At 32.0% G+C, this 60,948-nt stretch overlaps 2 protein-coding genes across 2 annotated transcripts; both read left to right on the plus strand.

Moving 5' to 3' along the window:
• The first annotated feature begins 20,481 nt into the window (after positions 1-20,481).
• LOC114176620 (transcription factor BHLH089) lies at positions 20,482-22,786 on the plus strand. The gene is made up of 6 exons (XM_028061714.1): positions 20,482-20,992; positions 21,081-21,272; positions 21,461-21,526; positions 21,772-21,840; positions 21,944-22,015; positions 22,302-22,786. Exons 1-6 carry the CDS (start codon positions 20,720-20,722, stop codon positions 22,428-22,430), a joined length of 801 nt encoding a protein of 266 aa, XP_027917515.1. The 5' UTR covers positions 20,482-20,719; the 3' UTR covers positions 22,431-22,786.
• A 10,380-nt stretch (positions 22,787-33,166) lies between these two features.
• Positions 33,167-59,478, plus strand: LOC114179065 (phospholipid-transporting ATPase 3). The gene is made up of 27 exons (XM_028065268.1): positions 33,167-33,542; positions 37,014-37,079; positions 38,246-38,307; positions 41,273-41,354; positions 41,736-41,846; positions 45,014-45,091; positions 45,185-45,281; positions 47,108-47,214; positions 47,598-47,663; positions 48,194-48,315; positions 48,728-48,818; positions 48,919-48,996; positions 49,081-49,197; positions 49,357-49,503; positions 49,580-49,684; positions 50,463-50,605; positions 52,418-52,519; positions 52,614-52,677; positions 52,768-52,980; positions 56,583-56,748; positions 56,850-56,929; positions 57,016-57,255; positions 57,468-57,689; positions 57,783-57,950; positions 58,061-58,423; positions 58,530-58,636; positions 58,867-59,478. Exons 1-27 carry the CDS (start codon positions 33,372-33,374, stop codon positions 59,171-59,173), a joined length of 3,675 nt encoding a protein of 1,224 aa, XP_027921069.1. The 5' UTR covers positions 33,167-33,371; the 3' UTR covers positions 59,174-59,478.
• Positions 59,479-60,948: the final 1,470 nt, after the last annotated feature.

Below are 60,948 nucleotides of genomic sequence, written 5' to 3' on the forward strand. Positions count from 1 at the left end.
CACCAAGTGGTTAAAGGTTAGAGGTTTGTGCAGGAGGTTTAGATTCGTAGGTGCATGAACTACATTGGCATAAGAAGGTGATGTTAATTTTAACTGATGGCGTTCCAATGGGTTGGATGTTAATCTTTGGAGAAAAAGTTTTAATACATACTTACACTACTTATTAGGGATGGGAGGAATCCTGGATCTTGATGACAATGATTCAATTTGTTGTTGTGTTACATTTCTCATCGAGGATGTCGTAGAGGATTCTTGGATCTCAATGACAATGCTCTGGTTGTAATTTGTAATGTGTTAAGAGTATGATGAAATTGATTTATGTGTGTGATATTTGTGTGTGTATGTGTATATGTACCATGTTATATGTTATTTCAATTGAAGTTAGTTCACATTTGGATGTGTGTCGTAAGATGTGATGATCGTACGTAGTAGTACATGAGTTGCAAGTTATTGTCATGGAAATATGCACTGATGATTTGATATTTTGTTTTATGGCAGATCATCTTATGGGTAGGAAGGAGCCATAGACCCACAAATATTTTTTAAAATTATATATATATATATATATATATATATATTTGAAATTTTCAAATTTTCAAATTATAGTTAGTACACTTTAGAAATTGATGAAAATTAAATTGTATGTCTTTTTATTTTTTTTTATAAAACACAATATTTAATGTTAATAGATAATAAAAAGTAAAATTAAATATATTAAAAAATAAAAATATTTAGGTTTCATTATTTTTTTGGTCCAGGTTTTAGTCAAAAAAGGTTAAGTTGGTCTTCCAATTTTTTTAGTCTCAATTTGGTCTCGACTTTTGAAAAATTGATGTAATTTTGTCATTTTCGTTCAATTTATTGAAGTGAATCAATGATTTTTCATCAAAATTGACAACAAGATTATGTTAATTACACCAATAAAGCAAATTATCTTTGTTAACAACTTCAATTTTAATGAAAAATAATTTATTTGTTTCAAGAAATTTAATGAAAATGACCAAATTACATCAATTTTTCAAAAATTAAGATTCAATTGAGACTAAAAAAATTGGAAGACCAACTTTATATTTTTGAACGAAAATAGGAATTAGAAGAGTAATGAAATATTTATTAAGATATTTTATTTTTCTTATTGTCTTATTAGTTTTTCACAAATTGTACTCATATCTCACTTTCATATGTTTTCTTTTTTATTTTTGAAGAAAAAAAGGAAGCTAGACACAAGCTCATTATTTTTTCTCTCATTTCTCATTTGTCCTTTTCCTTTCTTGTTCTTTGTCTCACTTGATAATGAAATATTAGTTTAATAGTTATCATTATTTTTTATCTCGTGAGCCTTTTTGTGTTTATTTTTTATGAATATAGAAGAAAAAATAATGTATTATGTATTTTTTTCATAACCAATTTTTAATTGTGACTTGACTATAATATATTTTTCTTTTAATAATTACGTGTCTCAAAATATTATTAGATTATGATAAATTATATTTTAATTTTATTTAAAAAAAGGTATATTGGTGAAGAATAAAATAATATATTAATTGTTTAAAAGTGATAAAAGTGAAGTTATTCGTGAAGATGAAAACAAGATAGATTATATTTCTTGACATATTTTGAAGCATTATGATAATGATCAAAATTGTTCAGTTAGAAGAACAATTTTTTGAAGCATTATACTAATGATTCAATCTAATGATCGAATAATTATATTACTTTGGTCCCTCCAAAACTTTTGGTTAAGATTCGTCAGTGCATGTAATGTATATGTTATTTTGAGAAACTTTATGTTCCAATAATGTTATGTAATATATTTTATATATGGGTTCCAATGAATGCATGTGTATGTATATTATACTTACTGACTAGAATATGAGTTGTATTAATCGAATCATGCTTTTAAAACATGCTTTTGAAATCAGGGATATGTTATTTGAGCAACATGTCTCCTCAAAATAAAAAAGACTCCCTCATTCAAGTTGTGAGCACATTGCTTAGGTGATACCTTTTGTCACTTAAGTGAATTTGTGTCACTTAAACAATAAGAGCACAAGATGGAAGACAATTAGTTTAACCTCATCCCTACCTAAATTTTCAAATTAGCTTTTGAGCACCAAACACTTAGTGAAAAGAGAGTCAGCATAAACTCTTCTCCAACACTAACTTCCAGAAATCGTATCAATTGTTTTACTCTTCATTGCTTGAGCAACCAAATATCTTTTAAGTGATGAAAGTTCTAGAGCTGAGAAATTATTTTGACATCTTTCTCACTCAAATACCAAATTATGGCTTAAGTGATGAGCATCATCACTCAAAAAACCAATGTGATGCTTAACCAACAATGCACGATTCACATAATAATTATCATTGTTTGAGCATTATTTCAACAATCAACCACTTTTCAAGAAATATATGTAGGAAACTAAAAAACACAACATATAACACTTTCAATTATAACCCATCCAAAATTTCTAAAACACCATAACAAACTCATTTATAATTTCAACTTGATGCCTTCAACTAATTATGATAATTCATCATTCCTAATTGAGTGATACTTAAGATAAAATGAACAAAAAACATCCTCATCATGGTCTCTAATTTTTGAATGTGATCAATATTAATTTAATTTCATTATGCTTTATAATATTCAAACACAAGAGTTTACACAATTTAACACATGTAGAGAATTAACTTCAATTATCTTAGAGTTATGTAATATTTTAAGATGATAACTTTTGACTCTCGGAATAGAATAAAGTGTTATAGAAACTTCTAAACTAACTTTTATGTTTCAAGAATCTAAAATACTATTCAAAGTTCTTATCAGTCAATTTTGATCTATCTTTCACTTTATCTTCAATAATGAAATCTAATTGTGAAAATAATAGACTATCAACACAAAGCTTAAAAAAAATATAGATAATTTAAAGTTATAGAAATAAAATATTAAAATAAATGAAGAATGGACAAAATATTTTACATTTATTGATAATCTTTTAAAAACATACATCCATTGTTAATTTAATTTAAACTAAATTTTAAAATATATATTGGATTCTTTGGTGCATGACACATTAATCAATACTAACACTTTTTATCTTTGTGTCTATCCTTAAACTAATATGATAAATGAGAAGTATTAATGTTGAGACATTTGTTCTCGATCTTAGTTTGACCGGTGCTCAAAGTCTCCATGATATGGGGTGGTTAGTTGTTTGATGAATATCATCTTTTACACTATGTTCCTATCAGGGTATTTACTATTTGTGAGGGGGATTTGAGAGATGTGCTCTTGTTCCTTTTTGCTGATTTAAAACAATTTGGGGGACAAGAAAAGGAGAAGAGTCGTAAATACTACTTCTCTCAACATAGCAAAGATCGGTGCAGAAAGCCAACTGTTAAAATATGCAATTACTGTTCTACTCTTGCTTTAGTTTAAATTTTTTTTCCATTGTTTCTATGTAGAGATTGTTTTTCACAACTTATTTCATTTTTTCACTATTATCATATTATTATTATTATTATTATTATTTATAACTTGTTTCCACTAATACATAAAAGCCCTTTTACATCTGGCGCTTTTTGGTTTTCATGTCTAGGTTAGATAAGACGTAATATCGAGAGCCATAAATTTACGTATGTCAAAATATAAGACGTGGTTTTATGTCCAACATGAATGTAACATCCCTACTGGAAATTACTTAATTAAAATAAATGAATAAATAATTTATAAAATAAGCTCATATTTTCATTATTGCCAAATGCGGGAAAATTTAAAACATCGTTCAGTGCGTTAAAATTCAATTAAAGCTAAGTAATAGTCTTATTGCAAATTCCAAAATTATGATAAAATAATAAAAACATAATAAAATTCCTAACTCCATCCCCAAGCTAGCCCCTCTCTCCGTCTCAAATATCAACAACATCACCTGTATCATCAACTGCTCTCGTGTAAAGAATTACACGATCATCGCCAAGCACAAACAGAAAAGGGTGAGCTTAATAATAAAAGAAACACATCAGTTCAATAAATTACACCCGGTTATTTTATTATAGTTAGACCTTGGCCAAGTCCTTAGTACCCCCAAGGCTTTTCAACCTTCAATTCACATAACAAAGTTAGCCATGGATTCAGGATTTATGATGCTCACACAAACCTGCTCGTAGTCCTACTCTACGGACCTGCCCGCCCGTAGTCCAACACACGTGATCCACCAGCTACGTACCTCCCTGCACGCAACATCTCTCAAGTGTGAGCCCGGAACATATGAATCTACCTCGCTCGTATCCCCACACGAGAGTAACTAGATATGAACCCACCTGTTCATACCATCATATGTTAACCACCATCCATGAACCTACCCGCTCATGGCACAACATCTCTCGATTCATGTCTACATCAATGCGTACAAACAATGCTCACAAACTGCACTAAACTCGCTTGGGCTAGAAGCCTTAACTCAAGCGACCAAGCCTGTCTCGCTTAAGCTAAGCCTTCTCGCCATGGTGAGATCACCCTTCACCCAAAAATAAGGTCTCTCGCCTAGGCGGCGAGTCAGCAGAAACACACTCATCCTGCCACGATTTCTCGCTTAGGCGAGTACCTCTCGCTTGAGCGAGATGTTGTGTCGTCCAAACCATGGGCTCCTCGCCTGAGTGAGATGCTCGAGCAAGACCTCACCAACCTTCGATTTCTTGCTTAGGCGAGATGCACTCGCCTGGGCGAGATGCTCGAACAAAACCAGGTTTTGAATCTCTACTATTTTTGCCTAGGCGAGCCTTGCTCGCTCTCGCTTGAGCGAGAATATCATAAGTCCTCCCCTGGTCACGCACAGACACCAAAACCAATGCCCAAAATTCTCAATCCAACATTACCAGCACTTCTATGACAGCAACACTCCTTATGGACATATTCTAAACCCCAAATGTACTCCCAAAAGTGAGATTAAGTCATAAACAATCATGCATTGCAAAAGCCCTCATCATATTCATACAAACTCAGGGATTTGCTCAAACATCAACCAAAAACAACAAAACTATAATCCCATCACATAGAGTACAAAAAATTCAACAACATTAGAGTTTATTGATGCATTCCATACTATACAACATGCAATTTTTCACTAATTAAGCATTAATAAAAATTAGTTCCCCTAACCTGGTTTTCTCTGCTTGAAAAGAAGAGAAGGTTGATAGTTCTTAAAGAAGAGAAGGTTGATAGTTCCCATTGTCTATAATTGCCTTTCATTGGGTTGTTTTTCCCATTCTCTTGGCTGCCCATTGTCTCTAGGGTTTACCCACCATTTCACATTCAGGCTACCATTATATTAGCAAAAATAAAGAAGTCAATTTCGTTCTCAGCAAGGTTTGAACACACAACCACTCAATCACAAAGCAAGTGCTCAACCAATTCATGTTTTCTTATACTTCTTATAATTTTAGGATTACATTGTCACTACTCACATTCACTGCATAACCTTAAATAATGCACAAAAATAAAACATCATACAATTGACATACATAGAACTCGAACCCAAGTCGTCTCACACAATTAAGTACTCTCAACCACTTGAGCTAGTACTTTTCCACGTCACAACAATTTGTATTAAATTCCATAAAGGCTCCTACTACCCTCATTTATTAAATAATTGTTTATTTAATTATTTAATTTTTTCGAGTCTTACAACGAACACATAGACGTGAATTTTCGTGTGTTGGGTTTTGAGAAAAAGTAAACTTACGCAGAAAAATTGTGCTTTGGGGGTTCACCAGATGCTTTAACACATCACCATTGCATCTTACTATAGGCCACATCACCACACCCCATAAGAGTTCACACCAGTACATGGCAATGAAGAGAAAATCAATGGACAAGTTGGTAAAATGGCAATGAAGAATTGACTTTCACTCTTATCTTCTCGTATATGCGAGGATCCATTATTTACTTCCTCATATAAATCATGTCAAATCTATTGAAGTAAACAAATCGATCACTCGACCTTCCTTTTGTTTAAGTAGTGACTCTACTTAAAGGAACACAACATTAGGGTTGATTCTAATAGCAGTATTGCTTATTGCGAGATGCAAATATAGGACACGAAATGCATAAACAATTGCACCATTAAATTAGTCAGAGAAAAAATCAAATAAAAAAAGACACTACCATTATCAATAATAAATGCTTAATAATTTTTATCTATGATGTACCGATACTTCAATTTGGGTCACGTATCAATGTCTGACACATATCTGTATCCGATACTTTAGGATATTTTATCCATACTCATCAATGAAGTATCTAATTTAGGAAGTTGCAATACACTACAAGAAAATATTTGAATAATGATCAATTTTCGTGATAAAAAATATCTTATTATAATAAAATAAAATAAAAATATGTTATATTAATGACAAATTACAAAATTAGACAGTTATATTATATTATTTAGATAGTTAATATATTTATAGTGAATTTATTATTACTAAAAAAATACATATGTGCAATATTGTGTTGTTTTTTTAATGTGCATTGAATTATTTCCTTATGATAATAAAATATTATATTATTACAATAATTATAAAAATAAATATAAATAATTTTTATAATTTTATTGTAAATATTTTTTATTTTTTTTTAAATATTTTTGTTATTATATAGTTACATTAATTTTAGAAATGCTTAAATTTTAAAAAAAATTGGTAAAAATAATTTAATTTAAAAAAAATCATTTAAAAGATAAAATTGGTGAGATAATTATTTTACTTTAAAAAAAAGTTTCTTAAAGTATAAAACTGAAAAAAAAATGCTGAAAACTTAAATCTATTACATAAAAATATAAACTATAAGCAAATATTAACTATAATTATGATCACACTAAAATTTTTGAAATAATGATTCACGATAATTGATTCACGATAATTAATTTGTTTGAATGCAAGGAACAAAATAGTTTTATAAGAAAGAGAATATGAAATTGAAAAGGAAAAGGAAAATTTGTTAAAAAAATGTAAACTTTAGAATTTCATGTTTATAAAAATAGTTTACTTTTTCAGAATATTTTGACTAACTTTTGTTAATATTTCAAACACTCAAATGTGATCAGAACATGTGATTTATAAACACATAGAACTAAGAAAATAAATAAATAAACATTTCATACATGCTCTTACTAGTACGATTCTAAAAAGTTATTCTCTAAAGTAAAAGTAAAATAATAAAGTAAAAGTGATTCTTTGTGGATTATAAAAACTAAACCTTGGAAAAGGCTATTTAAAAGTAACAACAAGACCAGTCGTTTGAAGGGTTTCTATTCATTAGTTTACTTTTTTAATTTTTTTCAGAACTTTCAAAGTAAAATGAAATAAAAGGATATTAGTTGGTAATATATTTTGTGTACTCCACTATTTACGATTATTTTTGGATACTAATTGCAAAAACTATCCATTTTTTTTATTTAGAAAATTTTGTCTATAGCGGTATTTACCATCATATAGCATCTTCTTTTATTATTTGCAACAATATTTTAAGTTTATCATATATCCATCACGTGCACATTTGACATTTTACTTCGCCTTATAGGTCTCAGTTATAGCGGAATCGAAGCTTATAAGAAGGCGATGTCATTTTTGCAATTTCATCCAACTATATTGCCTCGGTTCTCGGAAAAATTTGTGCAGTAAGTGGTTTTAGGTCTCGGTTACAAAAGAACCGAAGCTTATGAGGCAGCGCAGAAAACAAAATTTTAAAAATGCCACCAGCGTCAGGACATTTAGCCTCGGGTTCTTATGGATCGAGACAATATGAGGATGTTTTAGGTCTCGGTTACAAAAGAACCGAAGCTTATGAGGCAGCGCAGAAAACAAAATTTTAAAAATGCCACCAGCGTCAGGACATTTAGCCTCGGGTTCTTATGGATCGAGACAATATGAGGATGTTTTAGGCCTCGGTTACAATAGAACCGAAGTCTATAAGCCAGCCTAGAAACCCTAACTAACCCTAATTTCAAAAATGCCATCAACACCGTCTATGGCCTCGATTCAGACCACAACCAAGGCCAAACATGCTTCGAAATTTTTATTTAATTAATTTTTTTTGAGTATATAGCTTTGGTTCGACCACAACCGAGGCAGAAAAGGATCCCATATGACCTTGGGTTGAATAGAACCGAGGCAGAAAGGGAATGTTTTTGTTTCGGTTGACATACGAGGCCAAAAGCTACCCCTTTTTGCCTCGCCCCAATATGCCTCGGTTCTGGAACCGGGACAAAATATTGAAAATAAGCGGGGCCAAAAGCCTTTACTGCACTAGTGCATATTAGTGTGGAATCATTATTCGTGTAATTATTAAGATAACTATTGTTAAGGTATTAAACTCGTCATGCATAATAGCTCATATCAAATAATATTATAAAAAATAATATTATATATATATATATTACTAAAACTATTATACAAAATATAATCTTTATATTGAAATTTATGAAAATTATGTTAATATCAAGTATATCTCACTAAATATTAATATTTGACCTATCAAAAATAGTTTTGATAAATTTCAAGCATCACACCATTAGTTATACGAACTCGTTGAACAAATTACCAAGTTTTAAAAGAACTTCCGAGAATTTTAACTTTTCATTAATTGAGCTAACATTTGTTGTTTGAATGGTAAACATTCTAGACAAAGAGGAGATTGATATGATATCTCTTTCTTATCTCAAGTCTTAGAACCCTAGACTCAACGATAAGTATGGTTATTTTGAGCATTTAATGATTACATAACTTGAGTTCATCACATACACGAACTAATGTTAGTATACATTCATGTTTTATGTCTATTTTCTTGTGACTTCTTGGGTTAGTTTTATGTGTATGATATAATACACTTCTTGTAATATTTTCTAGACAATTAATAATATGCAGTCCCCTTCTTCATATATTTCTTTGATTTTTACACGGTATCAAAAGCCTCAAATGATCCATGTTGAGAAGGGTTTCTTGTAGTAGTTCTTCTTTCGCGGATCGCAAATTTTCAAGTGTTTCATCAGGTTTCGTTAGTTTTCTACAAATTTTGTTTTTTCTTTAATTTGTTGCTTCTGTTGCTAGTATTTGTGTGGTTCATATTTCTACTTTAAGGCGTTTCTGGAGGCTCCATATCATGTTATTTATGTCATTTTAGGGTATTTGCAATCTTTAGTATTGTGTTCATATTTTGTTTTTTTGTTGTTGCTTACACTGTGTGGTTCGCATTTCTGCTTTGTATTCAATTTATTATGGCAACTCGTAAAGATGATTCTTTTCAGTCTATTAGTGTGCAATTGGATGGTAAAAATTATTCCTTCAAAAGTTGTTATGAAAAATTTCTTTGTGGAAAGTCCATGTATGGTTATGTTTCAGGTGTTAAGGCAAAACGAATTGACACAAATGTCGATGATTATACTACTGCCTTAAAGGTATGAAAAATTGATAACTCTAAAATTATCACTTGGGTCAATAATTATGTCACACGCTCAATTGGAAAAATATGATACTATTATAGGATCACTTATCTCGATTGTATACACAGTCTAATTTTGCCAAGCAGTATCAACTTGAGACAAATATTCATGCATTGAAGCAAAATAACATGAGCATTCATGACTTTTATTCTGCCATGACAATCCTATGGGATCAACTTGCCTTGACTAAACCTACATAATTGAGTCTTTTTGCACCTTTTATTACTTGTAGGGAATCACAACGTTTGGTTCAATTCTGCATCATAACCTTCTCCTTCTGTTGATGATATTGCTAATGAATTATTAGTAGAGGAAATTAGACTTCAGACTCATAATGATCACAAGACCAGTCCATCTTCAGCTTCATATCTTTTTATAGCTTCAAATAGGTCTTCTATTAGAGCTCAACATAAATAACATGCTAGTAAAGTTGCTTTTGATCAATGTTCTTACTGTAACCATGAGAATCACTGGAAATCTTAGTATCCTTTATTGCTAAACAAAGCTAGACCTCAACAACAACCATCATAACAATATCATACACAATAACACTCTGCTACCATAAAAACCTTTCATTGTGACTTGAGGGTGAATACACTTATAATTATTTTACATCGTTATTTGCCTAATGGAACTATACATTAGACCCCTTGCACTGACAATCCTCAACTCAAAAAAATGACATTGATAAAAGAAAACATCATCATCTTGTTGAGATTGTAAGATCATTCTTGTTATCTATTGATGTTCCAAGTGTCTTCTTAAGGAAACTATTCTTACAAAAACTCTTGTCGTGAATCGGATCCCGACTTCGCATAATTTTGGCTTGTCTCCTTTTGAAAATTTGTATGGTCATACGCCTGATTACTCTATTTTGTATGTATTTTGATGTACATGTTTTATTCTAAAGCCACATGTTGAGCATATTAAATTATCAACTAAGTCTGTTTTGTGTGTCTTTTCTGGATAGGTCTTGGTTAAACGAGATATCGTTGCTTTGATCTAGTTAGTCAAAAATTGTATGTCTTACGTCATGTTTTGTTTTTAGAACATATTTCATTCTTTTCTATTCCAGCTAACTCATATTATTTGACTACATCTGATTGTCATTAAACTTGATCCTTTTGATATTGATAACATTACTCCTACTTTTGTACCAACTCTAGAATCTATCTTAGAACCAACTACAAACACAAAAGCAGAGGTCTTGTGTCATGTTTTGTTCTTAGAACATATTTTATTCTTTTCTATTCCAACTAACTCATTATTTAACTACATCTGATTATCATTAAACTTGATCCTTTTGATATTTATGACACTACTCCTACTTCTGTACCAACTCCAGAATTTATCTTAGAACCAACTACAAACACAACAGTAGAGGTTGTACCTGTTGATCCCTTACTATGTCTGCTCAATCATTTCTTGGGGTTACGGTTCCTCTACCACTTATTTGAATCAGTCGTAATCATAAGTCTACTCAACTACCAGTTCTTATTTATTCCTATTATTATGGTTCATTTGCTACTTTTATCACCTCTATTCATCTTCTTCGTGAGCCTTCATCCTATATATAGGCTATCTATGATCCAATTTGGCAGAATGTTATGGCTGAGGAACTTGTAGCTCTACATCAAACTCAAACATGGGGTTTAGTTCCATTGCCACTAGAAAAACGTCCTATTAGATCTCGTTTGGGTATTCAAAATCAAGACTAAATCAGATGACTCAATTGAAAGGTATAAAGTTATACTTATTGCTAAAGGATATACCCAAGAGTATGGCATAGATTATGAGAAAACTTTTGTTATTGTGGCAAAGATGACTATTGTTCGTACCTTGATTGTTGTCGCTTATATTTTTCAATGAAATACTTTTCAAATGGATGTGAAGTATACATGATTCCACTACTAGGTGTCTTTCACAAATCTGGTGAAGTTTGCAAACTTCAAAAGGCCCTTTATGGCTGTAAACAAGCACCTTGTGCTTGGTTTGAGAAGTTTTCTACAATAATTATTTCTCTTGGTTTTGTTATTAGTCATCATGATTCTGCTTTATTTGTGAAGAAAATCAATGCAAGACGTATTTTGCTATACTTATATGTCAGTGATATGATTATTATTATTATGATGATTTTGATGAAATTCCACATTTAAAAGCTGCATTATCCTATCATTTTTCTATGAAAGATTTAAGTATATTGCGCTACTTTTTGGGTATTGCGGTTGTTTCTTCTTCCAAAGGTTAGCTTTTGTCTTAGCCTAAGTATATTGTTGACCTATTTGAACGTGTTTGACTTACTAACAACAAGATTTCTTCTTGAGACAAGTGCACGATATTCCCCATCAAATGGTGTTCCTTTGACAGGTTCTACTTTATATCGAAGTATTGTCAGAGTCTGGTTTATCTTATTGTGACTTATTTAAACATTGCACATGTTGTTCGTGTTGTTAGTTAGTTTGTTTAAGCTCTAACAACAACTCATTGGGTTGTTGCTCTTAATATTAAGATATCTTTAAGGCACTTAGTTTCAGTCTTTTTTTGCTTCCTTCTACAACGTCTTTAGACTTGCGTGCCTATTATGATGTAGATTGGAATGGTGATCTTAATGATTGGAAATCCACTACATGGTGGTGTGTTTTTCTTGGTTATTCACTTATATCATGGAAGAGTAAGTAACAATGTGCGACATCTCGATCATTCACATAAGTTGAGTATCACGTCATGTCTTTGACTACCTGTGAGATTATTTGGTTGCATTGGTTACTTGCAAATATGGATGTTTATTTGAAAGATCCTACGCCTCTACGTTGTGACAATAAAAGCTTTATTCATATTGCTCGCAACTATGTTTTTCATGAGTGAACCAAGCATATTGAAACAAATTGTCATTTTACTTGTCATTATCTTCAAATTGGCATTATATTTTTAGTGTTTGTTCCTTTGACTCTACAAATTGCATATATGTTTACTAAGTCACACTCTGTTTTACAATTTTGTTTTTCATTTGACAAACTCCCAATGCATTTCCACTATTATTGTGAGTTTAAGGGGGATGTTAGCATAAGCCCATGTTTTAGATCCATTTACTTATGACTTCTAGGGTTAGCTTTGTGTGTATTATATAACATATCTCTTGTAACATATTCTAGACAATCAATAATACACAATCCTCTTCTTCATATACTTCTTTGATTTCTACAACTATTACCACTTAGAGTGTTTCTAAAGAGATAATTTGGCGCTCAAGCAACTTATACAAAACTAAAAAGGACAATGATACTTAACTCTTCACAAAGTCAATTTTTTTTTTAATTTTTATAACTTTAAGGCTTAATTACTTAGATGGTCCCCACTTTGGTAGGAGTGCATCAAGTTGGTCCTTATTTTTAAAAAAGTTCCAATTGCATCCCAATTTTTGAAAAAATGTCTCGATTATGTCTCTTTCTGAAAAAATTACTAACGACGTTAACAACATGTCATATGCTAGTCTGTAGTTTTTTAAATTTTTTTTCAATTTTTAAAATTTTATTTTGCGACAAATTTTGTTGCCACGTGTCAGGTCCCTGGTGTGACATGTGACATTGTTAATGCCACTTGGTAGGACAATGTCACTACCAAGTGTTGATTTCAATTTAGTCTCTAAATATGTCTCTTTGATTTAATTTAGTCCCTACTTATATCTCTTTGATTCAATTTTGTCCCAATTTTTTTAATAATATTAATATGTTTCTTTAATCAATTTTTTTTTATAAGATTAAAAACTAATTAAGTATAAATATTTTACAAAATTAAGTATTGATATTTATATTAAAATTTAGTGGTAAAAGAAATTATTAACAAAATATGGGTTAATAGTATACAATAATGTAATATGTTAAAAAGTCATTTTTAATAAAAAAATATCATTATAATATTTATACAAATAATAAATTTGGTTTCAAATTCGATAGAGACACTATTGTTAAATTTTGAATAAAATTAATGATAAATAAAACACGAGTTAATAATATACAATAATGTAATATGTTAAAAAGTCATTTTTAATAAAAAAATGTTAGAATAATATTTATACAAATAATAAATTTGGTCTCAATTTGGAGAGAGACAATATTGCTCTATTTTGAAAACATACTTGGACAAAACTGAATCAAAGAGACATAAGTAGGGACTAAATTGAATCAAAGAGATATATATAGGTACTAAATTGAAATCAAGAAAATGACATTTGATAATGACACGTGACACTGACAGTGCCACGTGTCACACCAGAGAACTGACATGTGGTAACATAATTTTTTTTGTAAACAGATCAAAAATTTAAAAATTTTAAAAAAATAAAAATAATTAAAAAACCATAAATTGACATGTGGCTTGTCATTAGTAATTTTTTTCTGAATGTGACCTGATTGAGAAATTTTTTCAAAAGTTGAGACGCAATTGAAATTTTTTAAAAAACGGGGACGAATTTCTAAAATGGAAACCATCCAGATAATTAAACCTAACTTAACATCAATTCCTCATTATTTTATCTTCTTAACTCAACCAAGATTGCTTAAAAACTAAATTACGTCAACATAATCATAATCTCATAATATTAATACTTCAGCTTCTTGCACATATACAATTTAATTTCTATAATATTTCATACCATTCTATACATGTGAATTGAACTTAAATAAGTAAATGTTGTTGGAAATATTTTAATATAATTTAAAAAATAAATAATTAAAATAAAAACAAACTTGTTGTTACTCATGTTTTTATAGAGCTTTAATTTATGGGTTAATGTTTTATATAGATAACAACTATATTCTTATTACAGTTTACTCCTTTGTCTCCTTTTGCTACCTATTAATACCACCTAGGTGCATGGGGAAAGACACAACAAGACAACAACAAAGAATAACAAACACTAGAATTTTCTCAAAAGTGTTCTTCTTGTCTTCTCTATATTATCTTTAAGATAGTAGTGTTCATAAGGTTCGGAGATCTTCGCTGCACTCGATCGATCTGACGGGTTGTTAGATCTTGGGAGAGAAACACATATGATTGTGTATTTGTTTAGCCCTGTGCAGTAGGGGCATTTTCTCTCTAAGGATAGCGTTATGCATGCCTCAACCCAAGCTATTTCTACTCCTTACCTTCTATCTTTTATCTATTCTTTATTATTTATTTATTTATTATTGTTATAAGAATTATTAAGTCTCTAATTAATATTCTTTGATTCATACACATGTCAGTATTATTATTGCTCTAATTATAATTATTATTATGTTATTTCATATTTTTATTATTATTACTATTATTTGAGTAATCATTTTTCTAACATTCTTAGAGAGAAAAACTATCTTGTTATTTCTATTTTTGATTACTCATGTGTATTCATTTCTAAAAGTAAAAACAATATAGAACTGAAGACTGAAAACACATCTTATGAACTAATGTGTTTCTTATGGTTATAATTAAATCAGTTTCAACTAAGCCTAAAAATTGATGTGTATAATTATTTCTATTTCTGTTGGTAACAATAAATGAAATTATGGATAAATGAAATTTCTGCTCATTGAATAATTTTTTATGATGTTTAAAACTAATGTTTTTGTTGTTATATTAATTTATGCTTTAATATTGTCTACTCTTATCATTGATAAAGATGTTTCATATCATGAATATAATTTAATTGTTTTGTATGAAAACAATTATAAAATAATTTATCATACTAAAACTACTAGTGTGTTATGGAAAACACTTGAACTAAACTTTGCATTTGCAAAGAAAAAAAAATAGCTTGATATTTATATGAAAAAAAATATGACTAATAATAAATATAATCTTTATCAAATTTATGAATTTAAAATTATTTTTTATGACATAAAAATAAAATAAATTATTTTATTTGATATCATGTTTAAAGTCATGTAAATGCTAATAAAAGAAAAAAATCTTCATATAAAAAATTGAAGGGATGGTCAAGTAAAAATTAAACTTGTCTTCCAACAATTATTTCAAAAAAAAAAAAAGCTTTTCATGTTTCTGAATTTAGAAACTTCCTTGCTGCTCAACATAGTTATGAAGTGTTTCTTGAGTGCAATAAGATTATTATTTCTAGACATGTGTTTTGGTTGGTAAATGATATATTTGTGATGATTTGTTTGGTTTACATACCTTTATCTTGTAATAAAATATTTATAAGTTTTTTTTATTATTACAAAATGTTAAGTTGTGATTTATGACATGCTATTATTATAATTGTTCAAAATTTTGGTTAGAGACTATTCAAATTATAAAATTAATTAAAGAAGTGATGATACATGTCTTTATAAATGAGTGTTTTGTGTAAAATTCATGATATTATTCATTAAGTAACATCTTCATATAGTGTATGGTGTTAATATAATGGTGCAATGAAAAAAAAATGCTTTGATATGGTAAATGTTATTCTACAAGTTCTAGCTTGCCTAACATTATATTAGTGAAATTTTATATCCTGCTTACCATATTTACCTCATTGTTTTGCCATCTAGTGTAATATTATTTGTGTTTTTTCTAGTTATGGCAATATGTCCAATTTCTTGAGATAATTTAATGATATTTTAATGTAAATTGGATATTGATTCTGTTGGCACAATATCAACTATTGGTTATGGTTATGTTTTAACCTTGGATGAAGATGTCTTATCATGGAAGTATGTTAAAAAAGTTGCTGTCATGATCTACTATGCAAGCATAAATTATTTCTTTTTCCAATGCATCCTGACAATTAAATTGTTATATTTAAAGTTTTTAGTAAAAATGTCAATGAAGTTGACATATGAGAATGAGAGGAAAATATATTAGAAACTAAATTACTATTGGTATTGTCTCTCTTGACTTTGTCAGGTCGGAAAGAAATATTGTAGATCTAGTTATCAAAGGGTTGATGCATCAACAACAAGTATTTGAGTCGTCGAGGGGAATGAGATTATAGCCCATAAATTAGTTGCAATAATGGACACCCATCTCCACATGAATGACGATCCCATGGAATGGAGTTCAATGGGTAACAACGAAGTTGTTGTTGACTAAAGTACACCAAATAATTTGATTAAATTTTGTCTCATTCCTATAACGAGGTGTACTATAAATTGTGTTAATAATAAGGTTGAGGTATGTGCATTATTATGCTTATTTTATAAAATACCTCTTAATAAACCCAATGGTTGAGGTATGTGTATTATTTTATAAAATACCTCTTAATAAACCCAATGATAATTGTTGTAGGGGTGTGAGTCACAAACCACCCTTTGAGGGTTTACCTAGTGAGTGTGATGGTGGGGCCACCATTGTGAGACATGGGCAAGTCTCTAAGTGACACTCATGAAACAAGATACATGCACAAGGTCGTAACGTGCACCCACTGATTAGAACCTATAATGAACACCGATATTGTATGTGTTATTTACTAAAATCCGGTCATAAGGGATGTAGTTCAAGACAATCAAGTCTTTGCATTTTCTTGGGTGGAAGTTCATAAGCACTAGGTGTAAGGGTCAGACCTAGAAGGTTCCTTACACTGAACTACAATATTTTGTTTTAAAAGATAATATATTTTGTTTTATTTTAGTTTTTAAATTATGTGGGGATAGTTGGAAATATTTTAATATAATTTAAAAAATAAATAATTAAAATAAAAACAAACTTGTTGTTACTCATGTTTTTATAGAGCTTTAATTTATGGGTTAATGTTTTATATAGCTAACAACTATATTCTTATTACAGTTTACTCATTTGTCTCCTTTTACTACCTATTAATACCACCTAGGTGCATGGGAAAAGACACAATAAGACAACAACAAAGAATAACAAACACTAGAGTTTTCTCAAGATTGTTCTTCTTGTCTTTAAGATAGTAGTGTTCATAAGGTTCGGAGATCCTTTGCTGCATTCGGTCGATCTTACAGGTTGTTGTATCTTGGGAGAGAAACGCATATGATTTGAAACACATATGATTGTGTATTTGTTTAGCCCTGTGCAATAAAAATATTTTCTCTCTAAGAATAGCGTTATGTGTGCCTCAACCCAGGCTATTTTTACTTTTTACCTTTTATCTTTTATCTATTATTTATTATTTTTATAAGAATTATCAAGTCTCTAATTAATATTCTTTTATTCATACACATGTCAGTATTATTATTGCTCTAATTATAATTATTATTATGTTATTTCATATTTTTATTATTATTACTATTATTTAAGTAATATTTTTCTAACAAATATAATTAATTAACTCCCCTAAGTAGTATGACTTGTAAGAAAAGTAACTTCAATATTCATAAATTTCCAAAGTGAGGTGAAATTTTTTCCAAAACTTCAACCTATACTATCAATATTTCCATCAATTTAGATTAGTATAAATTCTTATTCCTTAGTTGATTTTAACGCATGGAGTATAAAATTCTCATATATTAAAAAAAATAGAGAAGATATATAATCAATTATAGAAGAAACAAAAACTTTAATAAAGATTTTGATTGTCCTATTTCAACTATCCACCATCACTATTTCAGTAGTATAACCTCATGGTAGAAAAGATAACTAATAATTAACTATAAATCATATAAAGAATATAAGGAGAGTTTAAATACATTAGATAAATGAAATCTTAGTTAAATGCTTTAGATGAATGAAATCTTGGGTAAAAAAATAATAAATTATTTTAGATCTATTTATAAACATTTCAAAAGGCTTTTTCATATTCTGTCTTTTTTTAAATTGTATCTTTGACATTAAAAAGTAATATTACAATAATTATTAATTAATTGGGTATATCATTATTTCTATAAGATAACGGTATTTTTTTATATAAAATAAGTGATACTAGAAAAAAGAGACATTTAAAAGTGTTAATTAAAACAATATTTTTAACACTGTAGGAAAGAGAAACAATTTATATAGGTTATTAAATAATGATGTAAAAAACTTTAAACAACCTCCAATATTCACAAATTTGGAAAGACTGGAGGTAGAAAAATGTTCAAATCTACATTGATCACATAAATCTAAATTACTAAAAAACACATATGAAATTAGAAATAAAATAAGACCCAACTCAATTTAGGTTGTAGTGGTAGAAAAGTAAAGTGGTTCGTGATTTTGACTGTTCCAAATAACGAACAAAAGAGCGAAAGAGTATACTTCAAGGAAAAAGAAATTATCTTTAATTATAACATTTTGTTCTTTGTTGTATTGTCCTAGACTCTTTTGATTAGTGACTTAAAAATGTTTATAACTTTTTTTTTAGATTTAAAATTTGAAGACAATATGTTTATAATTTATATATATTATTTATTTTATATTTATACAATTTATTAGTTCACAACTACACCGTTACTCTTTAAGGGGATGTTTTATAAATAATCATTTTTTATAATTTAATAGTTTTTAAAATGTAAATATTACCTTTAACAACAATAAATTTCATTTTTAATGTAAAGATAGGATAGTTTGTAACTAGATTTTCAATGGGAATAAGAAAAAGAAAATATGATTTTAAAATAAATTTAAGGTTAAAAACCAAGTGCACCCACCAATGGCATTACCAATCATAAAAAACCAAGTGTCTCAACACTTTTTTTTTTCTCTCCCTTCACTCTTTCTTTTATGCCTTCCCTCTACCAAATTTAAGTGCAATCAAACCAAACATAATGTCCTGTTTTTGGAGCACAGTTAATTAAGTGCAATCAAACCAAACATGATTTAAGTAATAATAATAATAAATAAATATTTATTTTCTTTTTGATAAAGACTGAATCACAATATTGTTCTTCTTTTACGAAATGCTGCACTTAATCACGTGCTGATGTCCAATTGGGCCACTCTTCCAGAGGCTACGCGCTTGCTTCTTGTCAATCTTGCTACCCACAACAGCTTCAAAACGCAAACATAAGATTATGTAATGATGAGTGATGAAAACATGATTATACAGGATTCAACAACGTTTAACTCCCAAAACGTAACATAACACACTTTTCTAACCTTAATCCTCTCCAAAAACCTTTTAAATTTAATTTCTTCCATCATTTCACTCTCCTTTCACAGTTATGAAATGGGACCAGCCATTGCATTATTATGCAACAAAATGAGGACATCCTGGTACAACACACGTCAAGGGAAAAAAAAATTTAAATCAGATAAGCCCAAAAATTAAAACGGATCACTGTAACGGGACTAGTTTAGTGTCACCATCAAAACCTAGCTCCATGCCGAAACAGTTAGCTTGTGGGCCTTCTAAATATGCATCCAATGTTCTCCTGATCGTATTATCCTTTGACGTCCCCAAAACGCACACAACAAAATTCCATGCCAAATTTTAAATTATATAATTTTCGTGCATTATCTATATTTGTGCCCCAAATCTATTCCAAGTACAACTCATATGCGTGGGAATGGTTTTTTTATACATATTAAACCCTTTCTAATTACTTTAAACGTCTTCTCTAATTAATTCAGTTACAGTTTCTAATACATACATTTTCAAACATCTTAATGCTTCTGGAGTTTTGTAAGTTTTACTTCCTATTCATTAATCAGTTTCGTTCGTAATAACGTGTGTGGTTTCCATATACAAAAGGGTTGAATATTCTTCTGATTCTGATTAAATTCTTAAAATATCCATAACCATCATTATTAGAAACTTTACCACAAATTGACCCCTCTCACTCTCACTCCATCTCGCTCACATCACATACTCACTCACTCCTATTATTTAAATCCAAACAATGATTAATTACTCCAAAACCTTTTCGTAACCCAACCGCACCTGTTACGAGTTTCAGATCCCGAATACATTAAAACCCTTACCACGTGGCAGAACTGGATTGGGTGGGGGAAATCAACGGTTGAAATCTTGGATAGGACGAGGCAGGGTAGTTTGATCGTACGGCAGGGAAGAGAGAACCGCTCAAACCTCAGTGGAAACGACTTCGTACGCTGCCACCGAGGTCTGTGTCCGTGGAACAGTGTGAGTGAAGAGAGAGATATAATATAAACCCACAGCGCGCACCATTCTCCACTGTCCAAGGAGATCAAGCACCAAAGCCAAGACCTTTCTCTCTCTCTCTCTCTCTCCCTCTCTCTCTCTCTCTTCGTCTTTCTCTTTCTCTCACTCTTTTTTTTGTTGCGGTTTGGTTATTCCGTTAGTGAATGTTAAACTGAGTTTGCGGTTCGGGTTTTCATTTATGGATCCGGGTGGGATGATGAACGAGGGTTCCTTTGCGAATAATGGGAGCGGCAATACGGCGCCGTATAGCTTGGCGGAGATCTGGCAGTTTCCGCAAGCGATTAATGGCGGCGGAGGATTGGGTCTCCGGAGCCCGCAGTTCGGACATGGGCCGGGGCAGTTTGGGGATTTTCCTCCCGGGCCCAACAATGGGCTTGGGACGAGTAACACCAGAAAGCGGCGAGACTCGGAGGATGATTCGGCTAAGGCCGTGTCCACCAGCAATGCCGTGGTACATAATCGCTCACTAGCGTTTGTTATTTTGTTTTGTTTACTTGAATTGATTGAGGATGTGGTTAAGGGTTGTTTGGATTGCGCAGAATGAGGGTGATGGAAAACGTGTTAAAGCAACAGCGAATGGTGATGGTAATGGTAAAGGTGAAGGAGAAGTCAGTTCAGGAAAGCCTGCGGAGCAAAGCGCAAAGCCTCCTTCGGAAGCTCCCAAGCAAGATTACATTCACGTCCGAGCCAGAAGGGGTCAAGCCACTGATAGTCACAGTCTTGCAGAACGAGTAAAATTTTGTTCTTTTGTTTCTTTTCTTAATGGGTTGTTCTGTTAAAAATGTAAAGTGAATATATGGAAGTATGGGTTTACCTTTTTTATGTTAATTTAAAGGGGAAATTGAGTTTAAGGTGTGTTTGGATGAAGGAAAGTTCTTGATTGTGATTTCTAATTGGGACTTTGGTGGATGCTGCACAGGCTCGAAGGGAAAAGATTAGTGAAAGGATGAAAATTCTTCAGGATTTGGTCCCTGGTTGTAATAAGGTATTGTTTTTGTACTGGTGTAGTTTTGTTTCTGCTCACGAATGTGTGCGCATAATTAAAAAAAAAAAAAAGTTTATGGGTTGGAAAAGAACAACGTTATCTTTTGGATGTTTATATGTGCACGTCTCTGTCAAGATGGCCATATACATATTGATAACACAATGGAAAATTATTTGTGATTATTGGTATGGTTATGAATTTATAATTCATGGAAAGTGTGAATTGAGATGCTTTCTCTGATTTAGGTTATCGGGAAAGCGTTGGTCCTTGATGAAATAATAAATTATATCCAATCTCTTCAGCGCCAAGTTGAGGTAGATATCATTGCTTTTTTATTATTTTCTTATTTTTGCTCAATTAAAATCTTTCTTAAATTTATGTCTGTCCTGAATCTCTGTTATTGGATGGATGTCACAGTTTTTGTCAATGAAGCTTGAAGCAGTGAATTCGAGACTGAACTCCGGTATTGAAGCCTTTCCTCCTAAGGATGTAAGTCTTAAAACACTCTTGCTTTTTATATTGAATTTCTGAATATTAAATTCTTCTTTTTGACAATACATCTGTGCAATTCTACCTGTTGCTATGTTTCTAGGATTTCTGTTAGGGTTGAACTATCTCTTTTAGAGAGATACTGTGTGTGTCTTAAGAGTTTGTTTTATTTGCAAACTTGTTTATTGGGATGTTTGGAAATTTTTTGGGTGGAATGTTGAGTTGAATGTTGGTAGAGTATTGTTGAAAGATCATGAGTCTTAAAAGCCATGAATTTTGATTCCAGTTTGGTCAGCATGCGTTTGATCCCGCGGGCATGCCGTTCGGTTCACAAGCTCCAAGAGAGTATAGCAGAGGATCTTCACCTGAATGGTTACATATGCAGGTAGGAGGAGGTTTTGAAAGAACAACGTAGTGTATGAGATTCCATGGTAATAAATACAGAAACCAGAGGTATTTGGTCCTTCATTAGCTCCCAGAAAACATGAATGATAGACTCAAGAAGCAAGTCCAATGGGTACCTCATTCCCATTTTCTACACTAGGCATGGAGCTGTTACTGTTTTTCACAGGACTGCTTCAGTTTTTATTTAAGCATCTCCATATGTTTGGTGTGTTGGAAAATGAATTCATTTACTCAATATGTAGTATAGTGGACTTTTTAGGCTTTGTATTCTGTACTCAACATAGCCCTTAAAATGATCATTTTTCTTGTAAAAGAATGCTGCTTCATCTTAATACATGATGCTTACATATTGTGTAATAGTCTCAATAATGTTGGCAAAGCAATGTTGAATAAAGTAACCTAGTCACTTTTCTTTCTGACTTTTAGTGTGTTTAGTGCACAAGATCTTCAAAACTTAAAACACTTTAATCTAATCTAAGGTGAAGTTCAGGATAGGGACCTAATAGGGAAAATAATTGTTGAGTTGTTAGATTTAGTTTCGGTGTAGTCGCTACCACCGTAAGCGATAACTTTAGTGTTTGATGTTACAATTGCAACAGAAGTTGCACCATTGATGTCAGAGAAGATATGGCCAAAGAGAAATCGGGATAGTGAAAGATGAAAAAAAAATTAGGACACTTCATTTAGTAACTATTAAATCTAACAGTGCTACTTTTTTTTCTTCAATAAAACCCTAATCTAATAATAGATTCCTAGCAGGAGTTGATGTAGCAACTCTTTATTTTCAACACATTATTAAATGTTACAAAATCGCGAGTGAAATACACATAATTAAGAAACAAGTGACACATAAGATTTTGTACATGTGGAAGCTGTGCCCTTTTTTCTCCTCCTTTACTTAAAATTTGATGGCCAATAGCAAACATAGAAAGCATAACTACATGATGAAAAAAACAATTTTAAAACATAAAGAAACATCAAAAGAAAGTGGTATTTTTTTAAATTATGAGTAAAACTATGTTAAAAAAATTAATTAAAAGCATTGACTACAAAATGGGGTGTGCATGAATGAGAGAATATTTTGGTTTTGATCACGCCTCGTAGAGCTTTTTAAAAGAAGCTAGTGGATATAATGTATAGAGAGATTAAACTTTTCTATGGCATATGGTTATAGATTCTCTTGATGGAAAATCTCCAATTTTAAAAATTTAGAAGATTATATTTTGTTTAAGTATGCCAAGCATGTCATGTGAGAACCGATTTGTGAAGAAAATGTGGTCTTGTTAAGGTGGATTACGCTACAATTTTGCAAGTTACAAATGAATAGATTTGCAACATTATGTTTTTACTATTTTTCCACATTTTACATGATGCACAATAAGACATGAGATATTTGTTAAGCTTGGAAACCCATAACTTCATTTTTCTCTATGTGATTAAATGAAGTTTTCTCTCTAGTCATCTAGTGGTTGCTCCCATCAATCGACCCATTTAAGATGATTTTTTATGGTATTGTGACAAAGAAAGGCCAAAGAGAAGAGTTGCATCTGATTCATTTTTTGTTAAATATGTTTTTGTCCCTTAACTTTCAGTAAATTTTGAAATTAGTCCATTTTGAAATTTTAGACAAATTTAGTTATTCATCTATCAAAATACGTGGATTTAGTTCTTTTAATAAAATTTTGTTAAGTTTATTTGACATTTTAAGCGTGTTTCATAATAGTATTTGACTTAACATTAAAGCAAAGATGTGTCAAACAGAACAAAGAACTCAAATACAATCCTGAAATGCGTACGAGACATTAAATAAATCTAACAAAATTTGATTAAAAAGACTAAATTCACATATTTTGAAAGATGAATGACTAAATTAGTCCAAATTTTTGAAATGAACTAATTCTGACTGAAAATTATGGGACTACAAATATATTTAACCCTTCATTTCTTAGAGATCATTTCTTTACTTATGAAAAATGATTCATGAACACCAAAAAGGTACATTAACACCTAATATACACTTATAGAGAGAGAGAACAAAAAAGATAAATTTATTAGTTATATGATGTAATAAAAAGAGAGAAATAAAAAGAAAAAACAAGTGTATAATAAGTGTAGATAAAATTAAGGTGTACATGTAAGGCCTAGTTTTTCTGTTGCCTTAGTTTTCAAAGGTTATCCCACTTTAATGGGCTCGAGGGTTGGCCCAAAACGAAATCAGACCTAATGTGCCCTAACCCTAAACATTTGTTCACTTTCGTAAAAACAGATCCCCTTCTCTTAGAGCTGCTGCCGCCTCTGCTAGGGTTCCAAAGCATACCTTCAGTTCACGTTCCCTTTGACTCCGTTCTTGACTCACGTAAGTATTCCCAACCCATACTTCTAAATCTCTGGTCCTATTTCCGGGTAGTGTTAGAGCTTCAGTAGTAAACGCCCTCTGTTCACTGGTTCCAGCTCTGTGATCTTCTCCTAGGGTTGTGGTACTCCGCTGTTCGGTGTCGAGGCATTAAAACTAGCTCGTTCCAGGTACGGGAAGCTAGAACCTCTTTGTCTGGTGTGATTTTGACCTGTACCATTGTAATTTCATTGTCTTCTTGAGTTTGTGTGCCGCCATGAATGCCTGGACTGTCTGGAGTTTCTGTTTGGTATGTGTGTATGTGTTATGCAGGTGCGAGTAGTGGCGAACATTGATAATCTCGCCCAAGCGAGCTGGTCTCGCCTAGGTGAGATGAGCAGAGGCTCGCCTAGGGTTTTCTACGCGAGTTGCCGCTCAGGCGACCAAACCCTTGTTTTGAGCGAGCGAATGTCTCGCTTAGGCGGAGAGGGTCTCGCCTAAGCGAGATTGCGGAAGGGCTACTGTCCTCCTTGTTGAGCTCTCGCCTAGGCTGAGGGGAGCTCGCCTGAGCGAGAGTCCTTCTCGCTTGAGCAAGACCCTCCAGCCTGAGCGAAGAGCTGGGCGAGGATGCGTCCCGAGTTGTTTTTCCCTCTGTGCTTGGATGTTTAACTTCTGCTTATATGAGTTATTGTATGATGGTTTAATGGGAAGGAATATGCATGATTGGGAGAGGATTATATGTGGGGAATTGTGAGCCTGACATGATTTCTATATGAGTTGTACATGAGATGTTGGATACATATATATGTGTGTGTGGTCACGAATATGGCATGAGCAACAATGGACCTTGATGATTGGTAACCCAGTGACATGGTATTGGTATGAGAGGAAGCATTTTCACTCATGGTTGGAAATGACGAGTTGGTATTGATTTAACCTGTGATAAATGAGGGTTGGTTATGGATGTAGTATGAAGTTTCTATGCATGATGTATGTGTTTATTTCTTAGTTGTTTATATATGTTGGTGAGTGGTCAATACGTAATCCCTTGGAGTCTCTGGGTGAGGCTTCAGGGTCGTGCTTTAGTGGTCGGGACGTAATTCCATGGCCCATGTTAGTGGGTGTCTATGGTGGTGCCCCATCTGTATGGTCTGGTAAGGATTCAAGGTAAGGTTGCATCTTGACACTCTAAAGGGTCAGTTAGTCTCACTTAGAGCGGATTGACTTCTGTGGTGAGAGTAGCAGGAGGCCTGTAATTCATTAAGGGCTAACCTTGTGGTGAGGGAAATTGATTCATTGTAACACTTGTAACACATAGCTCGGGGGTGAGCAACTTGGGGGTGAGCAGAGGTATCCACCACAAGTGCAAGCATCCGCTGAATCCGACCAGATTATATGTATCCGGATGAGTCGAGTCGTGTCTTAGTGTATTGTTTGAGAAGTCATAACATGCTTGGTTGATATGTGTATATGGGATTGTGAAAATATATTTGATTGTATGGATGAAATCTTTTGTGCTCTAACTTACCCTACTTTTATTGTTATGTGTTCTGTTTGCTGTGTGGTACTCTCTTTTGCGATGATCATCAGCTTGTTGGTGTGAGTAGATGCGAGGAACACCCGTGGGCAACAGGGAGGTGATGGTTCCGCTGCATAGTCCATGTGGAATGGACTTTAATTTCTTTATGGGCTTTTCTTTAGGGCTATGGCCCATGTACTTGTTCCTCCTTGGATTTATATACTTTTTGTTAAACTTTTTATCCAGTTTTCTTTTGGGCATCGTGGTGTGCCTTGGGTTGTAAGGGTTGAGTTTTAAACTCTAGGACTGAGCTAGTATGTTATCTTTATGTGACGCTTACTTTAATTTCGCATATTAAATTAAAGGGTTAAGTATGTTTTTAGTCCCTGAACTTTGACTCAAAATTGGAATTTGTCCCTGGTCAAAACTTTGATAAATTTTGATCCCTAAACTTTAAAAATGAATGAATATAGTCCTTTTAATCCAATTTTGTTAACTTTCTTTTATGTTTCGAACGCATTTCTCAGTAAATATTAAGTCGAGAATGTGTCAAACGGCGTAAACAACTCCAGTATTTACTAAGAAATGCATTCAAAACTTAAAAAACAGTTAACAAAATTGGGTTAAAAGGACTATATTCATTCATTTTTAAAGTTTAAGGACCAAAATTTATCAAAGTTTCGACCAGGGATGAATTCCAATTTTGGACCAAAGTTCAGAGACTAAAAACATACTTAACCTTAAATTAAATGGGGTGTTACAGTACATATATCATTCCACTTTTATCTATATTTGTCTATACTGAACATTCTACATGACCTCTAAACAATTAGATAGAAATGGTTTTGTAATGTACATATTAGAATAAACATATATTTGTTATACAAATTTTCTATTAGGAATGACTAATAATCGTTTATTGTAATTCATTTGGGATGCAATTCAAGTTTGTCAAGAGAAGGATTAAAGAATTTTTAACATTAAAAAATATGATAGGTGATTTAGCTTTCGTTAATTTCTTTTTTGAGTTCTAATTGGTTTCTTAGTCTTCTATATTAGAAGACTAAAAATGTATTGTTGATTTTATTGTATCTCTTAAATTTTATTTATTGTTTATAACAACTTTGGAAATAAGAGAGTTTCAAGAGTCTTCTCAAATTAATATATATATATATATATATATATATATATATATATATATATATATATATATATATATATATATATTAAGTATTAAATCTAGAAACGTTTTTGGTAGAAAATAAACGAGAATAAAAATATTGGTTATATTTTCTTCCTATTGTGCATAATGAAAAAAATCTTTGTATCAAAGAAGGAATGTAGTTTTCAAGTGGTTCAAGAAATAATTAGGATAAATCCTTTGTATGGTCCCCCAATCTTTACCACTTACTTATTTTAATAAGATTAACTAAGGGTTGCCTTGTGAAAAAAAAGGAGTTATCATCTGTTTTATTTGAAAAAAAATGGTTCAAAACTACTGGCTGAACATAAATAATAAATTTAAAATCTCAAACAAGTATTCTATTTTAAACATTATTAGCTTTGATTTCAATGTCATCTTATATATTATATTTATGCATGTAATAAATATCATGCATTATTTATGATAAATTCTTTATTAAATTTAATCATATTTTCATATACGTTCTAAAGCATCATTTGAATAGTTGTGTCCATTTCAATATTATATTCTATTTACGCATATAATAAATTTTATGTAATTATCGAACTTTACTATTTTAACTACTTTATTACTATTATTCTTATCATTATCATTATTATTATTATTATTATTATTATTATCATTATTATTACTATTATTATTATTATTACTATTATTATTATTATTATTTATCTCTTATTTCTTTCCCTTACACATAGGAATAAATATATTTATTACAGTCAATTTTTTTTCACACATTACTTTATCGTAAAAAAATTATTATAGAAATTAAACTTCCTAAAAAGGTAAAAATTCCTTTTTACAATCAATTATTAAAATTAAATAATTTAAAAAAAAATGCATACAGGTTTTCTTCTTAAAGCAACCAAAAAAATATAATACATATATTATTTAACAACCAAAATAAAATAGACATAAGAAAAAATATTATTTACCTTGACAAGCACACTAAATCAAGTTTCCAATTTAATAATGATTTTTCAATTTAAATGGTAAACTTATTGAACAAAATATTATTTACAAAGTTTTTTTTAAAAAAATTTGAAGTACCAGAAAATATTATTTCGAATTTTACTATAGGATTTAGGAATTGAATAAAGTCCATTCGGTTTAACGATTTTTGGAAGTTAAATATTGAGTTTGAACACTAACATTGTGTTTGGATGAAACATTTCAACATTGCTGAGAAATTGAAATGTATTGTATTTGAATTGCTTACAATTAAATTCTCTTTAGTTTTTAAATAACTTGTTTGGATAAAAAAATTAAAATACCTTACATTTCAATTTCTTGTTTGGATAAAATAATTGAATTTCTTGTGAGATAAAATTTCATTTTATCAATATTTATTTTAGGTTTAATTATATTTTGAGTTCATGATAAATTTGGAAACGGGTCGGTCAGGCTTGTCGGGTCAACGAGTCGGTCGGATCGTTGGGCCTGTCCGACACCTCTAGGACGTTTGGCTCGCCAAACCCGTGTGGGTCATCGGACTCGCCTGTCTTGCTTGGGCCCATCCGTTTGGATCATCTGGCCAACCCAACCTAGGGATGTCAAAAATATTCGTACCCGCGGGTATCCGCAGATAAAACCCGCAATGGGTAGGAAACATATATTAAAAATGGATATTCGCTACCCGTGGGTACGGGTATTTTTGATACCCGCATGTTAACAGGGCGGGTACGGGTATCATAGTATCTGTACCTGTGGATACCCGTACCCGCTAAACTTTAATTCACAAAAATACCCTTATATATATATATATTTATTAGTAAAAAACATTCTTATGTAATTTTTTCTAAGCTGCACATCTTGTTTTGTCTTCTGTCTTCATTCTTCCAAGTATATCCCTCGACATTTTTCTCTTTCCCTACTTTAAAATTGGACATATACATCAAACCCTATACAGACAGTGATGTTTATGGTGCTTGTTGTCAAATGATAGAATCAAAATAAAAATACTTGGCACACATATGTTTATTATTCAATTATTTTTCAGGAATCAATCGGAGAAAGTGGACTTATTGATCAAAGCACTAATTAAAGAATTTTCATTATGTTGAAGATCATTTTATATTTATTTTTATAATTATTTGAACTTGTATGAACTTGAGTTTGTTTGAACTTTATTTAAAATTTATGACAGTGATGTATTTTATTTTATTTTATTTGAATTTATGATTAAATATTTATTTTTAAAATAATTTTGTAAATACCTGCGGGTACCCGCATAACAGATACCCGACATATATGGGTACGGATACGGGGCAAATATTTATCTAGCGGGTAGGGTACGGGGGAGCTACTACTCGTACCCTACTCGCCTCGTTGACATTCCTAACCCAACCTGTCATGGTTGTTGAGTTTGTCAGGTCTATTTGGGGTTGAATCCAGAGTGAGGTTGAGTGAGAAAAATTTCAAATTTCACCTTTTTTTAGGGTATTTGAATTTCTTCTAATTTAGTTAATTGAAATACTTCAAAAAAATGCATGTATTTTAAATTCTTTTTAATTTCTTTATCCAAACAAAACATTTCATTGCAAAGAATTTTAAATTCTTCAAATAAATGAATCACCCTCTTAATTGCCTCATCATTCACACCATAAAGATTAACGCTTGAATGAATCAAAATTTACCTACTCAAACTATCTCACAAGAAATTATGATAACTCATTGCATGTACTATACTAAGTAACAACGTAAGAATCTTCATCGGTTTCTCCCTTTCATAAGATTTCATATTAATGAAGTATGTTTATCTCCACATTATATTATACCTGAATCAACTCAATTGCCATCTAGATAATTACGTTCACATAATCATGTAACATATCCCGTTTAAACATTTCATAACACTCGTTTTTTTCACTTCAAAAAGAAAATAAAATCGTACAATAAAATAATTATAAACATGTTTGTAATATCATAAATGAAAATTAAAAACTTACACTAATTATCCTTTTAAACTACAAGACAAAATTTTAAAGTAAATTTATTTTATACAAAATCTAATTTAGCGAATTCAAATTTGCTAGGTGAATTTTTACAGATTTCATTTTAGGAAGACTTGACGTATGAAATTGATTATACTGAACGATCTTTGTTTATCCAATTTTGTTGAGTAATTCACAAATTTGTTTGAGTGCAATCTTCTACATTAGTGAATGAAGTCATGTAATAGTTTAAAAAATGTTGACAAATATTTTTGTAAAACATTTATGGTGGCAACTAATTCTTCTTCATAAAATGAGAAGGTTACTAATCAAATAGATTATTACTATGTTTACTCCATCACTTCTAATTCACTAAAGTATACGAAATTACTCATAACTATCACTTTATTTCCACCTGAAATAAAGTACTAATACAATGTCATTTTTTACTAAGTACGTAATATTGTTCCTAAAAGTACAATGAAATATGTTTGAAGGTTTCAAATATGATAAATACCCATTTTAAGACTTAGTATTATATGGTGTTATTATGTTTAAGCAAGGACAAGAAAAATTCCCCATTGAACATTAAGATAACAATGTTATCTAAATGTAAAAATGTACTTCCAAGACTCAAAGAGTAGAAGATAAATTCAATTACTCAAGAACATAAAAACAAAAAACAAAACAGACGATGTCAAACTAAAAAAGACGTAAATGAGATTGCTATAAGTGTATCTTGTGATAGAGTTTTAGAAGTGATAAAATATTTTGTAGGGTTAAATATCTTGTTGTATATATTGTATTTTCTTCTTTTCTTAAGAAGATTTTGTAAAACTTTAAAATATAGTAGATTAGCCTAACCAAGGTGATTAAGATATGCAACTAAATCTAGTTCTTACAATATATAGTGAGCAATCTTGATGAAAACTATTTTGAGTTAAAAAGAGAAGAACAAAATATAATTTAATAATTATGAATTGAAACTCTAATTATAGTGTGAGATTTCTTTGGACCACTTCGTTTTCATTCATATGTTTGACAACAAAAATATATAATTCAAGGTCATGATTTTGATACACTATAAAGTTGCTCTTGTATTGAAAAGTAGTGAGTAGAAGGTAGAAATTATCGTTATGCTTATTTTTTCTATATTTTTGTGTATATAAACCTTTTGGATGAAACATTACATTTGTTTCATTAATATATTTTTTATTGCCGATAAAAAAAAGTTTAGTATTTCATAAATATTTTCACGTAAGACAAATTAACATATAATAACAAGAAATAAAAGAGAGAAAAAAGAAGAAGAAAACTTATAGCTTATAAGAAAACTTGACTTTCTTATAGTATAATTTAGGATTTATCTATAAGAGATAAATGATAGTTATTTCTTATCAGCTCTTAAAGCGTAACCTATGAAGAACATCATATAAGCTCTTAATGCAACACCAGTGACTCTGCAAGGGAAATTTTTTATTAGGGGTGCAGAACGAAAAAATAGAGGTGTAGGAAGAAGGAACCTTCTTTTTCTTGGATTGGGTTGAGCCCACTTGTTTATTGTGATTCCATTCTATAGATTTTGGCCCTTTCTTTTTGCACCCCCATAATTTTGGAAATTCTAATTTTACCCTTTCTGTGATAAATTTTAGGCATTGAATGTGTTTGAGCTTTTGTATTTGGTGGTAGTTGTAGGTGGCTGGTGGTGGTTGGCCTTGTAATGCATTTTCAATGAGTCTCTTTGGTTTTTGTTTTTCGGTTTCAGTTTTGAACTGTACAATCTAAAACATTAAATTTGATTTTTTATTCTAAAATTTACAATTTGAAATATATTATATCTTTTAAATTATTTAAAATGTAATTTACAATTTATAAATATATTTTAGCTTGTACAATTCAAAATATAGATAAATTTCAAAAATAAATTTCACAACATTATGTAATCTATAAAAAGTTTTGGAATACCGAATCTGAAACACACATACATATTAGCGAAAATGGAAAAGGTTTAAAAAACCAACCTTTTCAAGTTTTTTCTGCTGACCATAGATTAAACCTATATAGATAACTCTACTACCGTGACATAATTAAAAATAGGTTTTCTAAACCAAAATTATGCTCTGATTATTTAACAAATATCATTGAAGTGAATTTTTATCTTTTTCAATAAAGTTTTCTTTACCGTTGATAATATATTAAAAAAAGAGACTCAATTTACATGGTGTAGCTAAAATAGCTTTATAAGACATCTTGGCTTAATTTGATTATGGGTTCGAATATGAAATCACAATTAAAGATGTCATCTTATTTAAAACTGGACCAACCATGACTATAGCAAAAACACATTTAAATATTAAATTATATATATTTTGGCGTGTATCGAAAGGATGACGAGAAAAAAGAAGGAAGCATCCTTTCTTCCTTCGTAAATGAGAGGTACTACTTGATCCAAATAAACCTAGCAAAATAGCGTTGGTTAAGTAAAATAATAATCAACCACCCTCCATGTTTGAATTTTTAAACCTTGAAGGAACGGGTCACGGAACCTTGGAAAAGCGTATGAAAACTACGTCTTTGACATATCGTGTCTTATGAAATTGTAAAGGGTATGAAGTTATTACTTAGTCTTCATAAATTTTAAAATGTCCCAAAACATTTAATTAAACCAAGTCAAATATTAGGAATACAATGATATATTTTGTTAAGGTGCGAAGGGGAATTTAGCAGGACCCGGGGAGAATTTAGCGCTAAAAGAAAAACAAAATAGAACAAAAGGGTAAAACCGTCAAAAGGGGAATTTGAGGGTTGAATCTCTTGGCTTCTGCGTCGTTTGGAAGAAGCACCAAGTAGCGTTTGCGCCCGAGAGAAATTTTCATTGGTTCGTTTATTCGTGTTTAAAAGCAATTGGTTCGCAGAGAAAGAGAGGAAGAGGAAGAGGAAGCGATCGCATGAAAAATTGAAGGATGAAGGGATGGGATGGGATTCAATCTTCTTTATCTTCTCGATCGAGTTCCACGTTGGGTCATCAAGCTTCCTCTCGATCTGTTCGACTCGGCCGAGTTCAGCCTCAGGCTCCGACTCACCGCACCATCTTCTGCAACGATCGCGAGGCCAATTTTCCTATCCGATTCAAGGTTCAACCGTTTCCCTCTCCGATTTCGTATTTATTGTTTCATTTCGTGTTTGTGTTTTTGTGGTTGGTTCATGCTTTTGCCTGATTGTGTAGTGGTTGAGGATGCTTGTTCAGTGTTTGTTTGAGTGAGTTTCTTGATTTCTGTTTGAGTGATAGGGTAATTGCTGTTTTGTTGATGTTTAGTTTAGTCAAATATCGAGGGTTGGTTCAGCTTGAGCTTGGGGGGAATTAGACTAGTGAGTCTTGTTTGATCTTTGAAATGGTTTTAAGAGTTTATCCGTGTAAGTACGTTTTGGACTTCGAAACTCTCAGATTAACTTATATGTTGTTTTTACGGGATCTATCCCACGAAAGAAGAGGGTCTAATAAAACCTTTAGGTTTGCTTGAGGATGCCTATTCAGTCAGTAATAGTCAGTGAAATGAAATACATCCACATGGGCGTTTGAACATTTCAAATTTCAATCAAATGGAATCACAGGAAACAGAAATGGGGACTACTTGGTCTTGGCATTTTACTTTTCTTTGAATGAGATGTTTAGTTGAATGTTTCGATTATGAGTTGATGTGAGATTCTAGTGGCTGCATCAATGTTCGAGAGAAATTTGTGGTAGCTCCTACTGTAAAATTGAGATGATGGTAGGACCTTGCCTTAGGTGGTTTGAGCATGTATAGAGAATACCTGTGGAAGCCCGGGTTAAGAAACAGATTAGGTGAAGGTTATCCATAATTCTAGAAGCTAAATATAAGTGAAACAATTAAGACAGATTCAGAGGTCAATATTCATTTATAGACATGATTTGCATCTGAACTCTTTGGTGTCTTTTGATTCACATACTATATTAGACACCCAATCAGGATCACAAAAGGCTATCAGTGACAAAGGTTGTGCAATTGACACATGCTGAAAATGTAGTCCTTGGAACAGAGTACCTTTGAGATACTGTAGTTTGTGTTTAACCAAAACCCATTGAGAGTCTAGTGGTTTGGACATAAATTGCCAGACGTTGTTAACAGCAAGCTGATTTCTTGTGTAGTAAGAGTGACATATTGCAAAGCACCTATCACTGAACGATAAAAAGTAGAATTTAAAAATAGTTCCGCCCCGAGCTTGTATAATTTGCAATTATAAACCTTAGGGGAAAAATTGGAATGAGCTTCTGCCATATGTGTTTTGTGAAGCAAGTCTCAAATATATTTGCTTTGAGTCTTAAGAACAGATTTATCAGTAAATATTTAATTTCAAGGTCAAGAAAATAATCTAGATGACCAAACTATTTAAGAGAAAACCTCTAGGAGATTTTGTTTGAAGACCAAAGTATTCATGAATCTTCCCTGAACCTCTAGGTGTGACTCGTGACAAACCAACATATAGGGAGTAGATTGAAACCAAACAAGTAATGTTTGGTCTTGAATTTCCCAGGCTTGATACTTCAGATTAATGCGATGAACTGTACAATCATCTCCAGTGAGATAGCATGGCTGAAACTACAGGATTCACGTCAAAAAATTGGCTCTAGATACCATGTCGAAAGAACTGCATGCAAGCAAATTTTATAATAAAACTGTATCCATTCCTTACTGCTGAAATTAAAAGCTTACAACAGACTCATAGGGAACCACTTGCAATAAAAGATATGTCCTATAAAACAGCAATAGCTAACAGCTCTAACAGAGTACATACAAAACAAGAGATATAGCTGCATAATAGGTAACAGCTCTCAGACAACATGTATAAATTTTTCATACACAATATAAGTATACCCTTTTATAGGAGGGGAGGTAAAGATGGGAAGTTGTAGAAGTTGTAAATCAAATAGTTCAACTTTACAAATTTCATAATTCATATTAATGATCCATATAAATGTCAAGTGATCTTTTATTGAGCCGACCTATAATGCTGTAAGAAACTTAACAATTTCAAAATTAGCACATACATTTCATTATAAGGCATAAAACATAAACGCCAAAATCTAATTTTGCCAATCTTAGAATGTATATGTCTAATCCAAAACATGTGCAAATTTGTGAAGATTGGTGTGTGACTGTCGGTTCAAACAAGAATGGTGAGTTGGCTTGGACTTCAAACAAGCAATAAAACAAAGCCAAAAAGTGAAAATACCCACCCCTTGTAAAGCAAATTGAGGTTCAGATAGAGGAAGAATGGAAGAAGACAGACCAAAGTTTTCAAATTGACACTCAAATCGTGAATCATCAAATTATTTTTGAGTCTTAAATTGTGATTTTGTATTGAATCATATGATTCAGGTACAATGAAAAATTACTTCAAATATACCATATAGAAGGTATATAATTCTCAATGCAAACAATTCAAAGTAGAAATAGATAGAATAGCTCAAGCATAAGCCTAAACAAAATTGTTAGTCATATCTAAGTTTACGAAGTCTTTATTTTAGAAGAATGAAAAGACAAAAACTAAATACTTAAGTAGAGTACATGCATGGAATAAGTAAGCAGTTAAATAGCTAAATAGAGTACATCCATTGAATAAGTGAGTGACAAATAATGGTGGAATAATCAAATAGGATAAGTTGACAAGTGTTTTTGGAATTTTCTTTTCATCTACAAATTTTTGCTTGACTTTATTATTTGTTGGGAATTGGTTACAAAGTAAAAACCTATTGTGAATCATATTGGGGATACGAATTTTCATAGATTCATTCATGTATAGTAAGCCAACATGTATTGTATCAAATATTCAAATTGTGAATCATATAATATTTTGATAACTATAAGACACATTAATTGATCTAGCATGGGTTTATACACCAATTGATTGTAATATTCCATTTTTCTTGACGTTTAACATTGAACTAGGGTGCGAATAGCGGCTGACAGCAGTTTAGAAAATTTTGTAGTGCTTTTTCTGAATAATAGGCATGATTTTTTTTTTTTTGACTATGGAAAAGAGTAATGTAATCTCATTTATAGGAAATAAAATGAAAAAAAATGTATGTTGAATCAAAAGGTGGTTAGGACTGGTAGTATAGTCATTGAATTGTATAATTAGATATGCAATATGGTGGTTATATTCATTTGAAATCTCTTTAATTGATATGAAAGAAGTCAAACTGTTTTGAAGCATAAAATAGGATATTGGTAAGTAGATTTTTATTTCTAAGGCTATATTGTTTCTACCAGTTTGGGACTTTCAGATTATCTGGGATGGAAGAATTCACATAAAAAGCTTGTGATGTATAAGATTGCCCATTATTATGGGCTAATAGTTCTATGAAATTTTCCTACTTTTTTCTAGTTTTCTTTAAGCATATATATCAATTGAAATTCAGTCAAGAAAGTCAGCGCAGTTTGCCTATTTAATTGATCAGTGTGAAATCAAATCGATTCTAGTTTCTGTTTCTTGTAATTTCAACTGTTTCTTGTTTGTATTATAATGTATATTTCACATACCCATTTTTAGTAATTTTGATTAGTTAATTTCCATTGTGACAGGGGAATTCTATATCAACCACCAAATATAACTTCTTCACCTTTTTGCCAAAAGGATTATTTGAGCAGGTAAGTTACTCCAAGCTTCTGATTTTAAGGAGCGTGTTAGACGCAATTGATTTCCAGTGTTCAAACAATGAAAATTTTCTTACGTACATGATGAGTTGTTAGTTACATTTTCTGGAAACTATATTCTTTAGTATTTTCTGAAAGTATATATTGTGACTCGTTTAGTTGGCACATTTTTGCAAATATGATTTATTATATTTATAGCATATAAATTTTTTACATCTTTTATACATTCGTTTTTTTTTAATAAACTATAGGTATCAAAAGATAACAAGACCAGTACTGATACTTCACTGTCAAAGATCTGATCTGTTTCAAAGAGATACGAAATCTGATAAAAAGAAAAATGCAGATGAAATTACAAAAGGAAAAATATAATACTGGACAAAGAGTGTCTAATCACTCTTGAAAATCCTTGCCCACCTTTTTCCTCCTTTTTCTGGCAGTTTCCCAAACATCTTCATAATCTGCTAGAACAACTTAGTCTGGTTGCAGAGGGGCTGACTTCTGCTCTGAAAAGTGCAGCTGCTTCACTAGTACCCCATTCCATCATTTGATAGAGCCTTCCATGCTGTGTTCCAAGAAGTGTGAGTTTTACAAGGGATGGATTATGACCTTCTCATCTCTTTCCATCCATTTTCAGATTGAGATTTATTTTAAATTTGCTTCTATATACTCCAGACTGGCCAGCCAATCCGTTCTTAAATCCACTTCTGTTCCCCCAAGATTGAATGAGAAGTTTTGCAGCATAGTAATTGGTTGTACTTCAAGTTTAATTTCTTTTATATGAATTTCTCTCATGAAAACATTGAGTTTTCATAAGAAATTAGCTTTAAGAAAGAAGAAAACAAAGCACAAACCCTTGGGGGACGCCACCTAACCCATGAAATCAAGCAAACGTAAACTATGGTAGCCTTTTATCAAATTAGAAAAATGAAAAAACTTTCCTTTTGATTTATTTGCTCATAAAGAAAAATGAGATGGTTCTTGTGCTCTACAATATGTGTGAAGGCAACTTTTGCTCAAATTAATATGCCATTATCATGTGTAATTTTGTATATCTTTGACTGATGTTAAATGACGCTTGTAAGTGTGTATGTATCCTTCGTCACATTATCAATATTTTTATGTTACATAGAAGATAACAATTCCTGTTTGTCCTGCAGTTCAGACGAGTGGCTAATCTCTACTTTCTTACAATCTCAATTTTGTCAACCACACCTATTAGGTATGTAATTGCTAGTCAACTTAATAGGTATGTAATTGCTAGTCAACTTAACAGTGAGGTAATGTTACAACTTCTGAGCATTATTGAGATAAGTGAGCTATCCGTACTCACTGGAGTAGCACAGTTCCATCTTAATTTTTCATGAAAATGTTTTCAGTTGTTCTATTTGTATGGTGAAGTTGGTAGTTGCTCCTAAATACTTCGGTACATTTTAGTATTTCATGAATAAGTTATCTTAATCTTCCTCATTGATCTTGATATGGGAATTTGTATTTTGTTTGGCATGTGTGGTTGATATGATTGGACATTTAGTATTTGTAAAATAAGATGAAAAAGGGTTTGGGATTTAATCTACCTTGTGTAAACCCTACACAAAGGATAGTTTATTTACAATTCAATGATTTTGTTAATTGACTTAAAGAAATGAGACTAAAGGGACAATAGGAATGAAAAAAACAAATTTATGTTTAAAGGAGATAAAGAAACTTGACCAATTCCTTGGAAAGTTACTTTAGATCCGTTGGCAAGGCTTGTGAAATGAGATGTTTTAGGAAAGGAGAGAGAAGAGACCAAAGAGATATTACCATAAATATGATCATATGTGCTTGAGTCAACAATTCATGGATGACTCTCCATAGATTGTGAAATGTATGTTGTTGACAAATTAGAAATGCAAATGATTGGGCTAGGCGTTTGGGTTTCAACCTTAAGTATTCTTGATATTCTCCGTTAGAACGTTGGCACAAATCCTTTCGATTTGGAAATATTGGTTGTCTCATCAAGAAAGTCATGTAATGAGTAACAGTTTTCTTGATTGTGGTCCTTTCATTTACATTATATGCATTGAGGACAACCTCTACCATTATGCCCTCCTCTAGTGTCATGACTTCCTTTTCCATGACAGAAGAATCAACAATATATTTCTATTCTTAAGGGATGGAACACGAAGAAGGTGTGCTATCAAGTTTTGCATAGAATGGAGTTCTTAACCAGTTAAAATTTGATCTCTAACATGATCAAATTCTGGATTCATTTCTCTAAGGATCATAACTACATAAAACTTATCCAACTTCCTTTTTATTTCTTCTGATGAGTTCCTCAACTGCTGATTGAGCTTCAGCTAAAAAAGTCATCATGTCATTGTAAGACAGCCTTAGAGAAGCCAATCGATTAGCTAAATCATAAAGGCATTGTCATTTGCAAATATATTATGGGCCTTTTTCCAAAAGGAATTACATGTTTTGAAAGACCTAAGTGTACTCAATATCTAGCTCTATTGATTGCCAAAGTTGAGTACAAAGCTAAAAATTAGTTTTCTTCTACTTTTGAATTTTGTGCAGTGGCACTTAACTCAAAGTTCCACTAAGGCAGATCAAGACAAATATATTTAATTTTTTAGAAGTTATAGAAGGAGCCCCATAAAAAGATGATATAGCCTCGATAGACATCATGAGTAGGATAGAAGCAAGGACTCAATCTAGAATGTAGCAAAGAAGATAAAACAAAAAACAACCAGGGGTTTAGGAGAGAGAAACCTGGAGTTTCAGGAGAGAGAAACCTAGAAGACCCACCAAATGACCTTGAAAGAAGGAACGGAGGGTGAAAATGGGCTCAAGATGCTTTGATGAGCCAAACTATGGTAGTCCGGAAAGTATTTGACCACTAAATGGGTAGCATGTGAGACTCGTGTGCCTAGGGCAATAACACCAATGAACCGCACATGGCAGTGCGTTAGAGGGAGTTTGGCGGCGCGACCACCGGGTTGAGTTGCGTTGCTTGAGGTTGGGTTAGAAGATGAATATCCTGCAGCGGAAGGCGTCAGACAATGACAAATAACAAGAATTTGACAATTACTTTTATAGAGATAGGTTGAGGGAATTTGAGAGTGTATCTTCCCCTTTCTTAGGGTTTCGTATTTATAGAAGCTTGGGATACATCAAATACATTGAATGTGAGGAAATAGAAGAGAATTCTAGAATATACTTCCAGGAACTAGGTCCAGGTCAAAGTACTCAACACCTAACAGTAAATCCTATTAAGGATTATTTATTCTAACACACATGAATAAAGTTGTGAAGAATACGTGTGAGAGTATGACATTAACATTTGAGGTTGGGGAAAATTAAGCTAGAAACAACTACTATTTTGGTCCTTTAGTTTTGTTCTTTCTCGTTAATGGAATATTCTCTGCTTTGCTTTGAGTATTTTGATTGATGAAGTAAATTATGTTGGAATTATTGAATTGCTCTCTAGAAGAGATATTTTATGTTTGAAATTTCTAACAAAGAAAGTAATTATATTTATTTTGTTGGGATGTAATTTTTCCATTCAATATTATTGTTCTAAGGATGTCATTATGGTTGCTATGCTATATCTATTTGTTACTTTATTCATACATCATAACAAAATAAATAACGGAAGATTGAAATCAATGGTATTTGGGGTGAGAAAGAAAATCTCGATTCAATGGGAACAGTAATAACAAACATAGACAACAAGGTTACAGTTTATATAGCCACTTTCAAGAAGCAAACCTTTAAGGGAAACCAACCAACTAGGTTTAGCTTGACTGACTTAATAACCTGGAATTCTATTAGTGCAGTCCCACTCTAAGTCTAACAAATTTTTATATGAATTGCTTGATATCATTTATTGTATTTTTCTTAGATTTTGCATTATATCGATACTTTCCTGCCTTGTATTAATCTATAACAACATATAATGGTGTTATCCCTGTTTTGGTCTCCAACTTTTAAGTGGACTCCTTTGCTCCTCAACTACGAAGCAAAATGTATTTTTGAAAGAACTCAGAATAATTTTAACCCCTCCCCCTGCTTATTATTTTGAAGATTGTTGTCAGTAGTATGTACTTCATTCATGCCGAACGCTTTTCATATATATTAATTTTATATTTCATTGAAAAGAAGTAAGACCAAGTCTAATTATGAATTTTCTGATGTTGTAGTCCGGTGTCTCCAATAACTAATGTGGTTCCTCTGTCTCTGGTGCTTCTTGTCTCTCTTATCAAGGAAGCTTTTGAGGATTGGGTACGAATATTTTTTTGCTGTCATTAATACATTGCTTTTTTAACACATTTTACTTAGGCTCTTTAGGTTTAGGGGGTTACCGTTTGGCCTTTCAGACATAAATTTCATGGAAAATTCTGGCAGGGGATGCTATCGAAAAATGTTGAATATATATTTTGTTGTAGAATGTAGAAATAAGCATTTCATCATATTATGTCCTTACAAGTTCGTGATTTACTATACATATTTTGTTTACCTCCTCGTTTTATCTTATTTTTATTTCTCTTTTTGGAATCCTTAGTTGGAAATTCTTCAGACTTTCTCACAAATTAGATTATGCAAATAGATTTGTGTATTCTACTTCCTAATTTCTTTTTCCACCTTTTAAATTTTGTATAACAGAAGCGTTTTCAAAATGACATGTCCATAAACAATAATGGTATAGAAGTTTTGCAAGATCAAAAGTGGCAGTCTATATCCTGGAAAAAGTTGCAGGTTGGAGACATTGTGAAGGTGAGTGTGCTATGCATTTCTGTTCTTGTTTATTTTGACATGTCTATATTTTGAACTAGTACTTCAAGGTATTGAAGTAAAAACAGATCAGTAAGCTCTCAATACCTTATTGAGGTAAAAACTGATAGATTAAAAGAAATAAGTACATTGATATATGTATGTAGAAACTTCTGTTTGCAGCCACGTATATATATATGTAGAAGCTCTGTTAAAAAACTGAAACCGTAATAAAAACCTATGAGACAACTGTCAGCAGCTATAGTACAGCTAATGACATGTAATAACCGCCAAAGTAAAAAATATAGTAAGAAAAGATTAAACTGTATTTGAGTTATACACTCGCCTAAGGGTGTCTACAATGGTAATTGACTTTTAAACCTCCGTAAGATGTTTGTTATTGTCAGAAAATTTGTTTATGATAATATTCATGAGAGATTGCTCTCAAATAGAATATAAAAAACTTAATAACACAAAATCATAATTATGGAATGTAATTAAATCGCCTAATCATGGAATTAAAACTGTACAAGGAAATATTGTTTGCATATAAATAAAGGCATTTTGACACTCCCCGATAAGTTGGTGAGTGAATGTCATCCTTTGCCAACTTGCCACTAATAGACTCAAATGTAGCACCACTTAGCACTTTTTTGTCAATAGATCTGCTAGTTGATTTCTAGAGGATACACATGGTGTACACATTATATTCTCCCATTATCAATTTTTTTCATTATGAAGTGTCTATCTACTTCAACATGCTTAGTTCTATTCTATCATGGTGACTGAATTATGCACACTATTTTTTGCTAACTTGTTATTACAATACAGTCTCATAGGCTTCTTCCAATTAATCTTCAAGTCTTCTAAAATCATCTTTAACTATATTATTTCACAAATCCTTAGGGCCATGACTTTAAAATCTACCTCTGCACTTCATCTTGGCACAACATTTTGTTTCTTGCTCCTCCAAGTGACTAAATTTCCTCTAAGACGAGTGCAATATCTGAGGTAGACCTTCTATTGTTGGTAGAACCTACATAGTTAGCGTCTAGGTAGGCTTCTAAGATCATCTCATTCCCCTTTGTAAATAGACGTTATGCATGAATTGACTTATAACCCTTAAAGTATAGGTATTGATGGGCCTAGTATGAGAAGTGAATCAATTTTTTTACCAGCTTTTGAGAAGTTTGTTTATCCACAGTTATATCTTCAATTGATTCACTAAGTTTGTGATTTTGTTCAATAGGCGTCTCTGTTGGTTTGTATCCTATCCTAATTTACCAGTTTTAGCCAATAAATCCAGCACATATTTTTGATGGGAGAGGAAAATACCATGATCGGAATGAACCATTTCAGTGCCCACAAAATATTTCAATCTGCCTAACTTCTTAATTTCAAATTTTGTTATCAAACATTTTTAAGGCTTCCATTCCGGCCTGATCATTTCTAGTTACACCTATGTTATCTAGATAGACAATTAGTGCAGTATCTCCCCTTGAAGCTAAATGCTTAATAAACAATGTATGGTCACCTTGGCTTTGCTTGTACCCGATAGTCTTTGTTGGCCAAACCATGTTGTAGGGGACTGTTGCAATCCTTAGAGTGCCTTACTGAGTTTACATACCTTTCCTTACTGCAATTGGAAGATCCTAAGCTTTGATGGTTGGTATATTCTTTTCTTCATTAATGTTTGGTATTTCTGGTTTAGGTTCAGACTCATGGACTTCTAGTCATTGAATAACAACCCTTTTCCTTTGTGAGTGTACTTGCAATTGATGGGTAGCACTTTGAGTTTGTTCTGCAATTATCTTTAGGCTTGACACAAAAGGAGAATGAATAGGAGAAAGAACAGGACTAGAGTCGGTAGATGTTGGAGTATTAAGTGGACTTAATTTTGGGAGAATGAGATGGTTTTCTATTAAGAATGAAGTATCTTTATCACCAATGCATGAACTTTCCCCTTGAATGTATGGTTGAAAATATTGTGTATTTTCATTGAAGGTGACACAAGGAATCAAATTTTTTTTTGGAGGGTGGGAACATTGGTATCCCTTTTAAGTAGGTGAGTGACTGATAAATAGGCACTCAATAGTTTTCCCATATGATTAGAGTGAGCATGGACAAAGGATCACATCCGAAGAAGATTGACCCAATAGGTAGCAGTGAGGGCAACTTCTCCCCAATATTGTTTTGGGACTATTTTAAGAAGAAATCAAGGAAATATGTGATTAAATCTGTACAAGGACATATTATCAGCAGCAGAAATCAAGGGATTATTATGACAGTTATCATGTTGTGATTATGGTCAGCAATCTTGTATATGTTCTAAATGTTTTAAAATTCCATATTCAGTTACCTCTGGCCAATTAGTTGTGCAATCCTCTGCTTTCGATGTCTGTTTTGAGGTTGAGTGAGCCAAGCTCATTCTTAATTTTGATATGATATCATAGTCCATCTAGTTGTGTTATTGGGTCATCTATAGATGTTTAGTCCTAAAACCTTCAGTTCCAGATGTTCATTCTTGGGTGTGAAGGGTGTGTTGTGATCCCATATGGCTAAAGTACTCCTTGTATTGAGTTGGACAATCCTCTCCCCTTGAATATAACTTTTGACATTGAATTGGGCCTAGTTTACCCTATATTCTAATAGATGGAATTCCTTCTTTGCAATTTCTAGATAACAGCAGGTTTCCTACTTGGCAATTTACTACGTTAAGCTGTAATGATTTTTAATTTATTTTATTATATAGTACCCTGTCAATCTTATGTCTTTTCTAATAATTTTCTTTCTACCCTTCATTTATTTCTGTTTAGTTTCCAAATTTTGCAGCTAATTTATTTTTTTAGAATTTTGCTCAACTTCTTTCACTAAGTATCATTTTGGATCAAGTTTTTTGGTTTCCTAAGCATACACCTGGTTGATATGGTTATGTTCTTTCTCTGTTGTGTACTATTTTATGGTTTTTATATTTGTGAGCTGCTGAATTATAGTTTTAGAGTTTTCGATATTATTAGAAAGATGTGCAGGGAAATCACAAATTCTTGTTCCCGATCTATTTTCCTTTGCCATATGATTCTAATTGTTAACTGTAGAGCTGATTGTTTTGATGTCATTGTGGGTATTGTAATATATGTACTATACTTACTATGAGTTATGCTCTGTTGCAGGTTAATCAGGATGGATTCTTTCCTGCTGATCTGCTTTTCTTGGCAAGCACTAATGCAGATGGTGTCTGCTACATTGAGGTTTATTATTTATTTTTTCAATCTGGTAGGAGTGTTTTCTCAATGCTCTTTAAACAGTATTTGACGTTAATTAATATTGGGTTTGAGTGGCAGACTGCTAACTTGGATGGGGAAACCAATTTGAAGATTAGGAAAGCATTGGAAAAGACTTGGGATTATGTGACTCCAGAGAAGGCATCTGAGTTTAAAGGTTTTCATTTTACATTACTGCACTTGGTTGTTTAAGTTATAGGAAACATGATGACAACATCTCAGCCATTTTTTTTAAGCTTTAGAATATAATAAATTTTGTGCATTATGATAATTTTGGTTCAGCTATCTGCGTAATGAGAATAATGATTACCATTTACTCATTCCATTTTATTTTGGTATCATGAACTAGCTACATATGTTTGTTTCTTAAGATGTGATTCCTTATTTAATAAGTTAGATGATTACAGAAATGTAAATGATGTTTTCAATTGGCTTTATTTTCTGTATATGGGAGTTTAGTTGATGAACATCTTAAATATATATTGTAGTTACTTGAAAATGCCCTTACTGCAGATATCTTTTGTTTTTCTCCAATTTTCTTGTTTTTCTACGTTCCCTGAAAGTTGCTATAAATTTATTTTATAGTTCTCGGATGTTTATTCAGATAACATCCTTTATTTTCCAGCATTAGATCCGTTGATGATTCAGGCTGAATAAAAGTATTGTATAGTTGAGTAATTAATCATGTCATATATCCGGCTGTATAAATGCTCCAAATAAATGGAAGTGTTCAATTTGGGGATCTCAACAGGAGAAGTAGGAAGATACCGAGAGCATGTTACATTTCTGCTGTTTTAGTAAAATAATAATCTCTTTCTAAAATAAGCTTGTTATTTGGACTGTTTTTTTATGAATCTGAAAAAATGTAGTTTATGATTGTTTTTCAACAGTTTATGTTCTTTCAGCTTTATGCGTAGTCTTATATAAAAACACATTTCTTTTACGTCCAAATGAAATTATCTTAAAAACTATTTTTAGCAAGCATACCCGACAGAAAATCAGATGGTTATAATTGACCGTACATATAATTGATTATTGAAATAATCTAATTTATACAGCTGTCCCAAATACATCCTAAGAGAGCATTCTTGGGAAAGCTTTCTTTTTTTCCTTCAGTAAGTTGTTTTTTATGAAAAGTAAGCTGGATGTTTGCACATCAGATGGAATTTAGTAAACACATTTTTATTTTATTTTCCTTAAAATTATGCTGTTTTTATGAATATACTTGAAGAAATTAATATGGAAGAATTAATAATCAACTAATAACAAATATGAAATTTTGTAGCTTATGATTATTTTCATTTAGATTTCTCCCATTTCAGATTCGTACATACACTTTTTCTTATGTAAAAGCTGATATTTTTTGTTGCACTCAAACAAAATTATGTTAGAATCACTTTTCAGCAAACTTATCCAAACAAAATCTGATTGTTATTATAATCGAATATTGAAATAATCTAATTTTGGCAGTTGTCTCAACATTGCTCCAAACTTATATTCAGAGTATAGAGTTTTATTAGAATAATCTGATAAGTTGTATTTTATTTGGTAACTGTTCCTCAATTGGTCTTCATAGAACATTTTATGGCTCTTTGTAACGGTTGTTTTTAATTTCATTATTTTTAGGGAATATTATCCAAACAAAATCTTATTGTTATTATAATCGAATATTGAAATAATCTAATTTTGGCAGTTGTCTCAACATGCTCCAAACTTATATTCAGAGTATAGAGTTTTATTAAAATAATCTGATAAGTTGATGTATTTTATGTGGTAACTGTTCCTCAATTGGTCTTCATAGAACATTTTATGGCTCTTTGAAATGGTTGTCTTTAATTTCATTATTTTTAGGGAATATTATTCTAAAGTCTGTGCAAGACTTATTTATTACCAAGTTTATGAATGTCATATCCAATCAATATGCTAAATTTGATTTCTTCCTTATTTGTTTCAAGTTCTGACAAGTTTTCAAACTATTTGCAGGTGAAATTCAATGCGAACAACCAAACAATTCATTGTATACCTTTACTGGAAATCTTATCACCCAAAAGCAAACATTACCTCTCAGTCCAAATCAAGTTTTGTTGCGGGTATATTGCCTTTCCCCATCTGTTTTTATCTGCCGAACTGTGTTTATTCACGAACTAGAGTTCTTTTTTTGCTGTTTTGGTTGGTACTTGGATTTTGACAGAGAAGGGAAGTCGAAAAAATATTTTGTACTTCTGATAAGAGTCTATTGTACAGTAGAAGCTTCTGCTTACATTTATAAATTTATAAGGCAGAAGCTTTAGATCCTAACAGATACCTGCTGTGATAATTATAACAGTCTTACAACAGAATTACATATAGGAGAGCGCTGACAGAAACTAAAAATAACTAGTCTAAAACAACTATATGCTCTGTACCATGTGCTGATATTTTGTTTACTTAGTTTGTGAAACTTAAATTGACTTGGAGCATCTTGATTTTTCAGGGTTGCAGTCTCAGGAATACAGAGTATATTGTTGGGGTTGTTATATTTACAGGACATGAAACAAAGGTTTGCTGTATAAAATGACACCTAATGATAAACTGATAATACCTCTCAATGTTACGGCCCTTGGTCTTGCTTTTTTTTTTTCTAAAGACGTTTGATATCTAGTAATGAATTGATTGTTAAGATGTTGCTAGAGACAAAATGGTACTGTTTTTGCAGTTGTTATGTATTCATAATTATAATTATTCATTAGTATCTTGGATATTTAACTGATATAATTCCAAACAATTATCCTTGGGGTCTAGAGATATGGCAAAGAAGAAAATAAATGAAGATACGTTTTATTTTGATGACTATGAATTGATTTATTTTTTTTTTGGAAAATAACAACACACAGTAAATGAAAATGAAAATAAAAACAAACCAAACATGCTTTAAGAATGTAATATATCCTTGACGTATGGGTTTATTTCACTTTCTCTTCCATTCATTTTTGGAAGTATAAATTAAATTCATTTTATTGCTTGCCTTTGGATTTTCCTACTGTGACTGTTCATGGATAGTGTTTTACTGATTTTTGAAAAACATTGTAGGTGATGATGAATACAATGAATGTTCCTTCCAAAAGAAGTACATTGGAGAGAAAGCTTGACAAGCTCATACTAACTTTATTTGCAACTCTTTTCATGATGTGTTTCATTGGAGCCATAGGCAGGTGAGTTAAACAATTGCTAGACCCCTTGTAGTCTCTTGCTAACTTATACTGGGCTTTAATGTTCAAGTACACTGTTATATGAAAATTGGATTGATTTTATTTAAACTCGCATTAGGTTTAGTGTATTTATTACCGTTATCAATACTGGTGTGCTGATTGGCACCACGTGCCACACAAGCTTTAGATAATATTATATGTATATAGTTTTATTAAAATAGTGTAAATTCTGAGATAGTTCTATAAGAGCAAATAATCATTAATAACAAATTTGTTCCAGTAAGGGAAATTTAGGACTTTTATGTCTTTTTTAATTAAATCGCTACAGTATGTTGGAAAAATAAAACTGACGGGTATCCCTTATTGTCTAAAAGTTTGTTTCTAAATGACATTATTATATTTGTTTAAACTGCAGTGCTGTCTTCGTAAATAAAAAATATTTTTACTTACATCTTGATTCATCAGAAGAGGGCTCGGCACAGTTCAACCCCAGAAATAGATTTTTGGTACTGTTGGGTTCCTCCATTAAGATAAATATCCATCCTCTTTTTTTCTTTATTTCTCTGTTAAATTATTGTTGTTAATTCTTTTTTTTTGTGTTGTTAGGTTTTTATTCTGACTATGTTTACCCTAATCACACTATACTCAACAATCATTCCCATTTCACTTTATGTGTCCATAGAGGTTTGTGTCACTCGTTTATTCCCTATAAATGCCAATGTTTTGTTTCTAAACAGAGAATATAATTTATTTTTGTTATTGTACCAGATGATAAAATTTATTCAATCAACTCAATTTATCAACAAAGACTTGTCCATGTACCATGCTGAAACAAATACACCTGCATTAGCCAGAACTTCAAATTTGAATGAAGAACTTGGGCAGGTAAGTTGCGTCCTCACGTTTCCTTGAATGAACTAATAACTAATAGATTAGAAAGGAAGTGAAACAATATATAAACTATGCTCAAAATGGGAATGAAAAAAATTTAAGTAGAAGAAACAGAAGAAATTTAACTCTTAACTTTTATTTTCTCATGAGTAGGTGGAATATATTTTCTCTGATAAAACTGGAACTCTAACAAGAAATTTAATGGAGTTCTTCAAGTGTTCGATTGGAGGAGAGGTCTATGGAAATGGTGTGACTGAAATTGAGAGAGGAGTAGCAGAGCGCAGTGGCATGAAGATTGAGGTAAATGATTTTTGCATTGTTTAAAACCAATTTATCTATAAGAAGGGATTGCAGCTATATAGTATTTTCTCTACAGGAAAATATTTCTTCGAAAGCAGTGCAAGAGAGAGGTTTTAATTTTGATGATGATAGGCTTATGAGAGGAGCTTGGAGGAATGAGCCTAATCCTGATGTTTGCAAGGTAAACATGACTCTGCTGATGCACAGTATGTTCATTCTCGCAATTCAATTCTTGGTGTTTGCTTTACACAGAGAAACAAATATTTTATGTATAAGCTTGAGTTATCATTCCACCAAGCAAAAGGGATGTATTTCTATATTCCAGAGTATTACAAAGGTAGTTAATGCCATACAATGTATAACAGCACAATTAAGATACCATTACTTAATGATGCATTGATCTTGTCTATACCATGTATCTAGACAACATGGAAAAATAAGCATTGAAGAAGTTCTTAATTTCTAAAAATTCTATTTTCAGCAAAAAGTTTGATCCTTGCTGACTAAAAAGTTTATAATGTGTATTATATTTGATGCAAAATTTGTTGCTTGAAATGTGTCCTGGAAAGTAGTATTTGCAAGCTATATAAGAAATCTTAACCCTGACCATTTGTCATAAGTTTTGCGCAACATTTGTGTGATGCTTTTGGATTGCTAGAAGTCTGTTACTTCTTCGAAATGTATGTATTCCAATTTTATGTGTTCTACATATCATGTATCGTGGCCATCCTTCCTAGGTAGTAATCAGATCTTATATTAATGAACCTAATTTTCAAGTACATTTGTGTGGTTCTTCAATTTGGAAGAGAAGTATATTCAGATTTTTTAGCCTGTTTCTCTTCTAAATGTTGTTTATCAGTTAAGCGCTCGAGTTGCTTTCTTTACATTATAGTCATAGCTAACATGGTTTTGTATGCTATGTAAGGCAAAGTAATATTACCTTATTTATTGCTATGTAGGAATTCTTCAGATGCCTTGCTATATGCCATACTGTACTGCCAGAGGGTGATGAATCCCCTGAAAAGATCAGATATCAAGCTGCATCACCTGATGAGGCTGCTTTGGTTATTGCTGCCAAAAACTTTGGTTTCTTTTTCTACAGGTTCGATGTTCAAACTTCTTGATCATGTTCTATTTATCTTCACAAGCATCCAGCCATCTGTCTAGGGGCTGGGCTGGAACAAGGTTAAGTATTGAACCTTCAACATTAACTAGGACCAACTTTTAAAGAATTAGAATTGTGTCAGTTGAACTACAACCTCATTGGTCGTACACCCCATCATTAGGATGAAGATCTTCTGTCCAGCTTTTCAGAAGAAATTACCCTATGACTAGGTCTGCATGTTGTTTTTGAGTTTCAAATTCTTGTACTTTTATACTTCAGATGAGACATTGTTTGCAATAAGATTTTATTGATACTATTGTAAATGATTGGCTTTTAAAATTGTAGAGTCCTTTTACTTATTCTTAACTGACCCAATAGGAGCAGAATCTGAGAGAGAAAATCAGATAAAGCTGCAAATGAGCCTTTGGAGTCATGCTGGTTGGCTTGATGTTCAGAAATATGTGGCATCACTAATTGCTCATTAATGCTAGGTTACAAACAAAATAAGGACTGTATGCATATGTAAGTGTATAGCAAACGTAGCTTGATGGGAACAGCGCATGAATGTTGATGCGTGCTCTCAGTGAAAATCTTTATATATCATCGTCTTTTGCTTAAGAAATTATAGAAGAAGACTTGTTACAGAGTGAGTACATTGAGCACCAATAGACAGTTTGGAGACCCGAATCTGCATCTCTTTAGTTGGGGAACGTCCTTTACATGATTTATCATATAATCTAACTTTCTCAATGTCCTGTTTATAATTTTAAGTTCATAAGCTTGGACCATATTAGGAGGACAGAATGTGTACTGATCTTAAAATGTAAATACTCAATGCAATAGTCGAGAGCAAGCTACTTTTAGATAGTTCAACAGCTAGGTGAATTTTTTCAGTAAGTAGTGCTGATAGATCAATCTAGAAGATATTAAAAGGTATAATTCACAGGAAGTAGACTAACTATATACTCTAATAGCACAGATTGGGTTGTATGTGAAAGGGAGGCGTGCTATTAATTGGTAGTGGGCATATATGAGAACATATAATTCGGAGTAGGTACAGGGCAGGCGTGCTCTAAGTATTGATACATAGTTTGGAATGTAAAAGAGAGGTTCTTGTTTACATCTGGTTTTCAGTTGAACTTTTGTATATCAGATTTTCTTGTGTACTGCTATTAATTGGTAATAGGCATATAGGATAACATATAATTCAGATTAGGTAGAGGGCATGCGTGCTATTAATTGATACTTAATTTGGAATATAAAAGAGAAGTTCTTGTGTACAACAGGTTTTCTGTTGAATTTTTGTACTATATATCTGGGAAATGTAGTTAGTTTGACCAATACTGCATTGTGGAACTCAAATTTTGTCAGTGTTACACCTTTCTGTTTAGTTATTTTTCTGTGAAACAAACACAATGATTCAATTTGCACAGTTGTTATCAACAATTATGCATGAAATGAATCTGAATAGGCTTGTTATTGAAGAAATGAAATGAACACTCCTTGATATTTTGCATTTTTCTGTTAGATTTGTTCTTTTATTAGAGTACATCTTAACTTCTTTCATCTCTCTGTAAGCCTCAATTTTTTTTAAATAATAAAATTTCTACTATTATTAAAGACAAGTGTGGGTATTTCCATCTCATACTCTAAAGTCTGGGACTCGGGTGAAGTGTTATCTGATAAGCAAAGTGGCAAAAGGAGTGCATGAATCCTTAACAAAACCAAATATGCCTTTCTTTTTGGAACTGTTAAATTTAAGATTATTTCAGTTTGAGTTGATGTGAATACTTTGGTTTTCTTTGTCAGACGGACACCTACAATGATATATGTTCGTGAATCTCATGTTGAGAAAATGGGCAAAATTCAAGACGTGTCTTATGAGATTTTAAATGTGCTTGAGTTTAATAGGTAACTGTCATCCCTATGGGTACAATTTTAATTTAACGTATTAAGTTTTAACATTTTTTTCTGAGCATACTTGTAATCTTTTTTCCATTAATAGTACAAGGAAGCGTCAGTCTGTTGTTTGCCGTTATCCTGATGGAAGGCTTGTGCTATACTGTAAGGTAATAGAAACTAGTCTGCTTCCCCACAATAGTATAATTTTGTTTGGATTTGGGTAAAATGACATCTTCCATGCATTTTGCTCTTCACAGGGTGCTGATAATGTAATCTATGAGAGACTGGCTGATATTAGTAATAGTATCAAGAAAGTCACTAGGGAGCATTTGGAACAATTTGGATCTGCCGGACTTCGCACATTATGCTTAGCTTACAAAGAATTGCATCCTGATGTTTATGAAAGCTGGAATGAGAAGTTTATCCAGGCCAAGTCTTCTCTAAATGATCGTGAAAAGAAATTGGATGAGGTTCAGTTTATCCCAGTATCATTGGAAGCTTTTATGTGCTTATTTAACATCAAGCAATTTATACTTTTAGATTAGATTACCTCAGTTCAGTTGAGATAAATAAAAGAGACTATACTTGAGGGAGCTTCATCACTGCTTTCAAATGTTCTCATACATTCTTATATTGATAGAATTCTGATGCAATAGGTATAGGGGAGAGAAAACATCAAAAGCCAAAACTAGAGTCCTATTAGTACGGAGATAGGTATAACTCATAGGTACAACATATAGCAATTTTCCTAAACAACTACTTACCTATATGTAATTTTCCTAAATAAATTTAATTTGAGGTCCCCTTAAGGACTTTGTTAACATGTGCAAGTTGATCATTGGCTTCAACAAACTCAGTACAAATTTCCTCGGACAACAACTTTTCTCGAATAAAATGATGGTTAATTTCTCTATATTTAGTCCTCTTATGGAATAATACTGTACTAGATTGGTAGCAATGTGGAAAGCAACTTGGTTATCACAACACATCTTTATTTGTTGAATCTAACTGAAGTTAAGCTCATGTAGGAATTGGTTCGCCCGTACAAGTTCACCAGGAAGAGAAATCATTACCATATATTTAACTTTAGCAGTTGATTAGACAACCACATGTTATTCTTACTTTTCCAAGAAACAATATTTCTTCCAAGGAACACATAATATTTTGTTGTAGAGTGTCCATCAGTAGGGGATCTTGCCTAGTCAATATCATGTCCTTTTTTAATCAGTCACCCCGTACCATGTTCTTGTATAACAAAGTAATTGGCATTAAAGATTGTTGAACAATCTTAAGACTTGGTTAATTGACTCGGAGAAATAAGATTGAAATGATATGAACAAAAAGAACAAATTTTAGATTTAAGACAGGAGAATAATAAACTCCACCGATTCCTTGGGAGGAAACTTTAGAACCATTAGCTAAGTTATGAAATGAGTTTTTCTTTTGGGGGGAGGGGGGAGGGGGGGGGGGGGGGGGAAGGAAAGGGATGAGATCAAGGTATTACCATAAATATGGTCAAAAGCTCCCGGGTCAATTGTCCATGAGCTTTGACTTTCCACGGGTTGTAAGATGCAAGTTGTTGAGATTTGCGTATGATTGTGCTATTAGATTTCCACCTCAAATATTCTTAGTATTCATTAGAGAATTTGGGTTCAACAGTTTCAGCTTTAGAGATATTGGGTGTCTTATAAGGAAAGTTGTGCAAAAAAAGAAGCAATTCTCTTGAATGTGACCAATTCCTTTACAGTATGTGATGTCCTCTACCATCACGTTTTCCTCTAACATTTTGTCCTCTTCCACGTGTGGAAACCGTGACAAAAGATTCTGCACATTCTTGCTTTGAAGTGTTGGAGCTCGAAGGAGTCGTATTGTCAAGCTTTCTATGGATGAGACTTCATGATATGTTAAAAGTTGATCTCTAACATGTTCAAAGTCTCTAACGGTGGATAATTACTATATAGAATTTGTCCAGCTTCTTCTTGATCTTCTCAAATGACAGCCTCCAAGAACATCTTTAATTATTCAGCAATAGATTGGCTTCACATATAAAAGAGATGTTTATTTAAAATATGCAAAAGCCTATTGATAGTGTCGTAAAGGTGTTGAATAACATTTGCAAATATATTTCGAGTCTATTTACAAAAAGGGTTGCAGATTTTAAACGATCTAAGATTACCCAATAATTTGGATTCCACATATTGCCATATAAAGCACAAAGCTTAAAATCAATCCTCTTCCACTATTTAGCTTGATAAGATAGCACATTACTTCTGTCTTGTTCAAGGTGAATTTGGAAATCTTGGTCAAGGAACGAAAGTTCAAGTGAGACAGACTAAGAGGGATAATGTTTGCTATTCAGTTTTTCGGATGTAATGGTAGGAGTTCTAGAGATGGAGACAATAGGCTGAGAAGACATTTTTGTTGCCAGAGAAGAAAACAGCCAATAAGAAACAAAAGGAAAGGCCTGGATTTGACCTTCAACCACAGTGAAAATGAATAACCAGTGGTTAGAATAGAGAGGAGGAGGTTTGGTTAAGCCCCATGGAGGAGCAAGGCGTCACTTCAATGAGAGGAAGGCAACACGTTGATGTTATGCGCCTAGTAGCTGCAAACAAGAGAGTGTGTGTGTTGTGGTGCATGGATCAGATTTAACTTTCGGGGTTGGCTGTTGCCTGGAGAGACACTCCATATCCAGTGGTTACAGGAAAAAATGGCCATGGGGGATGGCGGATATTTCGCCAAAGACTGAAACCTTTAGGATCAACTTACTCTGATGCCTATGTTGAGATAAATAAAGGAGACTATACTGATAGAGCTTGATCACTCCTCTCATATGTTCTCATTTGTATTGATAGAATTATGATATAATAAGTAGAGGGAGGAGGAAAGAAAGATCCACCGCCAAAACTAGAGTCCTAATAGTTACAATGTATAGCAATTTTCCAGTACAACTACTTGCTACCTATATTTTTAATACCTATTCTAACAACCTCAAAGGGTAGCAATGTTGTTACTGTATCTTATGTTGAGCAGCATAATGCACTTTTCTTATTGATTTTAGTTCAATACCTGTCCTTGCACAAAAACTTCATTGTAGCAAAAATATTAGAAAGAAACAACTAATTCTGTAGCATTACTCTTAAACTTGGACAATGAATACGTTTGATATTTTCCATCAGTTACATGAGCTAATTTTGGTTTGGTAAAGGGAAAATGGCCCTGTGGTACTTCAAGGCACTTCTTGAGCTAGTTTTTAACAACCAATAAATGTTGTACTTCCCATATGCAACCTGTTCAAAAACTACAAAACGCTAAACCACAACTGTCTGAAAATTTAGGAACACATCTCTTCCATCTCAACTTCTCTTCAATTCCCTTAATTTTCTGAAGTGATAAATGATAATTTGATGCATATCATTGCTTGATAAGTTAATTTGATGCAATACGCTATTTTTATTATTCTTAGATCCACAATTTGCTACCATGTTTTCTTATTGCAACGAGTTTGTTTGAGGCTGCATGGAGCATGTTTGGATATGTTTTATTTTCAGGATTATATTCCGAATCATAGAAAATAAATGTTAGTGCAATTCAATGGTGTTTAGTAGTTTAAATTGCAGTCCTATATTATAATCTTAACAAAGAAAAAGGGGCTTTTATGATAAACAACATATTTTGAAAGTTTTTTATTTGAAAAGCTAGAATATTTTTCAGTGAACTTCTTTTCTTCCCTTTGATCCATGACAATTGATTAGTTTCTATACAAAATCAACTGCTACAAATAACTCCATAAACTTTTTGTATTTTATCTATAAAAATTCAATGAAAAAGATTGTCTTGAAAACTAGTTTTTACCTAACACAATTAATGTGGCAATGAATTATGATTTATAACAACTATTGATTATTTAAGTCTGCAAAAACGATCCAATAATTACATTGCTAGAAACGAGAACTAAAAGCTATTTACCAAATCCCTTACTCACCAAACTTGAGTGCAGAATGTTTGAATTTCATTTTGCAAAGATAGTAATGTGAATTATTATACTCTTATGCATCTTGAAATGATACAGGTGGCAGAACTTATCGAAAATGATCTCATTTTAATTGGTAGCACAGCCATAGAAGACAAGCTTCAAGAGGGTGTACCTGCTTGCATAGAGACTCTTCAAAGAGCTGGTATTAAAATTTGGGTTCTTACAGGGGACAAGATTGAAACAGCTATAAACATAGCCTATGGTGAGACTGTTTAGAAGTAGACCAGTATTTTTTTTCTTCTTGTTATGCTTTTGTTAATCTAAGTTATCATATTATATGATGCTTCCACCCTCATGCTGCAGCATGCAACTTGATAAACAATGAGATGAAGCAATTTGTGATTAGTTCAGAAACTGATGCAATTAGAGAAGTTGAAGAAAGGGTATTGGCCCTTCTTGCTACCATGTTTTGTTCATAGTTCTTAGTGTTTGTGGCTGTAATAGTTACATTATTTTGTAATTTTTTTAGGGTGACCAAGTGGAGATTGCACGGTTTATCAAAGAAGAAGTGAAAAAAGAGCTGAAGAAATGCCTTGAGGAAGCACAGAACTATTTTGACTCCCTATCTGGACCAAAATTAGCACTTGTAATTGATGGAAAATGTCTAATGTATGCATTGGATCCAAGTTTAAGAGTGATGCTGCTCAACATAAGTTTGAATTGTCATTCTGTTGTTTGCTGTCGAGTTTCTCCTTTACAAAAAGCACAGGTAAAGCTTATATTGTGTCAATAACTTAATTATTTACTTATTTCTGTAATTCATCTTGTTACGTAGAGAGTTTATATTGTCTGGGAAGCTAATCTTTTATTTATTTTTTGGCTTAGTGAGTAGAAGGGCTTAAAGTAACTGCCTAGTGGAATTTGAGAGTTGTTTAGCTTATGAAAAAATTTCCATTATTTGTTCGCTATACCTCCTTACAGGTCACAAGTATGGTTAAGAAAGGTGCTCACAAAATAACACTTAGTATTGGTGACGGAGCCAATGATGTTAGCATGATTCAAGCTGCTCATGTTGGTGTTGGCATAAGTGGGTTGGAGGGAATGCAAGCTGTGATGGCCAGCGATTTTGCCATTGCACAGTTTCGTTACCTTACAGACTTGCTTCTTGTTCATGGAAGATGGTCTTATTTGCGAGTTTGCAAGGTATTATGTTTTCTAAACTGCAATGTATACTGTCTTATACTGTCCTATATACTTGTTTTTCATGTTGTAACACTTGAAAATGTGCTATTGCAGGTTGTCTTATACTTCTTTTACAAGAATCTCACTTTCACTCTTACTCAGTTCTGGTTTACGTTTCAAACTGGATTTTCTGGTCAGAGATTCTATGATGATTGGTTTCAGTCATTATATAATGTTATCTTCACAGCCCTACCTGTAATCATTGTTGGATTATTTGACAAGGTGGAATATTCTTTCTGACAGTTGTCTTGTGAAGTTGTGCCTCACTTCTCATGTTTGCAGTTTTTCTTCAATGATGTCATGTTCTGATTAGCTACTTGTGCCTTTGCCAGGATGTCAGTTCATCTCTATCCAAGAAGTATCCTGAACTATACATGGAAGGAATAAGAAATGTTTTCTTTAAATGGAAAGTTGTGGCAATATGGGCATTCTTTTCTATTTACCAATCTCTAATATTCTTCTATTTTGTGAGTACAACAAATTTAAGTGCTAAAAACTCAGCAGGCAAGATCTTTGGATTATGGGATGTCAGTACAATGGCCTTCACTTGTGTTGTAATAACCGTCAACTTGCGACTGCTTATGATTTGTAATTCCATCACTAGATGGCACTATATTAGTGTTGGTGGAAGTATATTAGCCTGGTTTATTTTTATTTTTATATATTCAGGGATTAGCACTCCTTATGATCGTCAGGTGAATTCCCTTTCTACTCTGGGCGTGTGTCCAGACACTTAGGAAATTTCCTTATGACCCATGGTTAAGAACTCTGCTAACTTGAGTTCTGTTTCATTTTCTGCAGGAAAATATTTATTTTGTCATATACGTTTTGATGAGTACGTTTTACTTCTATGTCATGCTACTTCTAGTTCCTGTTGCTGCACTTTTCTGCGACTTTGTTTACCAAGGGTAAGGTTCAGATTTAAAGAAATTTTGCATTTTTTTCCGGGATTCTATAGTTTAGTTGCAGAACTTTAGGATCTTTAAACAGTGATAAATGAGAGTCAAGACATGCACTGGAGTTGTATTTGCTAATGCAGGAAAGGGGTCTGGGTTTCAAGAGATGATAATCCTTTATAATGTTCATTTGATAAAAGTGGCTGTCGCATCCATTCTCATTTTTGATTGATTTGTTTCAGGGTTCAAAGATGGTTCTCCCCCTATGATTATCAGATTGTTCAAGAAATGCATAGAGATGAGCTAGATAACACTGGAAGGGCACAGTTGTTGGAGATAGGGAACCAGCTTACACCAGCTGAGGCAAGGAGTTATGCAATATCTCAACTCCCACGTGAGCTATCAAAGCACACCGGGTTCGCTTTTGATTCACCTGGGTACGAATCCTTTTTTGCCGCACAGCTTGGTGTATATGCCCCACCTAAGGCATGGGATGTTGCTAGACGAGCCAGTATGAGAACCAAGCCCAAGATTGGGCACAAGAAGTAATTTGGAGTAGGATGCTTGCTTGTACATTACTTAGTTTCGGTTTTCCACCTTGAGAGCCAGCCTAGGAATTGTGTAAAATTAGAATGTGTCATATTAAATATAGTCATTTTCATTAGGATATATTCTGTTTCTTTTGGGTGCGGGATTAGAGCAGATTTTCAGGATTCCTCTTTTGTACATTCCAGGATATTCAGCAATTAGTCTACTCAATTTTGTCAAATTTAGAAATTCTGCCATTCTTTTAGTTGATTCCTGGAATTCAGCTCTTTTCTTTGTATTGGATTTATATTACTCGTTTTTGGATATCTCCAATGTCTTTTCTTAGTAATGTTTCTGATAGCCTTTCTTTCTGTGCTATAAAATGCATTCGTTAACACTGTACTAATTTAAAAGTAGGGATGTGATCTCGCGTTAGTGTTATCGGGCAAGCACATCAATTTGGACAAGAGCGAAGCCTATCGTTACACCAATTTAGCTCACGGCGGCAAGGAGAAAACTTCAAATACTTGGGTTAATCATAATAACAAATCTGGTAATAATGTTCAATCCAGTGCAATGTTAACGAAGTCTAATTCTCAAGGAATTGGAAATATTTCTTGGATTCTAAATTCTGATGCAAGTTTCTATATGATTGGTGAATCTCAAAATATGCAACAACTTAATTATATGATGGTCTTGAGTAAATATTTATAGGCAACAGTGCAAGTTTCTATATTTGGTGTTGGTTCATCTTTTCTGTGTCATCTCATGATTTACATATCATTTTTCAACAACAAAAATTTGTTATATGCTCCTTCTATTACTGAACTTTTGTGATAGTGAATTTGTTAATAATGGTTATGTTTTCTTTGAAATTCGTTCTGATAAGTGTCTTGTCGAATCTTAGGGGATGTTTCTTCTCATAGGGGATGACTAAAGTTCTTCTGTAAAGAATCGTCAGTGTTAATGGATTTTATTCCTTTCATAATTTCAGGTTTCAAGATCATTCCCCTCTATTGCACTCATCCTCTGAACACCTTAGTTGTTCAGCCACATATAGCTCTTTGTTTACCGGTATTAGAAAAAGCAAATATCGTCAATTTGTCTTATGTACATACATCATCTAGAATTGTTAATTTGTAGAATAGGCTTGGTCATCCGAACAATCATGTAATGCAATTGTAATGACTCATTGTGAAATATCTTCATCCAATAAAATTGATTCTTACTTTTCTTCATCTTTGTTTATTCTCCTTTAGAATTAATTTTCACTAGTATATGAAGACCTTCTCATCTTAACAAATGCAAGATGTAAATATTGTGTCCTTCATTGATGTCTATTGAGGGTGCACTGGACTTTTCTAATAAACTTTAAAGATTAAACATTGTTTGTTTTCCAAAATTTCAAATAAATAGCTATGTTGGTTATGGATGTCTATTTAGATATTTAGATATGATTCACTTGAATTTAAGTCTATTTTGGCTCGATTCTACCTTGGTCCTAACTAGAGCTGAACAAAAATAACTTAATTATACTAAATTATAGTTAACTAAACTATATCAAACTAAAAATAACTAAACTATTAATAATAAAAGTGGATTGTACTATTGATTAGTTAAAAGTTTTGAAAAACTGTACTTGAAATGGTTAATTATTTGTATTAATATTAACTATTGTACTATTTATGATTAAGTTTATTTTTCTTTAGTTAGTAATAAGGCTGGACAAAAATATCCTACCTATACTAAACTTAAGTTAATTCAACTGTTTTAAACTTAAAATAACTGAATTATTA

This window comes from Vigna unguiculata, chromosome 3, assembly GCF_004118075.2.
Source record: "Vigna unguiculata cultivar IT97K-499-35 chromosome 3, ASM411807v1, whole genome shotgun sequence".
NCBI lineage: Eukaryota > Viridiplantae > Streptophyta > Magnoliopsida > Fabales > Fabaceae > Vigna > Vigna unguiculata.

What these genes read in the sequence shown, in the direction of transcription:
- LOC114176620 (XM_028061714.1), top strand. Translation starts at nt 20,720, where the DNA reads ATGGATCCGGGTGGGATGATGAACGAGGGTTCCTTTGCGAATAATGGG. An exon ending in TGTCCACCAGCAATGCCGTG is followed by an intron (nt 20,993 to 21,080) that starts GTACATAATCGC and finishes TGGATTGCGCAG; the next exon opens with AATGAGGGTGATGGAAAACG. An exon ending in CTCTTCAGCGCCAAGTTGAG is followed by an intron (nt 21,841 to 21,943) that starts GTAGATATCATT and finishes TGGATGTCACAG; the next exon opens with TTTTTGTCAATGAAGCTTGA.
- LOC114179065 (XM_028065268.1), top strand. Translation starts at nt 33,372, where the DNA reads ATGAAGGGATGGGATGGGATTCAATCTTCTTTATCTTCTCGATCGAGT. An exon ending in ATGGTGTCTGCTACATTGAG is followed by an intron (nt 45,092 to 45,184) that starts GTTTATTATTTA and finishes TTTGAGTGGCAG; the next exon opens with ACTGCTAACTTGGATGGGGA. An exon ending in GCAGTGGCATGAAGATTGAG is followed by an intron (nt 49,504 to 49,579) that starts GTAAATGATTTT and finishes TTTTCTCTACAG; the next exon opens with GAAAATATTTCTTCGAAAGC.